Source organism: Adiantum capillus-veneris, chromosome 21 (genome assembly GCF_014529385.1).
Source record: "Adiantum capillus-veneris isolate H3 chromosome 21, ASM1452938v2, whole genome shotgun sequence".
Taxonomy (NCBI): domain Eukaryota; kingdom Viridiplantae; phylum Streptophyta; class Polypodiopsida; order Polypodiales; family Pteridaceae; genus Adiantum; species Adiantum capillus-veneris.
Window position 1 is genome coordinate 77,887,807 of NC_140951.1, and position 72,089 is coordinate 77,959,895.

Here is a 72,089-nt window from a genome sequence, read left to right on the forward strand (position 1 = left end):
TCACCAAGGGTGAGGTAGCACTGGTGTAAGGCATAGGCTTGTGTGAAATATATGCAAGTGTTAATAGGTAGAAGATGATGAGGCTTTTAGTGAGTGGTAGCGTGATCTTAAGGCGGATCCCTTCAAGGAAGTAAAGAGCTGAAAGCTTGGGTTTTGACGAGGATCTTTTTGGCCGTGACCTCTTCAAGGAAGCAAAGGCAAGTAGTGGGGTCACTTTGGGGACCTAGCACGTGGTGGAACGGTGGTTATGCAAGTAGCTTGATGGTAACAAGAAGGCCCAACTTGCAGCACTTTCTAAAGCCAAAGTTGAATCATGTGTAGCGTGAGGGTCTACAGTTTGTAGTAGGCTATAGCATTGTCAAAGCATCCAAAATTTCGACAATAGAAAAAAACTTCTGCTTAAAGTGATTCCCACTACTGCCTCAACAGACTATCAAGAAAGGGGATTTAGAAAAACTATGTTCAAGGTCACACATTGCTAGTGCTAGCACACGCGCGTGCACACACACATACACATTAAAGGGTCCCTTTTTGTCCTCTAGGCCACACACATGCATTCAGTAGGGGAACACACACACACACACACACACACACACACACATAGCAAAGTGGTGATTAAATTCAATTTGTTGTCTCAAGCGACATAATTTTGACTCAAGAAAAGCAAAAAGAGCAAGAAACAATAATCCAATACAATCAAGCAAGAATTGTCCTGCAATCTAATTTTTCAATCTAATTATCCCTAAACATTGGTTAGGGTAGTGACCATATAGACTTGCCCAAACCTAATGGTAGAGATGATTAGAATTGAATTATACTAACCTAATCCTAAAAAAGAAAAGGAGTTATGAATTGATTTAGTGCTTAGAGAGAGAGAGAGAGAGAGAGAAATGAAACGAAATGATATACATGTGTGCCAAAGTGACCTGTGAGACAAAAGAGTTTACAAATGGTGAATCTGATACAATGTTTGCGTAAAAGGTTGACAAATTGAAAATTGAAAAATTGAAACTCAACTAGCTAAAGTGAAATGGAACAAAATGGAATGGGATGAAATGAAATGAAAGGCTGAGATGCTGGAATCAAGATCGTATCTTATGATATCTAGCATCAGTCTTTTGTGGAGCTCATCAATGTCCTCCTCAGTGAGTACTCTGACTGGGCATCTCCCATGTCTGGCCAAAATAGTCTGGACCCTCTGATGCAGCTTCCATCAATGTCTCGATGACCCTCTCAATCGTGGTTGTCTGAATCTCCCAAGTTCAGTGGACCTGTCAATCAATGTACCTCTTGTATAGGTGGACTCTGGAGTCTATTGTGATGCTTGCTCATCTAAATGTCACGTATGTAGTCTAAAAAAATCGGTGATCTCCCTCTGTGAGTGTCTCCTACTGTCTCGTCTCCTCAAGGGGCTCTCCCTATGCCTGTACAACTCCAATAAAAATAGCCCAAGGCATCTCTGATCGTGATATCTCATAACTTTGGCCATTGGTCCAAAACCCTCTGTGAATAGGTAGTGGAAACGGTCTCGTATTTCATAGTAGATTGGGCGGTGACAGATGTGCTGTAACTCTGTCTCTGGCTCTATATGGCATAGCTGACAAATCCTGGCCTCTATTACTACACCTCTAAATCTACCAGTCTCAATCTCTAATTGATGTGACGATGTGCGCATCTGTCCAATAGCACATCATAATCCCTGGGATAGATGAGTGTCCATGTAGACGGGTCTGATCCCAAAACCGTCCTTTGTAAGCTCAAGGAGATGCTCTCTCTAGAAAGCCATCTTCGTGCCAAGCACCCGCATTGGCTGTATCCATGCCCACTCTTGGGAGATCCCAGATACTGTGCATGAAAAAAACGGATTTGGTGATTTCCTCGATGACTAGTGGTGGAGCAACGAGCTCTGCACGGATAATCTCATGTGGTACAGAGGGCTTGGCCCTAATCATCCGAGAAATCATAGAGACAAGAGGCCTCTCCATGAACTTACATCCATTCGTATTGCCATCCCAGCTATGGAGGTCGACTGATGGCCCCCAAATTTGCACCTCATAAAGCCGCTATCACTAGAAAAGGTGTGCAATGTATCCAATTGTCATTGCATTCCCTCTGGTGAATCTGAGATCAGCACGGTATCATCTGCATATAGTAGCAATGAGATCCAAGTCCCTGCTAACTGCACTCCTCTGTCACCTCTCCTCTCAATGTAATCAGAAACCTCATCCACATAAATACCAAATAAAGTGGGGGAGAGTGGACAACCCTATTTCACCTTAATAGTGGAGTGAAAAAGCTCAAACACCCCTAGGGGTGTGGACCTGACCCACAATTGTCCTGTGCAAGGCCATGATCCCCCAAATTAGCTTTGTGGGTACATCCATCTTTTGTAACTTGCGCATCAGTCGAGCTCTTGAGACTGTGTCAAATGCTTTGCAGAAGTCCACAAAAGTACAGTAAATCCTCCTACCATGTGATCTGCCCTTCTCAATAATAGCTATGAGTGTCAATATGTGATAAAGAGTGGAAAACACTCTCCTAAAACCTGCATGTCCTGATGCTCATATGCCTGCTCTCTCTGCCCATCTACTCAATTGCTACTCAAGAATAGAATCATATAACCTGACCATTGTGTGCCCAATCATAATGGTGTGATAGTTCCTAGGCATCATTGGATCTGTTGCCTTGAAAATAAGCACAACATGACATACTCCAAGTATCAGGAAAACCCTCACACATGGCTCGGTTTAACATCGATGCAAGAAGTTCGACAAGCATATCTCGGGCATGTTTAAAGTGCTCCGCTACCAATCCATCATGATCATATGATCTCCTAGTCCTCATCCTATCAATAGCTTTCTTCACCATCTCAGTGTTTGGTAAAGAAAAAGCAAGTCTCTAAACATGGCATTGGGGAGTCTGGTAGAGGCGGTTGTCCCTGGAGCTGTGTAAAGAGATGTTGTGTACTCACCCCAAGTCTCAGCGGATGTGATCGCCGATGGAGGAGAGTGCTCATGAAAGAATCTCCATGCCTCACCTGAGTCTTAGCTCAAAAAAGCCTTATACAACTCCTTCTCTAGTTGAGCTAGATAAGCCCTCTTCTTTTGTCGCACAAGCCATCGAAAGGAAATTTGTGATTGTCTTTGAGTAATGACTCCCAAAGACACCCCTCTCTAAAGTGTGGATCTCGTTTCTCTACACTCCTCATCATACCAGCTGTTCTGGGGCATGCTCCCATAACGGCATATGTGCTCAGGCTAGTTGTGTGGGTATGCCTTTGCTGCTGCTGCTGCATCATGTACTATCTCTATCAGTACCTGGGTAAGCTCCTCTGATGGACGTCTTGGCTCCTCAATAGCTAAGCGTCTGTATATGCCATCTATGTAGACAAAAATAGTCTCTCATGTGAAACTGTATCGGGTATGTGTGGATGTTTGTGTCAATTGAGCTGTGCTGAACTGAAAAGAGACGGTAAACATGAGAAGGGCATGATCTGTCGCTATACTGATAGGCATGGGCCCCCGACTGTAAAATCTTGAAAAGAGGGTATAAAACTGGGCCGAGCCAAAACATAATCCACTGTGCAAAAGCAATAATGAACGCTCTTTCTTTGGAGCTACCTGTCCCATCCTTCCATTCATTCTCTTTCTTCCCCACTCTCCAAGCCCCAATGTGAGTAGGCTTGGGGATGCTCATTCGTTTTAAAAGTTCCTTAACTTCTTCTTCCACATTGTTAGTGTCTTTGAGACCAGTGACACGTACATGAAGAGCTCTCATCTTCCTCTTTTGCTCCTCCTCCAGGGTCAACTTAATGATGGTAGATGGGAGTGTGGTAGTAGACATTCCACCTTTTCCTTTCTTTGCAGTCTCAATCCACTTCTTCGCTTCGTTCGCCTTCTTCTGAGTTTAGAAGAGCCTATCTGTCCACGAGAAAGCTTCCCGTGCTCTTTGTTGCTCCTCGTCCTTATTAGGTTTTACCTGCTCTTTGATATTGTTCAATTTCTCGATCACTTTGGGTTGGTCATCTTTAACTGTTTTTCATTTACTTCTATACTTTGCAAATTCTCTCTTGATCTTTTCAATCAAGGCATCCTTTTCATTCATACGCTTCTCCATCTCTGATTTCCCAACCGCAAAGTGCTGGTTGTTGCATCCAATTTCTTTCTCCCAAGGACTTGTGCTACCTCTATTTTTGTCCTCATCCTTTTCTGCATTTCTGATGTCTATTTGTTATACCACTGGACTTTTCATGCCTCCTTCGCTTTGACAAGTTCTTTTTCCACGTCTGCTCTCATGAGATTGATTTCAATCTGAATCATCATCCGAACTCAATACACAATGTAGATTAGAGAGTGAGAACTCTTTTACACAATGTAGAATAATACTTGATTGATTGATTGGAAATTGGAGAGTAGAGAGAGAGTTTTACAACTTTGGCTATTGGCCATTTATAGGCTCAATGTGGAGAAGTGCAATCAATGATTGGATGGGATATGCACCATTAGAGGTGATGGCAAGGGTCATGTGAGCTACCACAAGTGGTATGTGGCCATCAAGTGTGTGGCATGTGTTTAGGGAATGAGTAGCATTATGAGGCTTTGTAGGTTCCATAGGAAAAATGTGACTATGCACTTAAATGGTGCATGCGTGGCTTTTAGGGAGTGTTCTCACTCCTATTGTAAGCTAAGGCTTATCCCAATAATAACTACATTAATATTTAAAGTGAAAAAAATGTTCTCCCGCTCTCCTGTCTCTTCTTTGGCCACCCCATTTTCGACTCTCTCTCTACAAAATGAGGTAAAAGACCGTGGTAACCATTTTCAGAGTTTCAAAGTGTACTAATTTCACAATTTATCTCTAAATTTTGAACTAGAGGATAGAGAATTTCTAAATTTTGGAGAAATCTTGTGTAGAATCCTTTTGATGTCAATTTACCTCTAAAATTTTCTACAAGTAAGTTTTTCAAGTATGAAGAAAGGTTTCTTTCGAGCGATAGTACATACACTCATAATGAGCTTTCCTTGTTTGGGGTCTGGCAATCAATCTAAAAGATTTGATTCAACTTTTCACTCATAGCTACACCCATAGATTTTTTTAAAAACACAAGTATATGATGAAAGGAGAGATAGAGAGAGAAGTTTTAACTACATCTCAAGAATAATCGCAAGAGATTGAGCTCAAAGGTTCAACTAATAGGCCTTGAACTCAAGGCTTGTTGTTCATGGGGGTGCTATCTACCACACTTGGATGATGAAAATGATATGGTAATTTCTCTCGTCTTATTCGCATATGACATGGGTGCTCAAGAGAAAACCTGTGTTTAGTGTAATCCCACCTAATTTGAAATTTAGCTTTGAGTGACAGAGGGTTAGATATTAATGTTGATGACCACCATGGTGATGATGATGCAACAGTTTTTGAATCCAACCAATGTGATGCTTGTCTCCACAATCATGCCTTGGGGACGCCACCCCATTAATGATTGCCCACATCGACACCACAATCACGTCAACATGGACACCACATGACAGTAATCATGATGAAACAATTATGTGATGAGTCATACATATACGATGCCCCCATTATTAGGACGTCCTACGTGACGACGCCCTCCTTTGATGACGGTGCTACGAATTGATCCATTGGCTTTGTTAGCACCTACAAGATTTTGATGATGAATACTAGGGTGAACACAATTGAGAGTACTCACAAGTGATTTTCTGAAATTGGCACCCATGGCAAAAAGGCGTAGCTTGCCTTTGACCAAGAATGGATGTTTAAGAAGGTCGCGCACGGTTGCGCGACGCCTAGGATCCCTTACCAGGCAACGCCGCACAAAGTCTTTGCAAACCTTGGACATATAAGAAGGTAGATGCGGCGCTACGGCCAGCCGTTGTCGTGCGAGGGCTTCATCTCCGATGCCCCATGGCCCCACACCTTCCATCATCTCCACAACAGTGCAACCTAGACTCCACACGTCCGATGCCGGCTCCGCAGCTCGCCCCCCGGACACTTCCGGCGCCATGTGCGATAACGTCCCCCTTGGCTTTGCTTGATGCTCATTACATATTGCACCTGCACCTGCACAACCACGTCTCTGCTGCATGCAGCGGCAATCATACAATCTGCTAACTCCAAAGTCTCCAAGCTTTACCTCATATTCACCTGCGCCTGCTTCAGCCCCTTTCTTCATCACCCTGGACTTGTTTGGGTGCGAAACGTGCGGCGTCGAGCTGGGTTTACGGCGGCGGCGGCAGCAGCGGCGCAATAGCACATTAGCACATTTGATGTCACCATGGACTACACCTTGCTGATGGAGTTCCTGCATACCTTCGAGAATGGCGCTAGTAAAGAATCTGATGGTGTCCTCAGAAAGAAGAGGGCCGGTTGAGTGAAACGTCGTCTGCCGCCTCCGATCCAGAACCATGTCCAGAATGCTACCTGCATCCATGTATTCCAGAAAGAGAACCTTAATAGGATTGCCTTCTTCATCCATGTCGGTGTCGCTACCGAGGCATTTGAGAGCGTGAGGACATCCATGAACCCTCTGGAATATGGCAAACTCATTGTCAAGGTCGGATTCGGGGATTCCGCGGCCGCGCAAAGGCAAATTATCATCATCATGGGCGGGGCTGCAGACGACGATCTTGACAGCGAATTCGCGGCCCGAATTCTGGTCCAAGGCGAGGAAAACGGTGCTGCAACCGCCGCGGCCCAGTACTCTCTGCTTCTGCCAGCATCCATGGACGGGGCGGAAGCTGCACTCTGCTCGGGTCTGCATGATCTGGCGATGGCGGGTGTGGATCTCTGAGCCTAATTGAAGGCTGACAGCCCGCTGGGGCGTGCTGCCCCTCTCAGCGTCCGCTTCAAATGGCAATGAACAGTGCATGCAAATTCTGCGTCTGCAGAGCTGATGAATATAGCGATCTGCTTTTCTTGAAAAAACACGCGTGACGAATTAAAATTCGAGGATGGTTTTTAAAACGTTAAAGAACTTGTGCGAAACTCGTGGTCGCCCTACACAAGGCATAGAAGAAGGGTGATTAAATGAGCGCCGATTCTTTGGAGCCCCTATTTTATCAAAATTGGAGGTTATGCCAATCCACGTTTTCGAGTATTACCTTTAATCAATGAAGGTATCTAGAGATATATTGGCCTTGAGTCACGAGTGTCTTTGTGTGAGAGAGAGAGAGAGAGAGAGACTTTTAAGGATTACTATCCATCCTAGAAATCCTCATATGTTCATATCCTTGTCCCTTGATGTGGCTAGCCCCTTGTGTTACGTCCATGTAGTTTGTTTCAGTGTTTTCAATGGCCCCTAGTTGGCCTCATCATACCCATTTGATCCTTTTGTTTGAGATTGAACCACAAGAGTGTCCAATCTAGATTTTGTCTAAATCCTCACAAGAAGATCTAGAAATTTTCTCATGTAGGAAAACGGAGTCTTTCTCAGTGTTTTCATACAATGCATAACATCATGAGCTTTTACTCGAGAGGCACCGCATACCTAGCTAGGTATGCGGCGCCTCCCTCACAAATGCTCATGATGTTGAGGTAAGTGACAATGTGGGAAATATTGTGAGAATTTGTCCAAAACTTCTTGTGCCTTAAGTCCAAGGGTTAACGAAAGTGTCCTTGTATCCTAATCTAAGGGTTTTGGGTAGTCACAAGTCAAACGTATGTTTAAACTATGATCATGTATACTAGATACATAGTGAACTCTTCTTTTGCATCCCTATCTTTGGAGGATTATATCGTCCTTTAATTAAACTTCAAAATTTCAAAAAAAAATCAACGTGACCGTTGTAGAGCTTGTTGAGAGCTTACTTTTTGTGAAAAAAAATAATCCAATAGGAGTCAAAGTGAAAGTTATGATTGTTTTATAGAGAGCTACGTTTGTTGTTTGCGTAGATCGTTTTTAAGCCGTCTCCTACTCTGCAATTTGGTACAATTACAGTTGGGTGGAAGCATGGTAAGGTGACCCTATTGCTTAAGTCCATGGACAACCTATTTTAAAGTGATAAATAGCTTGTACAAGTTGAAACATGATGAGTGAGAAAAAACTTACTATTTTTTTGGAAAAAATTTGGAGGTCAAGAACATGTATGTGTGTTTCTTTCTTGGCATGCAAGAGTTACGTGACAAGCTCGTATCCCTAGCTTCTATGTTGTATCCCTGTGACGATCTCGTTCTTTGGCTCGCTCGCGCACAGAAACACACAGAGTCTCTCTCTCTCTCTCTCTCTCTCTCTCTCTCTCTCTCTCTCTCTCTCTCTCACACACACACACACACACACACACACACACACACACTTGGTCACTTTAATCTGGCTGGAATTGCCTCATGCAGCTACATACACGTTTATGCTTATGCTATAGATATTTCTTATATTGTCTCATGGGTGATTGCTTTGAGTATTTATCATATACTACCCTTAAGTGGAGTCTCTGGTGTTAGCTATGAGTTGCGAAATATTTTGTCTTGTAAGTGATTATCTGGTCATGGTACTTGGGGATTTTTCTCAATTGGATGGTGGTTTGTACCTTTCTCTAATCCCCATGGGTATGTTTGTCTCATGCTATGTAATGGAATTAGCCTTTTAACTTGAGTTGGAGCGGAAAGGGAATAACATATTGAGCATTCCTTTGTGTGTAGATGTAGATTGAGAAAGAAAGTGCTTGGATGGAGAGAGAAACACTAACACATTACTTCATTAACATGGCATGAGCAATACTTGTAAAAGAGAGTGAGAGTTTAGAGAAATTGACACCAATAGAGGACCGGATTAGTTGGAACCGATCCCCCCTCCAATAGGCATTTGTATTATAGATTCTTCCATGACGGAAGACTTTTTTACAATACAACTGATTGTGTTCCTTGTGACCTTCTTGATGAGGTGAAGATGGCAAGCTTCACTCACCAAGTATTAGCACAACAACAATAAACATGATTAGCATGAACTTGGAAAATGCCCAGCCTCAATCCCAAGACCTCAAACACCCTGAAAGGTGAGGAGAGCTGGCAGGGAGTGAGGAAGAAGAGAGAAATAGAAGTAGCTCTATGAGAAAGCAATAACCCCTTGCACATATTCACTCATAGCTCTTGTAGCATAGCTTAGCATAGTAGATAATGGAGATTAGAGAGATGGATAAGCAAGCATAAGCATTCTCTTGTGTGGATTTGCATCCATAGCCAAGAGCTTGTGGTAGTAGGCACTCAACTTCTCAAGCTTGGAGAAGGAGATGGAGTTCTTGCTTCACAAGAGTGTGTGAAGGGAAGAATGAGAGTGAGAGAGTTCGTGGGATGCTCAAATGAGAGAGAGAGAGAGAGAGAGAGAGAGAGAGAGAGAGAGAGAGAGAAAGAGAGAGAGAGAGAGAGCTAGGTCGACCCCCTTTCCTAGGCTTCCCTTGAAGCTCATTGGGCCATGTAGCCCTCTAGCCAATGAGAGCTTGGCTCCCTTTGGGGCAAGATGTGTAGTCTCTTGACAAGTGTTCTTCTTTCCCTCTTGTGAGGTTAAGCTAGCACCCCCCTTGCTTAAGCACAGCCCTTGCTTAAGCACAGTCCTTGCCTTCTTGAGCAATGTGCCTCTACACTTGACATGTGGCCCCTTTCCTTTCATAAGAGTATGGGTCCTTGGTGAGGTGCATACTTACTACACACATCCCTCCTTTGTAGGGCTCGCCTCCCTCTTTGTAGCAAGATATTTGATCGTGGTAAGCAGGCAGGCCCCCTGCTTAATCACAGCCCTAGCTTAAGCAAGCTGCCCCCTTGCCTGCTTGGACCTTAATTGACTAAAGAGTAAAAATTAAAGACTATGTCTTAAGGCTTTTAACACCTACCTTTGGAAGGCTTTAATGAAGACGACCCTAAGGTCTTTTGCTCCATTGGTTAACCTTGCTCTTTGATAGACCATTTCTCATTTGGGCTCCTTTACCATTGGCCCAGTGTTGAAATAGATCTATAAGCACATCTATATCCTAACCCTTGTTTCTGTTTACTCTCCCACATTAAGTGATCAGTTTAATATGAGAAAATCATTTGGATTGGTTAGATATTAGATTTTATGACATTACCTCTCTCTTGAAATCATAGTCGTCCTTAAGGCCCTTCTATGCTTGTCTACAGCATATTTTTGCCGTTATTGAGAGATGGATATAGTTTCCTTAATCTTTTGAAAAGATTCTTTGAGGTCACGGCTATACTCATCGACGGCGAAGATCTTCCCATGTACTTTCAGTAGCAAGGGACTTTTTGGTCTTCCCTCAATGATCTCAAAAGGTGCCTTTCTTATAGAAGTATGTACAGTATTATTGTAAGCATACTCTATAAGTGGTAAGTAATTTTCCCATTGTGAGCATTGATCTACTTCTGTAACATAAGTCTTTAGTAGATCAAGTATCGTGCCATCCGTTTGTGGGTGGTAGGCTGAAGAGAACTTCAATCTTGTTCCTAGATTTTCAAAGAGATCTTTCCAGAAATTACTGGTCATTCTAGGATCTCTATCTGAAACAATGGATGTGGGTAATCCATGGTGTTTGAAAATATGTGATATGAAGAGAGTTGCCATTTGGTGTGCCTTAATAGTCTTTTTTACAGGAATAAAGTGTGCTTGTTTGCTGAACATGTCGACTATTGTCCATATTCCCGTATTCCCATGAATAGACTTGGGTAACCCAAAGATGAAATCCATGGATATACTCTCCCATGGTGAATTTGGGATAGGCAATGGCCGGAGTAATCCAGGTTGCTTCCCTCTATCATATTTGGTCTTTTGGCATACTACGCATTTTGAAACATACTCTTGTATGTCCACTTTCATGGTAGGCCAATAGAAATACGTCTCTAGTGTCATAATAATCAATATCTAATTCTCCTAAATGATTTTCTCATGTTAAACTGATCATTTAATATGGGGAAGTGACAAGGTAGAAAATACTAGAATATTGCTTAAGCTAGCAGACCGGCCACAGTAGGGATCCAAAGGAGGCAAAATAGGTATCCAAAGGGGGGGGCTATCTGCAAAAGAGCTATGTGCAACAATGGGCTCAAAAGACCCTAAGGTTCAGCCCACTAAGACTTCCAAAATGCTAAGGTTCCAAAATTCAAAGGTTGTGTCCAAAGGTCAAACATTAGGGGAATTGGATGCTTTGTGTGTGTCCCAAAAAGTCCTTGTCAAGCCCTACATAGGAGGGGACTAGCCCAAGAAGTAGGGGATGAGAGAGAAACACCCACACACACTCACAAGCTTCATTTGTACACAAGGGGAAAGAGGGACACATGTCTGCTCCCTAGGCCAGAAGCCCACAAGGTGTACTCAAATCCTATTGGATGGCCTTGGAGGTGGACCAATGAGATTTAGGCTAGATTAAATCTAGTTTAATTAATTTAAAAACACTTAATAAAAGAACCAATAGGAATTAAGCTCTCTAGAAGACTATTGGACAGTATCTCAAGGGGACCGATGAGCATTCAGCAACCCAATGGCTTGCCTCATTCCTATTGGCTCGGAGGCAAAGGGGTCCAATGAGAGTTTAGTTGAATTAAATAATTACCTAAAGCTCTCACAAAAGGGGAAAGGGGGACACATGTCAGAAGGCTATCACTTATGCTGCTTAATTTTCATCGGTTGAGGCTAGGGAGGTCCAATAGGGTTGTAGCATGAGTAATTAGCAAAGGGGTCGACCAAGAGAGAGAGGGGGGGCTGATTTTTGCAAGGCATTATCTCTCTCTCTCTCTCTCTCTCTCTCTCTCTCTCTCTCTCTCTCTCTCTCTCTCTCTCTCTCTCTCTCTCTCTCTCACACACACACACACACACACACACACACACACAATCTCATGTGTGAAGCAAAGAAGACTCTCTCTCCTTCTCAAGCTTCAATGGAAAGCTTACCACCTACTCCAAGCTTGTGAGAAGGGAGGCCTACACCAACAACTCTTAGCTTTGTGATGCAAATCCAACCAAGAGCCAAGCTTCAATGCATGCTCATCTCCTCTACCATGCTAATTACTAAGCTAAGCTATGCTAATATGAGTGATTATGTGAGGAGATGTACATCTTTCTCGTAAGAATACTCCTTCTTCTTCTCAATCTACTCTCATACCCCGCTAGCTCATCTTCGAAGGTGTGTGAGGTCTTGGGTCTGAGACCTTGAGGGAATTGATGCTGTGTTTGATAAGTTTTTTTGCTTAGTGCATGAAGTTTCCGTCTTCATTGCACTAGCTAGTGTTTAAGGAACACAAAGAATTGTATTGTACAATGTCTCTCTTGATGGGAGAAACCATAATACAAAGCCTTTTGGAGGGGGGACCGGCTCCATGCAAATCTGGTCCTCAACTATTGTCAATTGCTTAATTTCTCTCTCTTTTGAAGTATTTTTCATGCTTTCTAACTAGGTGTTATGCTTTTTGTTTCTCTCTCCACCCAAGCACTCTTGTTATTCTCATTAGGAAGCTATTCTAATGAAATGCTCACTATGTTCATCCTATTTTCTGCTACACACAAGTTACTAGACCATTAAATGTTACATCTACTCTTCAAAGAGTAGGTTGAATACCTCTATGCCCCGCATACGGAGGAGCATGGGATTCATACATAACTTTCTCACGAAGGGAGTGGGTAACACATAGCCTATTGCCGTGGAGAAGATAACCATCTTGCAAGGTGAATGGTTCCTCTTTCTTCCCCATAGCAAGGACTGATATTATGTCTCTAAAATCAGGGTCAATAGCATACTCGTCTATCATAGAAGATAGGTCATTGTGAGTATCTATACACTCTGCATTAACTTTTGATCGTCGTGAAAGTGCATCAGTCACTTGATTGTGCTTACCAAAAATGGGAGCAATTTGAAAATTAAATTGCGAAAGAAAATTTTCCCACCTCATTTGTTTGTCGGAGAGCTTGGTTTGCGTCAAGAAATACTTGAGACTTTGGTGGTTGGTTCGCAGAATAATTGGAATCCCCAATAGGTAGTGTTTCCATGTGTCTAGGGCATGTAGAACAGCTAGAAGCTCTTTCTCATAAATGCCCAATATTCGTTCATCAATATTGAGTCGCCGGCTCTCATATGCTATGGCATGCCCTTCTTGAAGAAAAACTGCTCCAAGGCAATCACCACAAGCATCACATTGGACCTCAAATGGTTTTGAGAGACCCGGAAGCATGAGGACTTGTTGGGAGGTAAGCTTCTCCTTGAGCTTATCAAAAGCGTTTTGCTCTTTAGCAGTCCATACATACTTAACGTTCTTCTTGGTTATGTCATGTAGTGGTCCTGCTACTTGAGAGAATTTTGTTATAAAGCGTCTGTAGTATGCGCACATACCAATAAAGCTTCTTAGCTCATGTAGATTCTTTGGATTAGGCCATGCTTTTATTACCTCTAACTTTGATGGACCCATACGGATACCATCTTGAGAGATAATATGACCTAGGTATTGAATCTCTTGAACGAAAAATTCGCTTTTCTTTTGGTTGAGGAAAAGCTTATTCTCCATCAATGCTTGAAAAACCACTTGGAGATGCTGCTTATGTTCCTCCAAAGGCTTGGAGTAGATGATGATATGATCAAAGAACACACCAGTGAATTTGCGGTACAGTCCAAAAATTTTCTTCGTTAGACGATTGAATGTAGCCAGTGCATTAGTCAAACCAAAAGGCATGACTAGATATTCATAAAGACCAAACGTTGTGCGAAACACGGTCTTTAAGATATCTTCATCCACTATCCTTATTTGATGATAGCCACTCTTAAGGTCAATCCTACTAAAGTAGGTAGAGCCTTGTAGCTTATCAAATAGATCTTCTACTAGAGGCATGGGAAATCTATTTTTTGATGCTCAATATGTTGGGGTATAAAGCCCAATGTGGTCGCCCAGGTAAGTGGGCGGGCCGCCAGGTATGTACACATATTCTTTTGTAAAAACCTAATAAGAACTCACTATGCTCTACACATTACAGTAGAGCAAGTTCACCATATCGTCGTGCTCTTCTTCTCGCACTCTCTCTCTCGTCGCACTTCCGCTCGTACTCCTTCAACTGGTATCAGAGCTCAGATCGAGGCTCGGGGCAGCACTGTAGGAGGCTAGAGTCACCAACTCAGATTGGAGTGAAATTCGACAGGCGAAGACACGGCCCCAAATCTCGTGGGCGAGCCCGAAGGGCTCGGTGTTGTCAGAATTTCATTCTGAGGTCATCTCGGCCACCGTTCGGCTTCGATAAAGGTCTGCGCAGGCCATTTTCGACTACGTGGTCTCGACGGGTGCAGATCCGACTCTGCAAATTTGGGGTTTTCGGCCTACGACTGCAGGTGCTGAGGATATCGACACTCCCAGAGTGTTGATTTGTGGCTGTATACACATCGAAGGACGGCTCACAGTTCTTGGAGGCGTGTCACATACGACACGGGCGTATCTACACACAGACTGTAGGCGACATCCACTAGGTCATCAGGTAGCTTGTGTTTGCTGCTTGATATTCCAGATTTCATCCTGACATTGTAGGTACTTCCACATGGAATGTATTGTCAGAGATGATGTATGTTTGTTGAAGGTTTGCTGGCTGTGAGTCACGCAGCAAACAACCGCCGCAGCGGTTACAGCATATAGTGGGAAATTTGTGGATGTATGACTTTGTGGGAAGTCTATGTACTGTCAGATTTACTGCAGCCTTTGTTGAGGGTCGAGTGAGGTTTTATTGAGCTCGGGGATTCTCGAATGTTGAGATCCTTTCGGTGATACAGGTCTTGGAGCGATCCCTCGAGCACCCTTAGATAGGCAGCTAGGATGTATTGACTGTGAGTTAGACAGTTGGGATTGCATCTTTGCTTTACTGCCGTTGAGGCATTATCGCAGTCTATGCTTACAGGACAGTGACAGGATAGTGAGAGACAGTACAGGTGCAGGACAGGTTTACCCGCAGCTTACAGTGTCAGAGAGACAGTGTTTTTTGAGCTGTTTTTTGGTCTGTTTTTAGTACACCAGAGCCATTTTACAAAGGAGACTCTGCCAAAATTTCTGCAGAATCTCAAGTTTTCTTGGTTCATTTGACAGGTTGATATTGGTTCAGAGGTCAGTTTACAAGGGAAACTCTGCCGAATTTTTCCCATGAAAGTAAACTACTGTGAAGCATAGCTATGGCTGGATCACAGGACACTGCTCTTTACAATATCAAGAAGCTGGATGGAACCAATTTCCCATTGTGGAAGAAGCAGATTTGGCACGTGTTGGTACAAAAGAAGCAGATAAAACCTATAAAGCTCAAGGGGATAAAACCAGAAGATATGGACGAAGATGAATGGAGCGAAATGGATGAATTGGCACTTTCTACCATTATGCTGACTTTGGCAGAAAGCGTTTACTTCAATGTAGCAGACGAGATGTCGGCTTATCAAGCATGGTTAAAGCTGAGTGATCTTTATGAGAAGCAGAGTGCAGCTTCACATGTATACTGGCTTAAGAAGCTTGTTGACTTGAAGATGAAAGAAGGGACACCTATGTCCAATCATCTGAATGAATTCAACACAATCTACAGTCAGTTGTCAGCTCAAGGTGTCAAGTTTGATGAACCTGTTAAAGCTATGTTCCTGTTGATCACATTGCCGGAAAGTTGGGACACTTTTCGCATAGCTTTGAGTAATTCTGCACCTCAAGATGGTTTGAACATAGCAGGTGTAGAAGGAAGTCTGCTTACTGAAGAAACCAATAGAAAGACAATGGACAAAGGCAAAGGAACAACCTTAGTTGTCAGGGGAAGGACCAAAGAAAAGTACAAAGGTGGAAAGAGGAATCAGTCTCGTAGCATGTCCCGCAGTGCTAAAGGCAAGAGTGACATAGAATGCTACCATTGTGGCAAGAAGGGTCACATGAAAAGAGACTGCAGAGAATGGAAAGCAGAAAAAGGCAAAGAGAAAGCTGAAGACCATGGTGAGAAGAACAAGTCCTCAGTGAAGATTCAAGAAATAAATGTGACAAACACTGCTTCAGAGGATGACAGTCTAGTGTCAGGAGACATCTACTTCTTGAAGAATACAATGGACTCAGCTCTTCTTACAGCATCTGATGGAAATGCACAAAGTGACTGGATTATATCTCAGGGGCATCACTTCATGTGTCTCCAAACAAGGAGTGGTTTACCTCTTATGTGACCACTAAAGATCATGTTTGGCTAGGAAATGGGTAGACATGTGAGATCTTAGGTGTTGGAGATGTTCAATTGAAGTTTCAGAATGGCTCCTCTTTCACGCTGAAGAATGTGAGACATGTTCCCGCAATTACAAAGAGCTTGATCAGCACAGGTTTACTTGATGATGCTGGCTACGTCACCACTTTTGGACAGAACATGTGGAAGATATCCAAGGGTTCTATGACAGTAGCACATGGAGTAAATTCTGGAGGACTTTACATGATTTATGTATCAAATGTCTCTAAAAATGTAATCAATGTAACCGAGCAGCCGAACGTTTCTTTGTGGCATAGCCGGTTAGGACATATGTCCAAGAAGGGAATAGAAATCTTGTCTCATTCTGGTTATTTGCCTGGCTTTTCATTTAATGATTTTGAATTCTGTGAACATTGTCTGTATGGTAAGCAAACACACCAGCCACATAAGCATAGAAGCAGTAGAAGAGATACACAGTTGGCACTTGTTCATAGTGATTTGTGTGGACCTATGCCTAACCTATCTCTAGGGGGAGCTTCTTACTTTATGACATTTATAGATGATTACTCGAGGAAAGTATGGGTTTACTTTCTCAAGAACAAGGATGAAGCGTTTAGTGTTTTCAAAACGTTTGTGACACTTGTGGAGAATCAGAGTGGCAAGAAGCTTAAATGCTTACGCACTGACAATGGTGGAGAGTATGTTTCAAAGGCCTTTCAGGACTTTTGTGAGTCAAAAGGTATAAAACGTGAACTTACTGCTCCTTACAATCCTCCTCAAAATGGTGTTGTTGAGAGGATGCATAGGACCATACAGGAGAAGGTCAGAAGTATGTTGTCTAATGCACAGCTGCCAAATGGGTTTTGGGCTGAAGCTGTATCAACAGCTGTTCATCTTGTAAATAGATCTCCTAGCAAGGTTTTGCAGAAGGATTCAGTGCCAGAGATGGTATGGTCAGGCAAAATTCCCTTATACAAGCATCTCAGAGTCTTTGGCTGTGAGGCATATACTCACGTTCCAAAGGAATTTAGGAACAAACTTGAGCCAAAGAGTAGAAAGTGCATCTTTCTAGGCTATGGTAATTCTGGTGAGATGGGGTACAGACTTTGGGATCCCGAATCCAGAAAGGTTGTCCGCAGCAATGATGTTCACTTTAATGAATCCAAATATCATTCTAAACCAGAGAGGGTTGAGGAGATTAGAAGAGTTGTCTTCCAAGAAGATGGACCTCCACGTGCAAGACAAAATGTCAAGGCTCAAGAGGAGCAAGGACAGGATAGAGTGGAACCACAGGTTGTGGCTGACCCTGAGCCACCTATTGTGCGTAGATCTGGACGTGTCACGCGACCTCCTGATAGGTTTGTTCCATCTATGAACTATGTCATGTTGATTGATTGCAATGAGCCTTCATGTTACAAGGAAGCAGTGCAAATGAAGGACTCCGGGAATTGGCAATTGGCCATGCATTCAGAGATGATAGCTCTGCATAAAAACAAGACATGGAAGCTAGTTAAATTACCACAGGGAAAAAAGGCTCTACCTTGTAAATGGGTTTACAGGTATAAGATCACCGCTCATGATAGTCAGCCAAAGTACAAAGCAAGGCTTGTTGCCAAGGGCTTTAAGCAAGAACAAGGCATTGACTTTGATGAAGTCTTCTCTCCGGTGGTCAAGATGACTACATTGAGATGCTTTCTTGCATTGGTTTCCATATTAGATTTGGTGTTGCACCAAATGGATGTCAAGACAGTGTTCTTGCATGGTGATTTAGATGTGGAAATTTACATGCAGCAGCCAGAAGGGTTTGTTGAGAAAGGCAAGGAAGATTGGGTATGCCAGTTGTTAAAGAGTCTTTATGGCTTAAAACAATCACCGAGGGCATGGTACCATAAATTCCACAAGTTTATGCTTTCTCAAGGCTACAAACGTAGAGAGTTCGATCACTGTCTATATACAAAGAAGGCTAAGGATGGTAGTTGGCTGATCCTTATTTTGTATGTGGATGACATGTTGATTGCTGGCAAGCACTTGGAAGAAATTTCAGCTTTGAAGTCAAAGATGGCAAAATCGTTTGACATTAAAGACATGGGTGAGGCAAGTCATATACTTGGTATGCGCATCGAGAGAGACAGATCAAAGAAGTTGATTTGGTTATCTCAAACAGAGTATATTGACAAGGTTTTGCAACGTTTCAATATGGAGAAGGGAAAGGCACTGAGTGTTCCATTGCCGCCATATGTGAAACTTAGCAAACAAGATTGTCTTGTGTCTGAGGAAGAACAAGCTGAAATGGATAAGATTCCATATGCGTCTGCAGTTGGTAGTTTGATGTATGCAATGATTGCTACTCGCCCAGACATTGCATTTGCAGTGGGAGTAGTAAGTCGATACATGTCAAACCCAAGCAAGAAACATTGGGAGGCAGTGAAAGGAATATTGAGATACCTGAAAGCTACAAAGAGTATGAGTATATGCTATGGGAGTCAGGAGCTAAGTGTAAAGGGTTTTACAGACTCAGATTATGTAGGTGACTTAGACAACCGAAGGTCTACGTCAGGGTATGTCTTTACATTGGCTGGTGGAGCAGTATCATGGCGTTCTAGATTACAAGATTGTGTTACTCAGTCTACTACAGAGGCTGAATATGTTGCAGCATCAGAGGCATGCAAAGAATCAATTTGGCTTAATCGACTAGTAACAGATTTGGGAATCAAAGAAGAGATGCCTGTGTTATATTGTGATAGTCAAAGTGCTATACAATTGGCTCGCAATCCAGTTTATCACTCAAAGACAAAGCATGTGGATGTGAAGTATCATTTCATCAGGGAAATGCTCAAGGATAAGCAACTTCATCTTGTCAAAGTTCACACCACAGAAAATCCTGGTGATCTACTTACAAAAGGACTTCCCTCAGAGAGCTTTGCGCATTTTCGCAAGCAGTTAGGTGTAGGGTAGTACATCACTTCTCTACATCTCTTGTATATTAGCTTGTATAGTAGCTTCTCTCACACTTAAAGTACCACATTGGACTTTAAGTGGGAGGTTGTTGGGGTATAAAGCCCAATGTGGTCGCCCAGGTAAGTGGGCGGGCCGCCAGGTATGTACACATATTCTTTTGTAAAAACCTAATAAGAACTCACTATGCTCTACACATTATAGTAGAGCGAGTTCACCATATCGTTGTGCTCTTCTTCTCGCACTCTCTCTCGCGTCGCACTTCCGCTCGTACTCCTTCACAATAGTCCACACACATGCGGTATGTACCATCTTTCTTTTGCACTAAAAGGACTGGAGAACAAAAGGGAGAGGAACTAGGCCTCACCATCCCTTTGTCTACCAGTTCCTGTACTTGCCTCATGATCTCCTCTTGTTGAGCATGTGAGACTTGATAAGGAGGATTGTTAGGTGGTGAGCTTTCAGGAAGGAGCTCAATGCGATGGTCATCATCCCCTCGTTTTGGAGGTAAGTCCATAGGGATATCATCGATGAACACATCTTGGAATCCTTTTAGAAAATCAAACAAGTGATCTAACTCTTCTTGATTCCTACCATTTATATTTGATGAAACATTAGGATCTTTTGGAGACTCTTTGACAAAAATCATATACGCAAAAACTGAGCTCTTCATTGATTTATCAAAAGCGGGAGAATTTACAAGTGGAATAGTGCGACCATGCTCACTAGCATTTACATACATATTCTTTCCCCTGTAGGTGAAGTAAATTCTCCTTTCAGGGAACTTTATATTGGCAGCAATGCGATCAAACCATGGTGCCCCTCGGATAACATCCTCATGTTGGAGAGGAGAGATGAAGAAGTTTTCTTTGTCGACATAGCTTTGGACATGAAGCCTCAACTTCTCAATCAAGGGAGTAACAGAGGCTTACTGTCCCTTGAAAGCTTCATCAGCTATTACCATATCTCCCATCTTGAAAGCTTGAATGCCCAACTTGGTGGCCAGCTCCGTTGATATGAATTTGTGAGTAGAGCCAGGGTCAAACAAGATGAATGCATCGTGCTCTCTTACCTTTCCCCAAGCATAGGAGAGTGATGAGCCTTTGTAATGAGCATCCTCTTTTGGAGCTTCGATGGTGGAAGCCCTAGGAGTCTCGTTGCGAGTATTCTTCTTTGGGCAAGAACGATAGCCGTGTCCTTGCTCCCCACACTTGAAACACTTATGGTCCTTGCGAAAAGCTTCAAGCTCTTCAAGAGAGTTTGTTTTTACATTTGTAAACTCCCTTCTCCTTGGACCGATTGTTGTTGTTGTTGTTGGAAGTGCCTTGGGAAGAATTGTGAGCATTGTTCTTTCCCTTTGCATCATTTTTTCCTTTGTTGTCCATGGGTTTGACATTACGTCCAGCCCCTTGATGGAAATTGATACGTGAAGCAACCATGGTGTGATGGATTACTTTGCTAATAGTACCACGCCGTTGAGAGTTGATGTATTCGGCCATCTCTTCAGGTAATCCCGCACAGAATTGTTGTCTTTGCTCGGCAAAGTCTATTTTTTGAAAGACAGTAGCCTTGAGATGTAAATCCCAAAACTTGTCTACATACTTGTGGATAGACTCATGAGAGAGAAGCTTCAATCTGCACCATTCGGTAAGCACTTTGTCCTTTGCATCCCTTGCAAGGAATTGCTTCATGATGGAAACTCGTAGAGTTTTCCATGTCTTTGGGGCTTCGCCGCTGCCATGAAGGCTAGCCCACCATTGATGAGCTGATTTTTAAAAGTGCATAGCTACATGCCGTAGCTTGGAGGACTCTGTAAAGCCCTCGTCTCCAAAGGCCGCATCAAATTGCTGGATGAAGGCCAACACTTTGTCGGTAGCACCAAAGGTGCCATCATAAGTGAGAAAAGAGATACTCTTTCCTTCCTCCTTGAACTTCTTTAAATTTTGGGACCTTCTCCATGCAGGGAATGATTTGTGATGTCCTCCCCTCTTGTATTCTCTAGGAGAATATCCATAGCTTTCATCAAAAGAGAAGGAAGGTGAAGATGCAGGAGAAGAGGGTGACCTCTTCCTAGCCCTTTTCTTCCTTTGTTTCCTCTCTTCTCTTTTGGAATGACGAGGAGAAGGACTCTGTGTTGATCTTTTCCTCTTGGGAGGAGTAGGCAATCATCTAGACCGCTGTCTTCGTGGAGCCACATCTTCAGAGGAACTTAAATCTTCATTGCTTTCTTGCTCTTTGGATTCCTCCTCTCGTATGGGAGAGATTCTTCTTTTGGACTTCAAGAGGCCTCCTAAGCTCTCTCTCCTCTTGGAGAGGAAGGAAAATTCCATAAGCACAAAGTTGTTGAGTAACTTCGGCTTGCAAAGCAGGGTTGCCCATAGCTTGCTGCAACCTAGTGACGACATAATTCACAAACATGGGAGCATCATCATTAGCACCTTCATGTGCAAAATCAAAGCTATCAATGTTCATTCCACTCTCTTGATTATTGTCAGCCATGTTAACAAGATTTATGTATATACTTAGTGTATTCTTTTGGCAATTCAAAACCTTAGTTGCCACTCCTCTTGGCCTTTGAAAATTGTCTCTTAAGTATCTACACCCACGGCTCAAAGTGGTTAATTATAGAGAGTAGAGGAGTAGGTCTAACATAGCAGAGTTGTCGAGGGCTAGCTCCTTTCGGACTTCTTATGGCTCAGTAATGATAAAGCCGTAGGCAAGTCTAAAAAGACTCCATTATTAAGTCCAAAGCTCCCGAGGTGTGCACCATACCCCACATAGTGGGCTCAACAAGACCGATAATAGATCCCAGTTCCACTTACTCTAATATAATTAACATCAACCATTTATAGGCTACTTAAGGACCTCTCTTCTTAAGCAAGAAAAGAGAAACCAAATGCTCTTATACCAATGTAATGGAATTAGCCTTTTAACTTGAGTTGGAGTGGAAAGGGAATAACATATTGAGCATTTCCTTGAGCATTCCATTGTGTGTAGATGTAGATTGAGAAAGAAAGTGCTTGGATGGAGAGGGCAACACTAACTCACATTACTTCATTAACATGTCATGAGCAATACTTGTAAAAGAGAGTGAGAGTTTAGAGAAATTGACACCAATAGAGGACCGGATTAGCTGGAGCCGGTCCCCCGTCCAATAGGCATTTGTATTATAGATTCTTCCATGACGGAAGACTTGTTTACAATACAACTGATTGTGTTCCTTGTGACCTTCTTGATGAGGTGAAGATGGCAGGCTTCACTCACCAAGTATTAGCACAACAACAATAAACATGATTAGCATAAACTTGGAGAATGCCCAGCCTCAATCCCAAGACCTCAAACACCATGAAAGGTGAGGAGAGCTGGCAGGGAGTGAGGAAGAAGAGAAAAATAGAAGTAGCTCTATGAGAAATCAAGAACCCCTTGCACATATTCACTCATAGCTCTTGTAGCATAGCTTAGCATAGTAGATAATGGAGATTAGAGAGATTGATAAGCAAGCATAAGCATTCTCTTGTGTGGATTTGCATCCATAGCCAAGAGCTTGTGGTAGTAGGCACTCAACTTCTCAAGCTTGGAGAAGGAGATGGAGTTCTTGCTTCACAAGAGTGTGTGAAGGGAAGAATGAGAGTGAGAGAGCTCATGGGATGCTCAAATGAGAGAGAGAGAGAGAGAGAGAGAGAGAGAGAGAGAGAGAGAGAGAGAGAGAGAGAGCTAGGTCGACCCCCTTTCCTAGGCTTCCCTTGAAGCTCATTGGGCCATGTAGCCCTCTAGCCAATGAGAGCTTGGCTTCCTTTGGGGCAAGATGTGTAGTCTCTTGACAAGTGTCCTTCTTTCCCTCTTGTGAGGTTAAACTAGCACCCCCCTTGCTTAAGCACAGCCCTTGCCTGCTTGAGCAATGTGCCTCTACACTTGACATGTGGCCCCTTTCCTTTCATAAGAGTATGGGTCCTTGGTTCATACTTACTACACACGTCCCTTCTTTGTAGGGCTCGGCCCCCTCTTTGTAGCAAGATATTTGATCTTGATAAGCAGGCAGCCCCCCCTGCTTAAGCACAGCCCTAGCTTAAGCAAGCTGCCCCCTTGCCTGCTTGGACCTTAATTGACTAAAGAGTAAAAATTAAAGACTATGTCTTAAGGCTTTTAACACCTACCTTTGGAGGCTTTAATGAAGACAACCCTAAGGTCTCTTGCTCCATTGGTTAACCTTGCTCTTTGATAGAATATTTCTCATTTGGGCCCCTTTACCATTGGCTTCGTGTTGAAATAGATCTATAAGCACATCTATATCTTAACCCTTGTTCCCATTTATTCTTCCACATTAAGTGATCAGTTTAATTTGAGAAAATCATTTCAGTTGGTTAGATATTAGATTTTATGACATGCTATGCAAATTGGAACTTATGGTTACACTGTCTTGTGGTGACTTTTAGACCTCATATTACATACACACACATACTCTATCCTATGGCAATATGCCTTGCTAAGTTCATAACACCCCTAGGTCACTTATATCGGTGTTTACTAGTGGGATCTTACCCCGGCATGAAAAAATTGTGGATCTCGATGGGACTTGTTCCCTAATCATGTTTTCACCCTCTTAGGAGTGACCCTCCCCTTATTGAATGTAGATGAGTTGCAGTGCATGGCATTCACTTATGGATCCTTTCCCATTGATGATTGTAAGCGTTGTAGCATAGCCTGCTCGCCTCTACTTATTGTCTAAAACTTGCTTAGTCGTCATGATTTTGATAAATTTTTCCCCCTCTCTCTTCCTCCAGCCCATGTTGTGCATAGCTCATTGTACCCGTCTCTCGACCTCTCCCTTGCAACAGACCTGTCTGCAGCTCTGTCGGCTTGAGCTGCCTTAGATTGAATTTCTTTGCTGAAGGATGTGATATTTGACTTGAAGTGCGTATGGAGGACGACAGGCTCTACCTGTGCTTATTAAAAAGGTGAGATATTTTTCCCCTCACTTAGCCTTGAATCTGTGTACTGCTTTTTCATTTTATAAGAGAAAGTCGTCGATTTGGCTTACCTACATTATGGGAATGATTGAGAAAGAAGAGGCCTCACAGGTTGGTGATGTGTCAAATGATCTGGTCTCTTTATTTGTTTCAAGTGCATGATTTCATATGTGATTTATTTATTACAAGAGGCTTAACCTATTGATTAGCAGTAGCATCTATCTTTATTTTGTAAATGGTTTTTTAACTACAACTTTCTCTTGCATTTCTGATTATTTGCTCTCAATGTGATAAAAATATTTTGGGAAGCTTAGAGCATAGGGAGTATGGTGTAAGTTAGTTTAGACTTCATCTATTGAGCCTCGGTATGTCAGTGCGACCTGATTTTGTCCACCATGAGAGTGATTGAGCAAAATGCTCCTTCTCTACTGCCCTTTTTAGTGATTTCTCAAAGCTCTATATATATATTTTTTTAAGAGGTCATCATTCACTAGTAATCTATGTAGCATTATTGTTTGAAAGTATGTTGACATTTTATCATTAGTTTAATTAAACTCTGGTGAAATCGTTGTCTTCTGTTGTATATCTATTGCTAACATTTATAGTGGAGATATCTTAGTATAACCAATCCTAACCAAAAAAACATACCCTACAAAACGAGATCATGATGAGTTGTTTTTCAAAAACAGAGACAAGAGATTATAAAGACCTATATTTTGCCTAATGAAAACTTGACACATTCTGTTAATTGTTGATATGAAGGGCCAAGCATGCAAACATTTGGGTTCCCTCGACATAACCTACATAGCTTGGTGATTGGGCGGTAACATATGATGATGGTTTTAAATGATTGGATATTTATTAGTATAAACTACATCTTGTAGTGCTATGCAGTAACTACTTTGGGAATCTTTTGATTGCACTTTGATGATGGTTTTAGATGATTGGATATTTCTTAGTATAAACTACATCTTGTAGTGCTATGCAGTAACTACTTTGGGAATCTTTTGATTGCACTTTGAATCCTAGAGTATCTAGATTTACTCCCTCAGGTAGCCTTGATACACATACCCATTAGGGGATAGTGCTTGTCTGCTATACTTCTGGCTGAAAGCATGGGTTGGTGGTGCAAAAAGTAGTGTCCTTGACACCTCTTGTGAGGCACTCTTGGATGGTGTTTTGTTGGCAGTTTTCAAAAGCCAAAAGATAAATATTTAATATTTCTAAAGGTTTTGTGCCAACCACTTTAACGGTTCTTGATTTAGTCGAATGCAAGACTCTCTAGCTACCCCTTCAACAGTCTACGAGCTCTCTCTCTCTCTCTCTCTCTCTCTCTCTCTCTCTCTCTCTCTCTCTCTCTCTCTCTCTCTCTCTCTCTCTCCCCCCACCCCCCCTTGCAAGAAGAAGGAAAATTGCAGTCGGAACTTGTAGAGGGACCTTGTGGAGAATTGTCACAAGGTGTGGAGACTAAAGGTCAAGGAGATCGGGATGGAGATGTTGCAGCAGAAGATTGGCCAACAGGTTGTGTCCGAGCAGCAGCCTCCACTCGATTGTCACCTTTTGTGGAATTTCGATTTCAGCAGTTTGGGAGAGCACGTTCGGCACCATCAACAACCTCCACACAATTGCCATGTTGGATAGCCAGCCATTGCTTGTGGTGTCGAATATTTTGAAGAGAGGATTGTGCACGACGAGCCACCTCCAATTACACTGCAGGGCTCTGAGTACTCTCGGCAGCATGCACAATACAATCCACTTCATGATGACATGACTCACAATTACCACAGGGATGACTCAGTCACAATTCACCATGAAGGTAACCATCGGATGAGAGAATATTGGTCTATGATAAAAAGAGAGAGTCGTAGGAGACAATGAGAAAGTGATGCATTAGGTTCAAGGTCAACAGAAGATGTGAATCAAGTTTGCATGGAAGTCTCAAAATGTTGGCAGGAAGCAACAAAAGGCATGACTTGTGATGCTAAGAAAACCGCCTTTCAATGTCTTCTAGAACTGCCAGCTTTTAGACATTTGCATCATGCATCTGAGAAGTCAATACTATCCAATATTCGAGGCACAATTACTAAAGTCAAAGCATCCATGGGAGCTGAAGATTAAAAGAGTTGTCTGCATGATGTTGGTGAATAGTGAAGGAGATCCATCAAGGTCTATTAGAAACTCCAAGATGGCTAGATTTACTGGATTGCATCGATGAAACTTTGCAGCAGCCAATTCGCGGTTAAAACGGGTTGAGGTTGGTGCATTTCCTTTGAAATTATGTAGTCGTCAACTACCTCAAAGTTCCACCATCACACAAGCGACAAAAGACCTTGTTTTTTCCTTTTGGCAGACAGAGACAAGAGTGTCGCCAAACAAAAAAGATGTGTGTCGAAAAAGATTGGGCAGAAAATCTTACATAAAGCATCCAATACATTTGCTTGATGATTCACAGGTATGCTCCTAAAGTTTCATAGGTATGAACTTTGGATGTAGAGAAAAGTCATGGAGTTCCTTTCAAAGGTAGTCATGGAAGTACCATGATAGTACAAAAGGCTCTTTAGGTACTCTGGATCTTTGAAAGAGTCTAGAATACCTCGCAAAGGTAGTCTTGAAAGTACCATGCGAGTCTAAATGGATTCTCTAGGTACTTTGGAGGTAGAAAAAGTTCATCGAGTTCCTTTCAAAGGTAGTCATGGAAGTACCATGACAGTAAAGAGGCTCTTTAGGTACTCTGGACCTTTGAAAGAGTTTAGAATACCTCGCAAATGTAGTCTTGAAAGTATCATAGCGTTCTTTTCAAAGGTAATTATTTACCATGAGAGTGAAGAGGTTCTCTAGGAACTTTGGAGGCAAAGAAAAGTCACAGAGTTCCTTTCAAAGGTAGTCATGGAAGTACCATGATAGTACCACAGGTATTATAATGACATTTATATGAACTACTGTCAATTAAAAGGACATTGCAGGTATCATACCGCTGCAACTTCACCAAAAAATTCTGCAATACCTTGAAAAATGCTAGTCTTCCACCACCAAAATAGTAACTGCCCACATCACATAGCTGTTGTCCAGCCCATCCACTAATATAACTGTGAACCTGGGGAAAACATCTTCAAATTCTTGAGCCCACTCTGTTGAGCATTGCACTACTCCATATGTAGACATTTGCCCATGTCACAGCCCATGCAATAAAATCCTGTGCATCTTTCGGAACAAACATGTACCTGCCATCCGCCTCCTCATGCTTGACAAATGATGCAGCTTCAATATCGGGGACAGACGAAGGGTTATACTTATTAGGTGTACATGTAAGACAAAGTACACCATTAAGATCTAATATGAGGGCTGATCGGGTTGGATCATCATATGGCAAGGAGGAGATAGCTGGGGGACTGTACTTTGGGGGATCTCTGATGATGATGATTTCCTCTACGGGCAGCTTGAGGGTCCCCTTTTCCTTTGGACACTCTATAAAAGACAGCATTCAACATTGAAAAATAAACACAAGGCAATATTTGACATAAAAGCGACAAAAACATAGAGGCCGACAAAACATAGACACTGCGCTTATGAAACATAAAAGCGAAAAAAACATAGAGGCCGACAAAAAAGTTTCTTTTGCATCAAAATCAAGAATCATAGATTCTTGTATTACAATTGAAGAGTCGCAATTTCTTGCAAACTCGAGGCTTGGGGGGGTGGGAAACATTAGAAGGATTGCGGAGGGGAGTACTCTTTCTGGGAGTCTTCTTCACGGCAGGAGGTGATATGGGTGCTTCCCTCTCTCCCATATCTCCATCTGCATGATGAGCATGCTGCTTTGAACGTGTGGACTTCGAAGGTCTATTCTTTTTGGAAGGTCCACCTATGTCATAAAACAACACATCAGCCTTATGCAGACATTGCATAGAAGTTGACAAGTCCAATACCATTACCACTTACCATCACTGTTTTTGTTGTGCTTCTTTGACACCTTCACCATGTCACTTAGAAAGATGGGAGAATATGGATTCTCATCACCAGCTACCATGCATTGCATTGCATCCACTCCCTCTTGCGCTATTGCCTCCGCATTGTCAACCGTTGCATCTTCCTTTGGACTGCTTTCGCTTGGTTGTGGCTCAACTGCTGCTGTGCTTGCAATGGGGTCTACCTTCACAGCTGGAGTGCCCTCACTGGAGTACACACTATGGGCTTGAGGAGTAGCTTGTAGCACAACCTTTGGCACGTCTTCCTGTATCGACGCCACACAAGGAATATGGCCAGAACCTGCAAGCACATCAGTGAAGTTCAAGCTTGTGCAATCAGCAGATACTTGAAGGCAACCTGAACTCTTCTTGGATTAATATGCGATTGGGAGCAACGGCAACCAACCTGTATGCAGGAGCATTGATTTAAGTGAATCTGGAATACTACTCTTGCAAGAGACGTCCGCACATACCGTCTCTGATCCAAGCCAGGCAGCAAAACACAGAGCATGGTATGCATGACCACATGCTAGCGTGTATACACAAACCACATGGGAAGCCATAAATGCAAGACCACATGCAGCACATAGTCCTGGAACAGAGAATGTAGCCTGCAAGTAGCTCAAGTGCTGGCCAACTGTCGGAAGCGGTAACATTGTGTCACCAGCCTTCACCTGCTCTAACATGCTCTTACAAAAGTTGATCTGTTGCACACACGTACTCACTGATGCTTCCAAGTCACTCAATTCTTTCTGCATGACAAATGAAGAACAAAAGGCCCACAGGGATTAGATATGAAAAGCACCATTACAGCCCAAAGTACCATGACAAGTGCCTATAATAGAAAAAACTACCATAAAGAAGTACTTTGGATACTCCAAAAAACCACCAAGGCAATTAAAAATACCATGGCAGGTAGAAAAGTACCTTGGACACTACCACCATAACAAAAAACTGCCATTCCATTAAAAACATCAAGGCAAAAGCTATTACCATAACAGGAAAGACTGTCATGATGAAAAAGCCACCATGACCAAAAACAAAGTACAATGACAGGTTTCTTGGACACTACACACTAATTAGCAATGAACGTACAACCACCTTAATAGAATAAACTACCTTTACAAGTACCTTGGGCACAACCACCATAGCAAACAAACTTCCTTAAACAAACGATCAACCATAGCAGAAAAAACCATGAAAAAGTACCTTGGGCACTGCCACCATAATAGAGATGGCTTTCCAAAAAACCTCTAAGGTAATGACATATATCATGGATAGTAGAAAAGTACCTTGAGCACTACAACTATAGCAAAAGAAAAGTACCATAGCAGGGAATAATGCCATGAAAAAAACACCACCATGATCAAAAGAAGTACCATGACAGGCATTTTGGCCATTACATGATACCTAGAAAAATAGCCATGACCCCTGTACCTGTCATGGTAGAAAAAACTACCATTACAAGTACCACAATAATAGACAAACTTCCATGGAAGAAACAAACACTCATAGCAAAAAAAACCACCATGGAAAAGTACTTGGTCAATGTCACCGTAACAAAAAGAAATCCATGTAAAAAGAAACTATCATGCCAAGTACCTTGGGCACTATTACCATGGTAGAACCCCACAATAGAAAAAACTACAATGTCAGTAGGTTGGGCACTTAGCACCATAACAGAAATAACTGACATGACAAAAACAACCATGTAAATAGAAAAGAGTACCATGTCAAGTACCTAGGGCATTACCACATAAACAGAAATAACTGGCATGGCAAAAAAAACCACCTAAATAGAAGAGAGTACCATGTCAAGTACCTAGGGCATTACCACATAAACAAAAATCCTGCCTTGACTTGGTCGACACATACCTGGAGACAATCCACCTCATCTCTTATGTTGGAGATGCTTGCATCGGCCCCAAGAGCTATGAGTGCACTAGTTAGAACAGCCATCTTGCCTTCAATCACCAAAAAATCAGGGTCAGTATCGACAACTCCCTTCATGCTGGACCGCAATATCTGGAGCTCTTGCAATTGCCCCTGAAGCACTGTCGCGGCTGAAGATGTCCCTTGTATCTTCCACATATTTTGGTTCATGTCTTGTAGCTCTACTCTCACATTATCCAATGTTCAAAACCTTTAATGCATCCCTTTTTGCATCCAAAATCTGCTCCACCTGTGCTTTTACTTGCTGGCTTATAAAGGAGGCACTAACTAGAGAAGTGCTGCCAGATAAGAGAGCATTTTGCCCACTTTTCTGACTTGCCCCGACATTGTCAAGGTGAAGGGGCTGAAGTGATGTCCCCTCATTATTCTCCAGCCAAATCTTTACTTTATTGCCAATGCCACCCGAAAGCTTCTTGCAATGGTCCAAAACCTGTTCACCAAAAGCAGCCCATGCAACCTTTTGACCTGCAAGATCTTGCCGAGCAGCTAGGCATCACTCGTACACAAATAACGTTGCAAACTTGTGTGTGATCTCTTTGTTGGCTGGCATGCTTTGGTAGACTTTGTGCAACAGTAACCTACATTTGTCTACAAACTTAGGTCGCATCATATGCAGTAAGATTTTAGAGCCCTTCTCCCTTTTCTTCATGAAGACCGACAACCAATCCTGATCTATGACATCAGCCTCACTGAGGTGCTAGTAGAGCTTGCCCTCCAAGCTTAAGCCATACTCCTCATGCAACTCCTCTCGTGTGCAGCAGAATCGAGTTTGCTTGGGGTATTGAATCCTCCAAGAAGATCTTGCTGCAAACCACATTTGACATAGTAAACAAGCATAAACAAACATTGAAAAGAACATTTCTACAATTGAAGAGACAGAGTTGATATGTACCAATGCTTTTGTCGCCAATAGTTTCAGACTGTATGCCCAATGTTGTGGAGCTCCTAGGCTTGCTACTGGATGAAAGCATGCTAGTTGAACCACCATCAGCTGATGCCATGGTGCACTTTCGCGGTGGAGTCTTCATATCACTGTACAAACAAAAAAACACAATCCATGATTCACAATGTCCACAAACAAACACATTGCTCAACTACAACAAAAGAGAGAGAGGGAGAGAGAGAGAGAGAGAAAGGGGGGGGGGGGGGGGGGGGGGGGGGGGGGGATTACAGTACCTGATGAAGATTGAGGTCGCACAGAGAGGGTAGGCGTCCGCAGTTCTTCCTCGCTCTGTTCACGCAGGGTGCATGAAAATGGAGTAGCGTGTGGGTAGCTTCCAGCTATGTAGAATGGCATGCAACAGAAGTCATAGTCACCCTCTACCCGTAAACAATGTTCAAACAATGATGGCATTCTTGAAGTGGTGGCATTTTCCATTTCTTGCAATTTTCCACGTCCCCGATAAATTATTTGAAGGGAACAAATAAAACTTGAGAACTACTTTGAAAACCACCTAGAAAAGCCCTTAAAATTGACCACCATTTCATGCTTTCACCCTTCTAGCTTTTTGATAGGATTGGGTTACATACCTTATAACTGAAATATTTTCTGCTTATCTAGATGAGAGCATGATGAGATTTTCCTACTGTCTTGGTTTTGCATGATGAGCCTGGCATAAATTTGAATCCCGACTTGGGAATTTTTAGGAGTGCAGTAGCTCTTACAACTAGCATGTGGCTTGATACATTTTGGTGTAGTGTCGCGAGACTGTTTTCGGCTGCCTGATTTAATCTATGGATGGCTTGTATTAATTAATTTTTTGGGAGATGAAGCACATCTATGGTTAGATATGGTTTAAAATTTGGAAAATGCTGCTGGTTTCTATTACTTCTGGCTATAAGGAGTTTTTGTACAGCTATATTGGGAGCTTTTTTACTACTCTTAGGAGTTTTTGTAACTAGTTTCTCTGGATGGAACATATGCTGGGGAAGTGCTATTGATTTCTATCATACTGATGGCTACTGAGTAGTTTTTTACTACTATATTTCAAGATTGGGAACACCCACAGTAATAAAATCTGTTGATTGGTCTAAACGACAAATTGACTCTAAAAGAATTTAGTATGGCTACATTGTAGCATAGTTGGGAATGTGACTTTGAGTTAGGACCATGGTTGTGCCTCTTACTATGGCGTGCAGCCTGGTTAATACTAAACCGAGTGTAGATTTTTTGGTTGTAGTTAGAAATCACCAGTAATTGTTGATTGAATTGTTTATTACTATAGAACTGAAGCTCACTATAGACTACGATCTGATGCAACTCATTACTGTTAGGTTTACAATGGCTAACAACTGATAACTAGCTTATTTTTTGCCGAACTACTGGCTCTTGCCATTTTTACTATTCAGTTAGCATTACTTGAGACCTTTGAGGAGTATACCAATGACTCTTTTCAAGACTTTACCTGAAAAAACTAACATCCGAACATTCTAACATATGACTTTAAGTTGATAAACTGGATTATCCAAGACCATAAGGAATGATCAGTTAAAACAAACTTTAATTGACTTAATTCTATTGATAATGGATATACCTCTTGAATCATAAGGGGGTGATGGCCTTCTGATCTGCATAACAGTCAAAAATATATTTGTTTGCAGTAATAAAGTTACATAACGTACCTGATTAAGGGGGGTCTTTCTGACACTTGGATCAAAAGGGATGGTGGCCTTCTAATCACAATGAATACTCCTTAAATTGAGGGGAACTTTTGACACTTGGATTAAAGGTGTGTTGGCCTTTTGATCATGTTCAAAACATATGGATATACATGTTTTTGGATTATATAAGGGATATGTCTAACACTTGGATCAGAAGGCATGGTGGCCTTCTGATCACAATGAATAACTCTCTAAAATTAAAGGCAAATTTTGACACTTGGATCAAAAAGGGTTATCGCCTTTCGATCACTATCAAACATATGATTATACACTTAATTTTGATTACATACTTACTCTTTGATAGGTTATTAGTCTCCTAAATACTTTGTACTTTTTGATACTAAAAAAGGATAGTATGTTTAAGTTAAAAAAAAATTTAAGTAGGACATGGATAACAACTGGTAGGTTCATTGTGACACATGTAATACATATTCAAGGCTAAAAAATCTATTGTCTTGTTTATATGGATGCAGCTGAGAATTATATCTTTACTTAGGATCTTTCTGGCTTAGTGATTGTCCGACATTGAAGATCCTGGCTGGGCCTCTACTTTAGAACCATTTTTAAAATTATCTCATGTATATATGCACTAGAATGATACTTCATTCTCACTTTGACGTACAAAAATGAATCTAAAACTGTGTCATTTTTATGCTAATCTCTCTCCTTTGTCTAAAGCCAGTTGTCTTTTGAACTTATTATGTTCTTTTGTGTATAAGTATAAGTTTAATACACCAACACACATATCCTAAACACAAGGTTCTCCCAGAAAGTGTGCTATAGATCAAATTCTTGCTCACATCTACTATAGTATTTGACTCTGCTAGTTTAAGGTTGCAAGTTAATCTAAAATTACTTACCCATGTGTTGTTATTTTGATTTCAAGAACATTTTTCCTATGAAAGGACTCCTCTTGGATAGACGGTTTGTTTGAGGACTATTCTTGTAGATTGGTAAAGTCATGGAAAACTTCTATGACTAACTATAAACGACATCCATATTATTTTCTACTGGCTGACAAAGCCTTAAAACTCTGACTGGAGTACAATCTTCTATGTTGACACTATCACCTATATCTTCGATGAGACTCATGGATTTTTTGATATAATATATCACTTTGGCTACAAACATGACTATTCTACTCTCATGAACTTGATAAGGCAATAGGCCCATACTCAATGGGCGTACAACCTTAACGTTGAGTATGGTGCCTGGGTAAGGGTGGGCACACACACACACTTGGTCACTTCAATCTAGCTAAAATTGCCACATCTAGCTACACACACATTTATGCTTTTGTTGTAGTTGTTGGCTATATTGTCTCATGGGTGATTATCTTGAGTATTTATCATGTATTGCCCTTAAGTTAAGTCTCCAATGTTAGCTATGAGTTGCAGAATATTTTGTCTTGTAAGTGATTACTTGGTGATGGTACTTCGGATTCTTTTCAATGGATGGTAGTTTGTACCTTTCTCTAATCCCCATGGGTATATTTGTCTCACGCTGTGCTAATTGGATCTGATGCTTACATTGTATTCTGTTGAACTTTAGACCTCCTATTACATACACTCACATAGTCTACCCTATGACAATATGCCTTGCTGAGTTCATAACACCCCTGGGTCACTTCTATCGGTGTTTACTAGTTTAAAATTTCCCTTAAAACTGGTTGATACTCTTGGGATATTACCCCGGTGCATGAAAAATTTGTGGATCCCAGCAAGACTTGTCCCCTAATCATGTTTTCACCCTCTTAGGGGTGACCCTCCCCTTATTGAATGTAGGTGGGCTACAGTGAGTGGCATTTACTTATGGCTCATTTCCTTGATGGTTGTAGGCATTGCATCCCAGCTTGCCCGTCTCTGCTTATTGATAAACTATGCTAAGTCGCCATGCTATTAATAAAATTTCCCCCCGACACAATATTAGTGAATTTGGGAATCTCCCAATTTCCACTTCAAAAAGAGGTTAACGGTCAAATCTTAGCCAAATTTTTGAGACCATGGCTTGGAAGATCTTTCTGAATACTACCGTATGGAAGGCTTTCTTTTTAGCAAAAGAGTTTGAGATTTTTATTATATGGAAAAATCTCACTACATTGATGATTCCCAAATTGGCTCTAAAGTTCCAAACTCTCTAATATGGTGTTCCCCTTTCTCTTCCCCCAGCGCTTCGCATAGCTTACTATACCTGTCATCTTCATCGCTCCCTTGCAACACAGTAGAGACCCGCCTGCAGCTCTGTGGGCTTGAGGTACTTGAGGTACCTTAGCTTCTAAGGCCTCAAACTGCATCGTGATTCTCTGCTGAAGAATGTGATATCATACTTTGAGTGCATATGGAGGTCAACAAGCTCTACCTGTGCTTATAAAAGAGGTGAGGGTGTTTTCCCCCTCACTTAGCCTTGAATCTGTGTATTGCTTTTTCATTTTGTAAGAGATGGTAGTTGATTTGGCTTGCTGACCTACATTATGGGAATGATTGAGAAAGAAGTGGCCTCACAGATTGGTGCTATGTCAAAAGATCTTGTCTCTTTATTTGTAACCAGTGTGTAATTTCACTTGTGGTTTATTTCTTAAAAGAGGCTTAACCTATTGATTAGTAGCAACATCTGTCTTTATCCTGTAAATTGTTGTTTTACTAAACTTTCTCTGGCATTTTCTATTATTTGATATCAATGTGATAAAAATATTTTGGGAAGCTTAGAGCATAGGGAGTATGGTGTAACTTAGTTTAAACTTCATCTATTGAGCCTTGGTATGTTGTAGCCTGATTTTGTGCACCTTGAGAGTGATTGAGCAAGAGGCTCCTTCTTTGGTGCCCTTTTTAGGGATTTCTCAAAGCTTTGTATATATTTTTTTAGAGGTCTTCATTCATTGGTAATCTATGTAGCATTATTATTTGAAAGCACATTTTGTTATTAGTTTAATTAACCTCTGGTAAAATCGCTTCTTCTTTTGTATATCTATTGCTAACATATATAGTGGAGATAGCTTAGTATAACTAGTCCTGACCAAAAACAAAACCCTACAAAACAAGATCATGATGTGTTGTTTTTAAAAAAACGTAGACAAAATATTATAAAGACCTATATTTTTCCCTCTGAAAACTTGACCCATTCTTCCAATTGCTAATATGAAGGGCCAAGCATGTATACAGTTGGGTTCCCTTGGACATAACCTATATATCTTGGTAATAGTGCAGTAACATTTGATGTTGGTTTAAAATGATTGGACATTTCTTAGTATAAACTACATCTTGTAGTGCTATGCAGTAATTACTTTGGGAATCTTGTCTCCTAAATAATTTGCACTATTTGATACTAAAAAATGATAATTTGCACTCTTTGATGGAGTAATTACTTTGGAAATCTTGTCTCCCAACTGGGTTCGACCCCGACGCAATTGAGAAGGTTCACCACAACATTTGCACCAACCAAGGCATTCTTGTCTTCAAAAATAAAGAGGTGTGCATCGTGCTCCTACAACAATCACGACTCCTCAAGTGCATTAAAATCTGGATCAGTGAGGCCTTAACACCCGCTCAACTTAAAGTCAAGAAGCAAGAGCTTCAAAAGTACGAGATGCACAAGCAGCACGCAGATGGGTCGTGTACCGAGGCGGCAAGGCTATCATTGAGGATTTTTGAGTCCCAAAAACCCCCAAGCCATTTCCCTTACCCACTTCCCCTTCCCCTCCTAAGTGACATATGTCACAATTTTGTTGTATCCACATTTAGTTATATTCTCCATGTACTCTTTTTAACAAGAGCCCGGCAATGTATGTTCTCTTGGTCCAGTAGGTCATATTTGACCTCTGAGGATGATAATGAAATCTCTCTCTCTCTCTCTCTCTCTCTCTCTCTCTCTCTCTCTCTCTCTCTCTCTCTCTCTCTCTCTCTCTCTCTCTCACACACACACACACACACACACACACACACACACACACACACACACACACGGGAGAATTTTTTCCCTTACTATACAATTCCAAACATGATTTCATTATAGAGGAGACTTCTAAAGTTCCCTTTTGTTCAAGTAGTAGTGCCTAAGCAAGTGGCAGAGACAATCAACAGGTGGTATGAGGTTGAGAAGAAACGATCTTACAGAGCTAGGAAGAAGGAGAAACAAGCTCAGCTTGTTTCAAGAGAGAGGGAAATTTAGCCAATAGTGGTACGGATTGTTGGGCTTGTGTCACAAATAGCCAAGTTTTGTTGGAAGGAGCACATGAATATCATCATGGAGAGAGTTTTGGAGCATCCTAAGATTGCTAGGCTCACGGAGAACATACATGTGAACTCTTCCCTTGTTTCTACACTTAGGAGCTCCATTGTTAGCATAAAATGTGTGAGATCAGATGATCAGTTGTTAATGAAAGGAGTAGCTTAGCATTGTTGGTGAATGAAATGGACCAAGATGGCCCCAGTTTGCAAAAGGTTGCAAGGATGTTGCCATGTTGGATGTGCACAAGCAAAATTTGTATGCAACGAAGAAAACTTTGGCTAAAATTAATGGTGAAGAATGTGTTTCTTTGGCTATGTTTAGAAGAAGGTAGCAACCTAATGCACTCTCAAATGGTGTGAGGGAGATCATCTTTGAGTTTTGGACAACCCATATGGTGTCTCACCCAATAAGAAGGATGTGAAGTGCTTCAGGCTTGGTCCAAAACGGTACATCGAACATCCAATCCACTATATTCTTGATGAAACACAAGTGAGTTTAATTTCAAATTCTATTTCACATTTTTATCCATGTATGTTCGTGATCATTTTTTTGGCATAGCAATTCATGAAAATTTGGAGGTTCATGCTTAGGGCATGGTTCCAAGTTTTATTTGGTTCTCGTTGTTCTTGGAATGACGTAAATGCTTTAGTTCAGTTAGAGTCTTGATTCCTCCTTTTGCTTGGTTTCATTGCTTGGAAGCATCAATCCTCCAATTTAGTATCATCACTCAGGTCTATTGTGTAAGAGTTGAGGGAGTGGTACCTCTACTATCAACATTTGTATTGCTTATTGGAATATTTGGTTCTATTCCTTCTTTCTCCTTTGTATTTCTATATATGAGTAAATAAGATATGTATATTGATTAGTTTTAACTAGCATTATTGTAGTACTCTACACGTAGAAATGTTGCCTCTTATTCTTATTACTCTATAATTTACCCAAAACTGTGTAATTGTAGACACGTTGCTCTCATATTCTATCACTCTTTAGTATACCTATTTGCAATTTTTGGCTAATATTCCTATGATCTCCTTTATATTACTCTATTGTGATGGACATATTCACTATACGAATCTTTTTTTCTATCTTTGACCGTGGGTACTCATGATTTTGTGTTTTATATAGCATTTTATGTGGTATTTATCTTAGAGATTTCCTGCTGGATGCCTACATTCATCATTCATAGTGGTGCATCATTCATCATTCATCATTCATAGTGGTGCAATTACCCTTGGAGTAAAGTTCTTTTCAAATCTTTAGAGTAATGTATGGCACCATTTAAAAAAATTTATTTCTACAAAGGGCATGTGATATCTCTAAAATGCTGGTTAGGTGGGAAAAATGTCTATGGAGTTCTTTTTGTACTTTGCAAGGGCCATTTCTTTATATTAACTTTTAATGATGTAAAATACTAGATGTAGTTGTGAGCTACTACATAGACCTATACATAAGCTATCACTGTTTCATTTAATGTGTTTGTTGGGAACAATGCTTTATGAGATCTTATATTACTTCCAAGTGCTATATAACCTTTTTAAGTACTATTTGCTGGTGCTAGTGAGGCGGTCCGGGGCGGGCAACAAGAAGAGTGGCCTCTAAGCACCCTTCTAGGCTCCCGTGCTGCTCAATTGGGTTGGGGTTGGAAAAAACAACAAACACACACACAAACCCGCAACCTAACCCTACACAAATTTGGGGCACCACCTAGTTTTGGATGCGAACTAGGACGCGTAAAGAGAGAGAGAGAGAGAGAGAGAGAGAGAGAGAGAGAGAGAGAGAGAGAGAGAGAGAGAGAGAGAGAGAGAGAGAGAGAGAGAGAGAGAATGCTCGGGCTGCTTTGAAATGTATCGGCAGTGATCAAGCAAACACAATTATATATGTAAGAAAGAGAGAGAAGGGGGAGGGGGTGCTTGTTGCATTAATACCTTCTTACAAATCTGTCATGACCAATCAAAGTGAGATTAGTATTTGTTCAACATAGCTTGAGTAAATTACACCACAACACATCACAAGAAAAGCCACCCCAATCACTGTCTTAAGGCCAGGGGAGTCCTCTCCACCCTGTCGCCCTCTTACAGTATGTGGGATTTATGGCTAAATTGATGACAACACCCAGAGACAAGCTATGAAGAACTTAAAAAAACACCAAGACACTTACACATCATTGTTGTCCATTACTTCACGTTGGAAGAGAGACAAAGTATCCAAGCTTAGTCCAAATCCACCCTCCTTGATTCAGCAAATGTTGGGCTTACACTAGTAGGAGAAATGATAGATTTCCTACTCTCAATTGAATGATCACTCTCTCTCTTACACTGGCATAGAGTTCCCTTGCTAATCACCCCTATTACAACACATGCATATGCATAAGACAATGAGCTTCCACTCAAGAGCTCCTTCTAGAGAGGTTGAGCTTGGCTTCTCAAGCTATAGCATAGTGCTCTTGCTTATGGCTCCCCCCTTTTGTGCTAGCTACACCCTCCTTTTATAGCAATTTTGAGGGCTAGGGTTACTCCTCTGACCATGGTTGGGTTAGATTTTCAGCACTTATCTAATTTCTTTTGCATTGGAATTATCAAGAAGTTGGTGGGGATAGATGAAGAAGAGAGAGAGGAGAGAAGTGGAGGTGATAGGACTTTTCATAGTAGGTTAGTGCTAGTAAATTAGTAGAGTTAGTATTTTTATTGATTTACAAATGGAATTGGATATTTACAATGGGAGTATCCAAGTAGGATACAAATAAGGAAGAAAAAACTCTTAATAGGTAAGAAAATATGGATTTCTTACAATGTTGATGCTCCAAGTGTCTTGAGTAGGATCAATTTTGACGCTTGTTGACGGTCCACTAGCTTTGACGGTACGTTTTTCCTCCACTCTTGACCTTCCTTGGGAGCCAAGGTAAGTGAACATGAGTAATCAATCACCATGATGTTGTCTTTCAAGAGAAGAGGCTGAATTTTGTGGTTTTTTTTATAGATATGGGTAATATGGATGAGGAAAAATGAGACTAGGTGGTCAATTTTGGAATGGAAGTGTGTGTAGGAGGCATGAGTTCACCATAGTTTCTCTTATTCTTCAAGGTTGAGAAGAAGGTGAGTAGGGTGCAGAGAAGAGTGGTGAGAGAGGTGTAGATGATGAGTGGAGAAGTGTGTGTGAAAGAGAAAAATGATAAAGTGGAAGAGGGAGTGTGGCTGCATAGCATGGGCAAACTGGGGTCCACCAATAAAATCATAGCTCATAGCTCGTAGCTCAAAAAAATATGAAAAAATTTGAGGTAAAATTTCAGTCTACGAGCTACAACTTTTGTTTGTATCACCTTTTCAAATTCAGAGAGCAAGTGACCTTTAAAAATTCAGCAAAACCGAATGTCTTTTTCCACTGCACAAAGTCCTTGTGGGGTCCTTCTTTGGATGATTCTTTTGAATGCCTCCAAGAGTGAGCCCTCCATAGTGCCTGCATGCATGCCACATACCCTTGACCTTATTTGGTAGGTCTATAATTGAAGATATTGTTGAGATCATGATATAAGTGAATAGTACAACTAAGAAAATCAAATATTGAGGGGTCTAAAAAGAATATGTACATGTCAAATATAAATAACATAGGTGGAGAAAAATATGAAGGGGTCAAAATAAATCTCTCTCATTATAAGTCTACCATAAAAAGATGAATATTTGTGGTGGTCTAATTTATGAGAGTAATAGAGAATAGATGTAGAAAGGAAATATCACCATAGTGAAAAAATATACACATAAATAGAACCAGTTTTTTTGGATTTTTGTTGGGATGGAGTTACACCAAAAATAAGAGAAGCTGGCATGAAATTATTTTTATATGGAATAAAGCGTATGCAAAATGATTAAAAAAAATATGGTAAGGATGAGTCGATGTACATAGCATAAATAACACACCCTAGGTAGAAATATTTAAATAAATACCAAATAATTATGAAAAATCCTTTTATTTAGGCCCTATATACAATGAAATATTTACACGCAAATGGGCCATAATATACTTATATTTTTTTATTTTTTTTGGCTCAACTAACCCAATGACTAGCTAATTAAGGGTTTATTAAAAAGATATGGGAAAAGTCCCCTAACTCATACATACCTATATACAGTGAAAGGGTGAGGGTAAACCAAAATGTTTGAGTGATTTGATAGGGTGAGGTAGCTTACTATGGCAATTATGGAAAGCCGAAAAACGGCTATCACTAGGTATTATATAATTCTCTGAGTTTGTATATAGCTCTATGAAATGCTATATAGTTTTGCAATGATATATAGCTTTCTATTGATTATAGCAATGTACTTATATATAGCTATATAGAATTGTGCATTGCTATATATCTTTTTTGCAGAGCTATATAGCTATATAGCACTGTGTAATGCTATATAGATTTTGTTTAGAGCTATACAACACTGTTTAATTCAATCTAGTGCTTGGAGTGAACCATGCTTAGAGATATGTATATCATTGTTAGTTCCTTATATGACATCCAAATGGTATTGTCTAGTGATATATAATGAAATATTTAAAACACTCATAATCTAGAGATAGATGCAATGTGTTAGTGCTACATAGTGGTTTCTAAAATTGAGCATTAGCTGTCTTGATGATCATGTTGTGCGAATTGGCCTTTTTTTTTGCAAACTAAATTCTACTTCACATTTAAAGCATGCCAACTTGAACTCAAGTTGGAGCAATGTTCCTTTAAGAAGTACAAGCCAATTTTTGTGAAGAAAAGGAAAGACTTTAACATGTTGCCAAGCTCATGTTCAAATGTTGTACTTGAAAGAGGAAAGTAACTATGTCAGATCACAAGGATTTGGCTATCATGGCACAACTTGTAAATGTACTAGACAATGCAAGGTTTGCTATATGATAGATGGCGATGAAGAATGCTCTGTCAAAACACGTTTCCTATATAAAGGAATCACATAGTCATGAAAAAAAGTGTGTGTAAGAAGCCCGATATTAAACTTTACTATAAATTGACCTACCTAAAGGGCACATGTAAGTCTTGCAAGACGATCAAGTGGGATGTATGTTCCAAAAAAAGAGGAGTGCAACAAATTATGACATGTTAAAGTTTTTTAATATGTGCAGCATAGCAATATTAAGGGAAAGTTGGGAAAGCATCTTGATTTGTAGCAACAGTTGCTACCAATCACTCTATTTTAAACATTTAGTTGAGTGTCGATGTTTGTACAAGGTAGTGTCAAAGACACAGCTTCTTGACCACCTTCTCATGCTTTCACCTGATACACTGAAAGTGGTTTTTAATGGTATTAGGTGAGATGCTTTGGTGATCATATCCATGACTACCATTAAAGAGTCATACCCATCGTGGGAAGACCATGCTAATGAATTCCCACTCGTTCCTGGCATCATCACTCGTTCTCGGATTGTAGCTTTCCTGGCATCATCACTCGTTCAACCTTGTTTCTTTTTGACAAGAAAGGCATTGTTTGATGTATCAAAGTACATCCCCCCCTTCATTCCGATCTAGAAGTAACTTTTTCTTAAGGCATTAAGAGCTTTTGCATATCCCAAGTGTCTTGCTACTGTAGTATCGTGACCTTCATGAATAATTAACTGCTTTAGGGAGGTATCCTTAGGAATGTAAAGTCGATGTCTGTAGTAAAGAAGACCATCCTCCATAGAATGGTCCTTAACTAGGGATTTTTCTTTTGTTGTTGCGTCTACCTGGCTAAGAATTTGTACGATTTGAAGATAGACTTCACCTTCCTGTGAGCATTCCCTCACCTTATCCAATATTGGATTGTTGGCCATGGAGATGGCTCCAAGTAAATTTTCTATTGAGGGTATCATCAACCACATTTTCCTTACCTGGCCAGCACTTTATTTGAAAATTGTATTCCTGAAGAAGCTCTATCGAGTGTCTTTGTCTCATGTTAAGAGTCCGTTGGGAGACGATCCATTTTAGACTTTGGTGATCAGTGATTAGTTGAAACTGACGTCCCAAGAGATAATGTCTCCATAGCTTGAGGACATGAATAACAACTTATAATTCTAGGTCATGAGTTGGGTAGTTCAACCCATGAAGCCTTAATTTTCTGGAAGTGTAGGCAACGGGTCGGCCTTCTTGTGTTAAGACTCCTCCTACAGCGAGTCCACTTGCATCTGTTACCACCTCAAAATCTTGAGTAAAATTGGGTAGCTTGAGTCCGTGAGCGGAGGTGAGATATTGTTTCAGTTCCTGAAAACATTCTTCTTGTTCTCTCTCCCATGTAATCTTGGAGGATTTCTTGAGTAGCTGAGTCAAGGGTGCAGCAATGAGTGTATAGTTTTTTATGAATATTGTGGCCATTCTATTATGTCCTTAACCTTTGCAACATCAATTGAGATCCCCTTAGAAGATATGATAAACCCAAGATAGCTGACTTCAAGAGTACAAAAGACACATTTTCTCATCTTGGCATATAGTTGATGTTGTCAAAGGATACTCAAGACCTTGCATACATGTTCCTCATTCTCCTTAGCATCTTTAGAATAGACCTGTTACCATATACATGTGGTAGTGATGTGTGTGAACACACTAGGACCGCCGGGGCATTTTTTCCCTCTTTAGGAGGTTTTTTCCCCCGTGCATTGTATATACGCCCATCACTCTAGGGCTATCTATCTTTCCATTGCACACTAAGGAATACACTCTCTATTGTGTGCCTTGAGCTTCCTTCGTCTTCTCCAAGCTGTGTGTGTTTCTCTGCAACCCTAATTCCAACAATTGGTATCAGAGCAGGTCACGTCCTCCCGGGCTTAGTCGCCAGCTGCTCCAGCACACGCCTGCTCACTTTCTCCGATTTCAGTGAGCTTTGGCAAGCGTTCGCAGGTCGACAAATATTTTGGGAGAGCTCGAAGAGCCTGGTCTGCTCAGAATTTTGATTTGGGCTCATTTCGGCCTCCGTTTCCACTACGGGCAGTACTGCACAGGCTATTTCGTCATTTTGTGCAGATTTTCTGTCAGTGCCGTTTTCTGCATAACAGGTGCCTTATAGTCTTCTACGGTTTGTGCTATATAGCACAAGTTGTTCCCGCTCCATTTCTCCTATTTCCGGGCAGTTTTCACATCAGGTGCAGCATTTACCATGGCTGACAACAACAACACAGATGTGTTCAAGATGTTTGCTGCTGAGGACAGGTTGGATGGGGACAACTACCCTATGTGGGCTTATATGATGCAACACGTTCTTGTGTCAAAAGGTGTCTGGAACATTGTGCAGGGCATTGATGTACGTCCTGGTTCTGAAGATGTAGGCGATATTGAGGATGTTGCAGGTCTTGCTGCAAGGATTGCAGTTGTTAGAGTTGTTTTGCCTACAGCAGAACAAGCTCGTTGGGATGTTAAGGATGCGTAGGCTCATGCATTGATTGCGTTGTCTGTGAAGCGCACCATTATTCCTCACATCCGTTCAGCAAAATCTGCAAAACAGGCTTGGGATATTCTAGCAGGTCTTTATGCAAGCCGCAATGAGGCTAAAATTGCTTTGCTGCGTAAAGAGCTAGAGTCGAAGATTATGCATGAGGAGGATGATATGGACACTTTCCTTGCTAGTGTCAAGGATATCAATGAGCAACTCATTTCTGCAGGTGAAGTCATTTCTGACAGTTCCCTTGTGCAGACTGTTCTTGATGCCTTACCAGATTCCTACCAGACTTTTGCTAGTACTTGGAGACTGATGACCCAAGGAAATCCTGAAGTTGTCAAGTTTGATGCATTATGCACATTGCTGTTGCAAGAGTCACTTTCTAGAAAAAACAGGACTAGGCAGCGTGCAGTTGAACAGGCTTTTATTGCTTCTCAAAGAAAGGGTGGTAACAGTAATGCAGCCACTTCTTATGGTTCTGCTGCGAGTGGCAAAAATTCTGTTCCTAATGCTTCTACTGGCAGCACTTCGTCTGGAAATTCTGGTGATAAGGGCAAAAAGAAGATGCGTTGCCATTATTGTAAAGCCAATGATCACTTGATCAAGTCGTGTCCTAAGTTGAAGGCCAAAGAGGCTAAGAAGAAAGAGGGTGGTTCCACTGCAAATGCTGGTTCCACTACAAATGCAGCCATTGTTGAGTCTTCTGTGAAAGGAGATTTTGATGCTGATGTTGATGCAGAATGGGCTTTTAGCGCAGAGTGCACTTACAATCCTGCTGTCCATGATGCATGCTTGTCAGTTGCTGCAGATTCACATGTGTGGTATTTCGACAGTGGTGCTACAAAGCACATTACCTCACATCGTGAATTGTTTACCTCTCTCGAGTCTGTCCCTCATGGGAATTCAGTCACTTGTGCCAACAACGCCTCTTATCCAGTTCAGGGAGTTGGAAAGATTGTGCTCACTGCTGCTAATGGCAGTTCCTTCACACTTGTTGATGCACTTTATGTACCTGGGATCAAGAAGAATCTATTGTCTGTATCCGCACTTGCTAGACTTGGACTTGTAGTCAAATTTGTGGATGACAGATGTACAGTTCATGATCTCAGTTTTGGTGATGAAATTGTTGCATCTGGGCTTTTGTGCCGTGGGCTGTATAAGCTCACTTTGTATGACAAGTGTGGACAAAATTTTGCAAATGCTGTTGCAGATTCAAGGGCTATTTCAGATGCAAAACTTTGGCATGCACGTTTTGGTCATCTGAATTTTGCCAGTTTGCTGCGTTTGCAGAAATCTGATATGGTTGCTTCTTTGCCGCCTCTTGAAGCACCTATCAAACATGTTTGTGAAGGCTGTATTCTGGGTAAAATGCAGCGTTCTAAGTTTCCAAAGGATGGTTCAGTTAGGGCCACATGCAGGTTGCAGCTTGTGCATAGTGATGTTTGTGGGCCCATGCAAACTCCGTCCTTGGGCAATTACCTGTACTTCGTGACTTTCATTGATGATTACTCCAGGCATGCATGGGTATTTCCGCTTAAAGCAAAGTCCGAAGTTTTTATGTGCTTCAAAAAAATTTTGGCTATGGCTGAAAATGTCTCAAAATGTACTATGGGCACCCTCCGTTCCGATCGAGGGGGGGAGTATATGTCTCATGAATTTAATGCATTTCTGGCTAGTCGTGGGATAAAACACCAATGTACAGTGCCTTATACACCTCAGCAAAATGGTGTTGCTGAGAGGAAAAACAGGTCACTAACGGAAATGGCACGATGTATGGTCAAAAGTCAAGCTTTACCGCATTCTTTTTGGCTTGAGGCCATCATGTGTGCCACTTATGTACTTAACAGGTGTCCTACGAAAGCTTTGCAGTCTATTACTCCATATGAAGCATGGCATGATAGAAAACCTTCTATTGAGCACATGCGTGTTTTTGGCTGTTTGGCATATGCTTTGGTGCCACAAGTGCAGCGCAGAAAATTGGATGATAAGGCTGTCAAATGTATTTTTGTTGGTTATAGTGCTGAAAGCAAAGGTTACAGGTTGTATCACCCGCAAACAAAACGTATTTTGGTTTCACGGGATGTAGTGTTTGTGGAAGATTCTGTTCAACCCTTGCTGTCATGTACTAGAGACAGTAATGTAAGCTCACAGGACATTTATGACACTTTGTTGCCTCTTTTCAGTGGTGGAAATACGAATGTAAGTTCCAATGAGGCAAATGTACAGCCTATGGGGGTTTCTGAAAATGTTTTAGAACAGCCTATTACTGATGCAGATGTACATGATGTACTTGATGAGGAAAGGGCTGAAAATGAGCAGGCTAGAGGTATGCCAAAATGGCTGGTGCACACTTTGCGTGACAGTAAATTGGATGCACCTTTATCTAGTCGTACTCGTTCAGGCTCTCGCCATGCATCTTATGCATCAGATTGTTATGCTTTGGCTGTGTCTAGTTTACATGATGTTGAGGAGCCTCTGTCTTTTGATGAAGCACAGAATTCAGAAAATTGGATTGCTGCCATGAAATCAGAATATGATGCACTTATAGAGAATGACACATGGACTTTATGTGAATTGCCTCCTGGCAAAAAGGCCATTGGTACGAAGTGGGTTTACAAGTTGAAACGCAAGCCGGATGGTGAGATCGATCGCCATAAGGCTCGACTTGTTGCAAAGGGTTATGCACAACAAAAAGGCATAGATTATGAAGAGACTTTTGCTCCCACTTGTCGTATGACTACTGTGCGTTTTCTATGTGCATTGGCAGCTCATTTTGGTTGGGATGTACATCAATCAGACATTGTTACTGCTTTCTTGAATGGTGACATATTTGAGGAAGTTTATGTAACGCAGCCTCGCGGTTTTGTCATAAAAGGACAAGAGGACAAAGTGTGCAAATGTAAGAAGGCTTTGTATGGGTTGAAGCAATCTCCTCGTGCTTGGTATGAGAAAGCTGACACTCATTTGGTTAAACGAGGCTTTCGTAACAGTCCAACAGAAAGCACATTGTATGTAAAGTGTGAGGATGATGTATTTCTCATTGTGGTTCTTTATGTTGATGATTTGCTGATCACTGGACCAAATGAGAGACATATTGCTGAATTTAAGGCTGATTTGAATGCTACTTTCAAGATGAAAGATTTGGGGCTGTTGCATCATTACTTGGGTATACAGTTTAAGCAGTGTGATGGTGGTATTGCCTTGTGTCAGAAAAGTTACATAGAGACATTGCTATGTAAGTTTGGACTTGAGGATTGCAAACCTATTGCCACTCCCATGGAAACAGGTTTGAAGTTGAGTCTACATGATGCTGGCGATCCTGCTGATGTCACTCTTTACCAAACTGCTGTTGGCTGCCTCATTTATGTATGCAACACGAGGCCAGATATTCAGTTTGCAGTCTCGCAGGTCAGCAGATTTATGCATAGCCCAGGGTCTAAGCATTGGCAGGCTGTCAAGAGGATTTTCCGCTACCTTAGTGGCACTTTACATCTTGGCTTGTTTTATCCCAAGGGGGGATCATTGCCGCCAGACTTACATGCTTTTTCGGACTCAGATTGGGCTGGTTGTTTTGACACGCGAGTGTCCACAAGTGGTTTTTGTTTCATGCTTGGCAGTTCATGTATATCATGGTTGAGCAAGAAGCAACCTACTGTGGCCACTTCGAGTTGTGAGGCTGAGTACAGGGCAGTCTTCACAGCTACGGTTGAGTGTGTATGGCTCAGACGCCTTATGGCTGACTTGGGTGTTGGACAGGACACTGCCAACACTATCTACACTGACAGTCAGAGCGCATTGGCAGTTGCGAGGAACCCAGTTTTTCATGCTCGCACAAAGCACATTGAGGTGCATTACCACTATGTCAGGGAGAGGCTCTCAGCAGGAGAGATCAGCTTGGCTTATGTGCCAACACATGACAACCTTGCAGATCTTTTCACAAAGGCATTGTCTCGTGAGAAGCTTGAAGCTTTCCGCAAAGCTTTGGGCTTACTCCCCTTTGTGGACTGATCCTGTCCTCAGGGCATGGCACTTCCCTTTACTCATGTGCCAGCTCTCGTTCACCGCATCACTCCAGGGGGGATTTGTTACCATATACATGTGGTAGTGATGTGTGTGAACACACTAGGACCGCCGGGGCATTTTTTCCCTCTTTAGGAGGTTTTTTCCCCCGTGCATTGTATATACGCCCATCACTCTAGGGCTATCTATCTTTCCATTGCACACTAAGGAATACACTCTCTATTGTGTGCCTTGAGCTTCCTTCGTCTTCTCCAAGCTGTGTGTGTTTCTCTGCAACCCTAATTCCAACAAGACCAATATATCATCAAAGAATACGAGAACAAAATCATCCAAGTATTCTAAAAATATATCCTGCATGAGCACGATTAAAAGTTATCAAAGCTTTTGTAAGGCCAAAGGCATGACTATGTACTGATAGTGCCCATATTGAGTGTTGAATGCGGTCTTGTATATGTCTACTTCTTTGATTCGGATTTGATGATATCCTGATTTGAGATCAATTTTTGTGAACATTTCTGCCCCATGCAATCTATTCAGAAGCTTGCCTATGCGAGGGATAGGGTACTTGTTCTTTATGGATACATGATTAAGGCCTCGGTAATCTATGCATATGCCTAAGGATCCATCCTTCTTTGTTTGAAACAAAACAGGTGCTCCCCATGGAGAAATACTTGGTCGGATGAACCCCTGCTCAATTAGTTGTCAAAGCTGTCCTTTGAGTCTTATGGCTTCTGGTAAAGACATCTTGTAAGGTCTTTTGGAAATAGGTTCACTACCTGGAAATGTTTCTATCTCATGATCTATGTCCCTTGGGGGAGGTAAATTAGAGAGGTCCTCTGGACACAGGTCTGATTTTTTGTTAATCCATTCTAGAAGTTGGTTGGCCTCTGAATCTTTGGCCTTGTTTAGTTTGACCATAAAGATTTGTTGTCCCTTACGTAAACCTTTAATAAGTCTACTAGCCTTAACTAGATGGGCTTTGGACTTTCCATTACGTCCCTGAACTAAAATTTCCTCTCCTAACTCATTCCTAAAATATAAACTACCCTCTGCACAATGGATGTGAGCTTGATTTTTGATTAGCCAATCAATTCCCAAGATACCATCGTAAATTCCTACACGTAGGGTGTGAAAGTAGGATGAGGTGGAAATTTCTCCTAGTTCAAATTCTACTTTCTCGATTGAATATTGAGAAAGGAATTCTTTTTCGTTTGCTAATTTGACTACCATTTTTTTGACTAGATACTGATTCAACTTAAGTTTCCTTGAGAAAGAAAAGAATGGGTGCTACCACAATCTTTAAGTAATTCAAACTTTTCACCTTGCCGGTTTGCAGTTGTTTGAATGACCACAAATTGTTGGTGCACTCCAGGAATGTCAATTGCGAAAAATAGGGTTGCTCTTTCATCTTCCTCGTTCATTAGGGTAGGCTCTCGTACTGCTGCATATGTTTGGGCTCCTCTTCCTCTTCCTAAGTCACCTCCTCCATTTCTTCCTCCACTTTGTAAGTTACTTGGTTGAATTGAGTTTGGCAGTTAGGACTAGTCATAGCTCTAGGATCTAACTTCTGGGGACAATTACGCTTATAGTGTCCCATCTGACCACATCCATAACATCTTACATTAGGGAAGGTTTCGTTCAGGGTCGCTGCAGCGTTTAATGTATGCGGTTGACTTCCTTGGTTAAAATTCTCTCTAGCTCTTGTTTATTTGAATCCTGAATATGAGCCTTTATGCAAGCGAAGTAAAACAAACACAATAGTAACACCCATCGAGAAAGAAAGACTCAGAGTAGAGGGAGAAAAACACATAGATTTATGAACAAATGGCTCACTCTATCCTTTGAATCCTATTACCAATGTCTCCCTAAATTGTTTGCCTTATCTCGAGAGACACCATGTTGTGTGTGTCTGAAATATGAATTCCTGGCCATATAATGAGACTTTTCCTGGGTTTCCATACTTTTGAATGAAGTATGGCAAGTGATTGAAACTGATGTGCTGCAAATAAAACAAGTTGTCAGGCATTTTAAACATCCTTTTAGTCCTTTTTATTTAAAAGGGTGCTTTAACAGTACCATGTAATAAGTAATGTGAGTTTCAGTCCATGCTGTCTTAAATGCTTTGTTTAGTAGCTGAAGGTTCTCCTTAAACTTGTTGAGATCATTTTGTGACCACTCATCTTTGTCACACATCTAAAATAGCACATTGATGGAACGCCACACTTCACCCTTGGCATTGTGAGTTGTGGGTTCCTGGTCCTTCACTGCCATATGCAGATTTTTCCATTGCTAAAACTCAATTTTGTTCACATAGGTGGACTAATATATACTTCCACGCTTGGTTAGCTTCTTGTCTTTCATGCCCTGTTGGTTTAGATAAAAACGGCGTGCTTTGACCCCACCAATATATGGTTTGCAAGGTACATCTTTATCATTGACCTTTTCTAGTCGTGTTGGATCTTCACATTGCCCCCATGGAGACCCATCTCTAACAAAACCAATTCAAGTGCCTCAACCGCGACCTTCTACTTGGCTGAGTTCTTGATTTTTCAAGCAAACCTAATGTACAGATACACTAACTTCTCCACAATTCTGCAAAGAGAATGCATTGTACAAATGTGGACATTGACAAGTGGAATATCCAGAATTGGGTTTAAATTAGGATCCTCATTGTGACGAGTAGGAGCCTTTCTCCACCATTTTGGGTGCAATACAAGCATGGAGACTTTACCATGGTACCCATTCCACAATTATACATACACTTCAATGTTTTAAGGTCACCTACAAGATGCCATTGGACTTGAAAGTCTCCCCTCCCATCTACAACCAAAACCTTTCCTTGATTCATTTGTTTATCAATGATATCAGGGATAGGGGTTTGATGGAACACCCAATATAAAATGTCATGGTCTTCTTTCTTTACCTTCAAGATTAAATCCTTATGAGACGTGAAACTAAATCTAAAATTAAATCAAAAGAGGGCTCACCAGAGCTGAGAGAAGATGGAAATGGAATACCTAAAAAGCACCAAGCCACCATATGTTTGTTTTTGATTGAACACTGAAGTATGAAGGATCATCAGTGGGAATTTTGAAAGATCCCTATTCATCAATGTTATTGTGACTTGTTTTAACTTCTTGTCTTTAATAATCTCACACTCATCTATCTTCAAAAGAAAATACAAAACGCCACCTGTTTCTTCAAATGTTACATTATAGAACACAACCATTCTAGTTTGCAACAAAGTGAGGTCTATGAAGATATTGTTGTACTCATCGTAGGTTACAGTTGTTCCTTGAGATCTATAAATACCATCAATATGAAATGGACATCTAATGAAGTTTGTTTGTGCATGGTTGAGGTGAATTCTCTCTTTCCAGACACTTGCTGCTGTTGGTATAAGTTTAGATTTTATTCCATTCTTCACAAAAATGGAGGAGATAGACTGCTGAATAGATGAGTACCCTCTCTTACTCACACCAAGGGAGTAAAGTGTGCCATGTATTTCACTGTCAAACAGTGTACTCTTTGTAATAAAACGGTCAACAACATCCTGTTGCAAAACCTTATAATTTTGTCATGGATTATATCCTTTGCAAGACCACTTGTTATCAAATGCTTTAATTGATTTCCTACATTGGCCTTTGGATCTATGTTTTCTTTGTCTGGATATATAGCATGTCTACAAAGAAAACATAACAGACATAAGAAAAAACTATGTATAGGTGAAATAAATTATAAGGTCCACAATCCTGACTATTGGAATTAGGGTTGCAGAGAAATGCACACAGCTTGGAGAAGACAAAGGAAGTTCAAGGCACACAATAGAGAGTGTGTTACTTAGTGTGCAATGGAAAGATAGATAGCCCTAGAGTGATGGGCGCGTATATACAATGCACGGGGGAAAAAACTTCCTAAAGAGGGAAAAAATGCCCCGACAGTCCTAGTGTGTTCACACACATCACTACCACATGTATATGGTAACAAATCCCCCCCTGGAGTGATGCGGTGAATGAGAGATGGCACATGAGTAAAGGGAAGTGCCATGCCCTGAGGACATGATCAGACCACAAAGGGGAGTAAGCCCAAAGCTTTGCAGAAAGCTTGAGCTTCTCACAAGACAATGTCTTTGTGAAAAGATCTGCAAGGTTGTCATGTGTTGGCACATAAGCCAAGCTGATCTCTCCTGCTGAGAGCCTCTCCCTGACATAGTGGTAATGCACCTCAATGTGCTTTGTGCGAGCATGAAAAACTGGGTTCCTCGCAACTGCCAATGCGCTCTGACTGTCAGTGTAGATAGTGTTGGCAGTGCCCTATCCAACACCCAAATCAGCCATAAGGCGTCTGACCCATACACACTCAACCGTAGGAAGGCTTTCCTATACTCAGCCTCACAACTAGAAGTGGCCACAGTAGGTTGCTTCTTGCTCAACCATGATATACATGAACTGCAAAGCATGAAACAAAAACCTTTTGTGGACACTCGCTTGTCAAAACAACCAGCCCAATATGAGTCCGGAAAAGCATGCAAGTCTGGCGGCAATGATCCCCCCTTGGGATAAAACAAGCCAAGATGTAAAGTGCCACTAAGGTAGCAGAAAATCCTCTTGATAGCCTACCAATCCTTAGACCCTGGGCTATGCATAAATCTGCTAACCTGTGAGACTACAAACTGAATATCCGGCCTCATTTTGCATACATAAATGAGGCAGCCAAAAGCAATTTGGTAAAGAGTGACATCAGCAGGATCACCAACATCATGTAGACTCAACTTCAAACCTATTTACATGGGAGTGGCAATAGGATGCAACCGTGGCAATAGGTTTGCAATCCTCAAGTCCAAACTTACATAGAAATATATGTATGTAACTTTTTTGACACAAGGCAATACCACCATCACACCACTTAAACTATATACCCAAGTAATGATGCAACAACCACCATCACACCACTTAAACTATATACCCAAGTAATGATGCAACAACCCCAAGTCTTTCATCTTGAAAGTAGCATTCAAATCAGCCTTAAATTTAGAAATATGTATCTCATTTGGTCCAATGATCAGCAAATCATCTACATAAAGAACCACAATGAGAAGTACATCACCCTCATGCTTTACATACAATGTGCTTTCTGTTGGACTGTTACGAAAGCCTCGTTTGACCAAATGAGTGTCAGCTTTCTCATACCAAGCATGAGGAGATTGCTTCAGCCCATACAAAGCCTTCTTACATCTGCACACTTTGTCCTCTTGTCCTTTCGTGACAAAACCGTGAGGCTTGAAGGGGATCGGGGAGCACCACAGACGGAGAGTGAGAGAGAGAGAGAAGGAGACACACACACAATGTGAGTGGGGAGACTGTGAAGTGGCAGCTCCCCCTATACATTATACTCACTATAAGTATAGGGTAACAGTGGGCGGGCGCCCATGACCTGGGCGACCGGTCAAGGCACATATGCCTTAACCCCAACAACCTCCCACTTAAAGGCCAATGTGCCTTTAAGCAAGATCTACTAGTGTACAACTAAAAGAAGGTGAGATATTCTCTCAACCTATGCCCACTGACTCTCGATGAGCTAGTGCATCTGGCTCTACTGATAGACAAACATCCCGCTGCGGAAGCCACACAGAGCTAGCTCCAAGCTCTGCAAAGAGTCTACAAGAGCTTATGCACTCCTGCAAGTATCGGTCCAATACCTGCAAACCTCCCCTATGCTCTATGCCGAGATCAGTCATCGAACAACTAATCAACCCTGCTGCAAATGCTCCCACTGCAACTGCTATGTCGGCACTCGAGATCAGCATCTCGTACATGAGGACACCGAACGTTGATGCAACCCTGGCAACCTCTGCCACCTCCAACTCAACTCAACTCATGGCAATCCTATCCCCTATCATAGAGACCATGGCACTCTGACTCCGAGCTCTGGAGTGCTCTGGAGTGACTCCTCGTGCCCACCACATATCACATGTGTACCAAGAGTATCCATCTGTCCTGAATCTCCATCAAGCTCTGGCATAAGCATATCAAGAAATGACTCCACAATAGCGGACATCTCAGCATCCATGTGAGTCATCTCTGTCATCACCTCTGATGACTCATCCTGTTGTGACTCACTAGAGCTGTCCCGCTCTACTTGTGCATCCGTAGACGCAACCTGCACAACAAGGTCACTGCTCTGCACTCCATGCAAAGAGTCCTGCAACTCACAAGCAAAAGACACTCGCCTGCTCTCTCGCTCTCTACCTGGCTGCATGATCATAGAGACAACACCGTCTCTCTCGTGATCCACATGCAATGGGTAACCTGTACCACTCCTGGCACCTCTCGCAATCACTAGCGAACCCAAATGCATCACAAAATCTCGCTCTCGTAGCGAAATCTGACATCCGCAATCTCTAAGTTGACCAATCGAGATCAAACTCACTGTCAAATCTGGTACATAGCGCACATGTCGTAACAAGTAAGATGCACCACTCGCTAATGACAGTCTCACATCTCCTGCACCTGCTATCGCATGCACCAATCCATCGCTCAAACGTACACTGCCAAGCATCCCGCTAGAATAGCTACAAAACCATGCACGATGCGGCGTGACATGAAACATAGCATCTACGTCTAGCAACCACTGCGAAGGGAGTGCACTATCCACATGTATAGCATCTCGTGCATAGCTCGAGGTAAAAGTGACATCCCCGTCACTAGTATACTCCGACACTACATGTGCCTCAAGTGTCAAAGCAACTAAGTCCATCGCATCACTACATACATCTCTGAGAATGCCATGTCTCCTACGATGTCGCATACGACGAAAACAGCGTCGTCTAACGTGTCCAGAATGACCACAATACCAACATGTCACCTGTCGGCGTGCTCGTGAATGTACATGTCTCACACGAGTCCTTGATGACTCAGATCTATCATACATATCATGTAATCTACGCCAAAGTGCTCTCGAAGTAGTCTCATACATAACAAGAGCATATACAGATTCCGCAAGGTGCAAAGAGAGCGTAGATAGTGCCATCTCCTCTAGCTCCTGCCACTGATCATTAGACATGTTTGAAGGTCTACCTGCATCACCACTCAATGGTCGATGCAACCCTCGCTGTGTCAATGCATCAAACATACACTCTCTCCATGCCGCAAAGTCTGGCCCATCAAACACGCGCATCTGTGAGAGGTCACAATCTGATCGATCACCTGTCTCTGCCATGAGCACAATGTAGCAAACTAGAAAGCAAAACCACCTCACCAACAACACCTGGAAACTGTCTACAAATATGGCCAGAAACACAATGTAAAACCTGTGAGACACACTCCAAAATAGAGCTCCCGCAATGTCAATACAAGCCTCGCATGCTCTAGTATCACACTGCAATCTGTGAGCTAATCACCAAGCCCACATCGTGCGGTATCGATGCATACACATGCCCAAATCTCCCACCTGCAGAGAATACCGCACGCAAACTCTGAGTGTAACCAACACTCTCAAAGCCAAAAAACTGAGTGCCAAAATCAAGCCAAGCTAAGCAAGAAACATACACATTATGTCACAAAATACTGGGAAAATTTTGCCAAAATTTCGACGTAAAATGTCTATCTAACCCAAAGTAACCATAAGTCGATCAACCGCTCAACAAGAGCCAATGCGCAATCAATCAGCACTCAACATGCATGATCAAATCCCTGCAAATATGTGCATTAAGTTGCCTGCACAAAACCTGTGCTACAAACCTCTGTCATAAAACCAGCCAGCAATGCAATCAGAGTGACCACCTGTGAGCGCATAAGCGGAAAACCTATCCGCAAGCAATAAGTCAATGCATGACTAATACCTTACGAACACTGTCACAACATGCATAAAACTCCTGGCACAAATCGGACAGAGTCTTATTTGTATGGGGACTAAGTCACACCCAAAACAACAAAGGAAATAAGATGCCAAATCCTATGGCAAACAATCTGGGAGTAGCTCAGCCAGATCACTGAGCATACAAAGAGCTCCCGCGGTGTACATACATGAGCACAAACCGGCTAACAAGACACTTCCATGCATGAAATCGAGTCACTGTAGTACATCTGCCATCTGAAGAGAAGTCACATGTACACCTGTGGCAAAGCAAGATACCAAAGCCAATTAACAGGACACTGCAACACCTCTGGAACTGAAATCCAGGAGACTAGAGCGTAACAGCTCTCCACAATGTCATACATAGCCTGGCAAAGCACAAAACACTCTCTATGCCAACCCGGCTTCTAGAGCAATCTGTAGTGCAAACCCTGTACCTGTACTTCATCTCTCTGCTGTGAATGCGAGTAGGGCTGAACTGAGAGCTCACCTGAAGCTTATCAGTAAGCCATCGTATGGCTGTCCGCTAGCTTCATTGCTCTCTCCGCAAGCAAACACGCCTGCAACCCTCTCTTGCAAGCTCCGAAACTGTTTATGGCTTCAAGTTTCCAAACACTGCTGAGCAGCGCGACACACACACTAGATTGTGTGTGTGTGTGTGTGTGTGTGTGTGTGTGTGTGTGTGTGTGTGTGTGTGTGTGTGTGTGTGTGTGTGTGTGTGACACTACACACACAAACCCCTTTGCAGAGAGTGCACAACGTTGCTTGATTTGGTCTTCCAAAAACCTCCAACGCTGCAGTTTTATTTTGAAGCAATTCCCCCTACGCTGCTTTTAATTTGAAGCTCTTGCTTTGATTTGATGCAGGTCGTTGTAGACCCCCCTTGAATCTTGCTCCGAGCCTTGTGCAAGCTCTCGACTTTTGCTAGTCGATGTCCAAGCTTTCCAACTATTTCTGTGCTTAAGCTTGCAATCGATTGGCCATCGATTCCGTGCTCGTGGCAACTTCAATCGGTTCTCAAGCTACCCAAAGCTCTGCAGAGTCGACAGATCTCCTCATGCACCAAAGCTCTGCTCACTCTCAAGCTTTCAATTTGCTATATGCAGAATATCTTATGCCCGACTCACCAAGCCCCAAAGCAAGCTCACCTCTCTACGAGGTCGAGGCTGCCATAGCCGAGATCCGCATGCTCGCACACTGCAAGCACACTCGTATTGCTCCCGTTAAGACCGTGCGCGCAACCACGCACACACCGTCGTCCCTAGCTCTGATACCAATTGAAGGGGATCGGGGAGCACCACAGACGGAGAGTGAGAGAGAGAGAAGGAGACACACACACAATGTGGGTGGGGAGACTGTGAAGTGGCAGCTCCCCCTATACAGTATACTCACTATAAGTATAGGGTAACAGTGGGCGGGCGCCCATGACCTGGGCGACCGGTCACAGGCACATAGGCCTTAACCCCAACAAGGCTGTGTTACATAAACTTCCTCAAATATGTCACCATTCAAGAAAGCAATAACAATGTCTAATTGATGTACATCCCAACCAAAATGAGCTGCCAATGCACATAGAAAATGAGCTGCCAATGCACATAGAAAATGCACAGTAGTCATACAACAAGTGGGAGCAAAAGTCTCTTCATACTCTATGACTTTTTGATGTGCATAACCCTTTGCAGCAAGTTGAGCCTTATGGTGATCGATCTCACCATTTGGCTTGCGTTTCAACTTGTAAACCCACTTTGTACCAATGACCTTTTTGCCAGGAGGCAAATCACATAAAGTCCATGTGTCATTTTCTATAAGTGCATCATATTCTGATTGCATGGTAGCCATCCAAAATTTTTAATTTTGTGCTTCATTAAAAGACAGAGGTTCCTCAATATCATGTAAGCTAGACACAACCAAAGCATAACAATTTGATACATAAGATACATGGCAAGAGCCTGAACGAGTACGACTAGACAAAGGTGCATCCAATTTACTGTCACGCAAAGTATGCACCAACTGTTTTGGCATACCTCTAGCCTACTCATTTTCAGCCCTTTCCTCATCAACTACATCATGTACATCTGCATCCATAATAGGCTGATCTGTAACATTTTCAAAAACCCCCATAGGCTGTACATTTGCCTCATTGGAATTTACATGCAAACTTCCACCACTAAAAAGAGGCAACAAAGTGTCATAAATGTCCTGTGAGCTTACATACCTGTCTCTAGTACATTATAGCAAGGGCTGAACAGAAACTTCCATAAACACTACATCCCATGAAACCAGAATACGCTTTGTTTGCGGATGATACAACCTATAACCTTTGCTTTCAGCACTATAACCAACAAAAATACATTTGACAGCCTTATCATCCAATTTTCTGCGTTGTGTTTGTGGCACCAAAGCATATGCTAAACAGCCAAAAACATGCATGTGCTCAATAGAAGGCTTTCTATCATGCCATGCTTCATATGGAGTAATAGAATGCAAAGCTTTTGTAGGACACCTGTTTAGTACATAAGTGGCACATATGATGGCCTCAAGCCAAAAAGAATGCGGCAAAGCTTGACTTTTGACCATACATCGTGCCATTTTCGTAAGTGACTTGTTTTTCCTCTCAGCGACACCATTCTGTTGAGGCGTATAAGGCACTGTACATTGGTGTTTTATCCCACGACTAGCCAAACATGCATTAAATTCATGAGACATATACTCCCCCCCTCGATCGGAACGGAGGGTGCCCATAGTACATTTTGAGACATTTTCACCCATAGCCAGAAATTGTTTGAAGCACATAAAAACTTCGAACTTCGCTTTAAGAGGAAATTTCCATGCATGCTTGGAGTAATCATCAATGAAGGTCACAAAGTACAGGTAATTGCCCAAGGACGGAGTTTGCATGGGCCCACAAACATCACTATGCACAAGTTGCAACCTGCATGTGGCCCTAACTGAACCATCCTTTAAAAACTTCGAACGTTGCATTTTACCCAAAATACAACCTTCACAAACATGTTTGACAGGTGCTTCAAGAGGCGGCAAAGAAGCAACCATATCAGATTTCTGCAAACGCAGCAAGCTGGCAAAATTTAGATGCCCAAACGTGCATGCCACAATTTTGCATCCGAAACATCCCTCGAATCTGCAACTGCATTTGCAAAATTTTGTCCACACTTGTCATACAAAGTGAGCTTATACAGTCCACGACACAAAAGGCTAGATGCAACACTTTCATCACCAAAACTGAGATCATGAACTGTAAATTTGTCATCCACAAATTTGACTACAAGTCCAAGTCTAGCAAGTGTAGATACAGACAAAAGATTCTTCTTGATCCCAGGTACGTAAAGTGCATCAATAAGTGTGAAGGAACTGCCATTTGCAGCAATAAGCACAATCTTTTCAACTCCCTGAACCGGATAAGAGGCATTGCTGGCACAAGTGAATGAATTCCAATGAGGGACAGACTCAAGAGAGGTGAACAATTCACGATGTGAGGTAATGTGCTTTGTAGCACCACTGTCAAAATACCACACATGTGAATTTGTAGCAACTAACATGCATGCATCATGGACAACATGATTGTAAGTGCACTCTGCACTAAAAGCCCATTCTACATCAACATCAACATCACAGTCTCCTTTCACAAAAAACGCAACAATGGTTGCATTTGTAGTGGAACCAGCATTTGCAGTGGAACCACCCTCTTTCTTCTTAGCCTCTTTGGCCTTCAACTTAGGACACTGCTTGATCAAGTGATCATTCGCTTTACAATAATAATGCATCTTCTTTTTGCCCTTATCACCAAAATTTCTAGACGAATTGCTGCCAGCAAAATCATTAGGAACAGAAGTTTTGGCACTCACAGTAGACCATAAGAAGTGGCTGCATTGTTGTTACCACCCTTTATTTTAGAAGCAATAAAAGCCTGTTCACTGCACGCTGCCTAGTCCTGTTTATCAGGAAAGTGACTCTTGCAACAGCAATGTGCATAATGCATCAAACTTGACAACTTACTTGGGTCATAAGTCTCCAAGTACTAGCAAAAGTCTGGTAAGAATCTAGTAAGGCACCAAGGACAGTCTGCACAAGGGAACTATCAGAAATGACTTCACCTGTAGAAATAATTTGCTCATTGATATCCTTGACACTAGCAAGGAAAGTGTCCATATCATCTTCCTCATGCATAATCTTCGATTCCAGCTATTTACTCAACAAAGCAATTTTAGCCTCATGCGGCTTGCATAAAGACCTGCTAGAATATACCAAGCCTGTTTGGCAGATTTCACTGAACGAATGTGAGGAGTAATGGTGCGCTTCACAAAAAATGCAATCAATGCATGAGTTTGCGCATCCTTTACTGTAGGCAAAATAACTCTAATAGCAGCAATTCTTGCAGCAAGACCTGCAACATCCTCAACATCGCCTACATCCTTAGAACTAGGATGTACATCAATGCCCTGCACAATATTCCAGACACCCTTTGACACAAGAACATGTTGCATCATGTAAGCCCACATCGGGTAATTGTCCCCATCCAACATGTCCTCAACAGCAAACACCTTGAACACATTTGTGTTGTTGTCAACCATGGAAAATGTTTGCACCTGATGTGAAAACTGACCGAAATAAGGAGAAACTGAGTGTGACTACCACGTGCTATATAGCACAACCCGCAGTAACTTGTATAGGACCTTTCATGCAAAAAACGGCACTGACAGAAATTTTGCACAAAATGACAAAATTGCATGTGCAGACCTGCCTGTAGTGGAAACGGAAGCCAAAATGAGCGGGCATGTGCTACAGCTGCTAGCGACTAAGCCCGGGAGGACACAACCTACTCTGATACCAATTGTTGGAATTAGGGTTGTAGAGAAACGCACACGGCTTCAAGAAGACGAAGGAAGCTCAAGGCACACAATAGAGAGTGTGTTACTTAGTGTGCAATGGAAAGATAGATAGCCCTAGAGTGATGGGCATATATACAATGCACACGGGGAAAAACTTCCTAAAGAGGGAAAAAATGCCTCTGCGGTCCTAGTGTGTTCACACTCATCACTACCACATGTATATGGTAACACTGACCTCACTGCTTGGATTCTTTCCTTGAGACCACCAGAACCAACCTTCAAGGTTTCAAGATTCTATAGTCTCTTCTTTTGCACATGAGCACCTAAGCTTGTATCTTTCCTTTGTAAGTTCCACACTTTCTTGTAAGACTTGTATTTCTTGTGTGAACTGCAAAAGGGTTTTTTGCTCCTCACAATGCAAATTAGAAAGTCGTAGAATCTCATTTGCTTGATGGTGAACCATGCTTTTCTAAATTTTCGATTTCCTAATTAGAGCTTTGCAGTAGCCAAGTAAACCATTCTGTCCATCACCTGCAAAGCAGTGGTTTTATTGCAGAAGCCTTCATCGACTGCAATAAAAACATGTATTGGATTGCTCGGCAATAGCACAAGCAATTAGGCACTTGCAACAAAATAAAAGGAAATGCGTAGAGGCATTCAACAACTCCAGTGCTCGTGAAGGCCAAAGAAAGTGGAGAGAGACGATGCAATATGTTAACCATAGGTGTATCAAGAGAATTTGATTTTAGGTCACAACATGTACAAGAGATGCCTAATGATTTAATTGATCATGTACAAGTCACAAGTCTCTCAGCTTGATGATAGATAGTGGATATCTTTTGGCACATTACCCTTGTATTGGATCATTAAACGTTTGCCATAATCCAAGAGTTCATTTGGGTTTTGTTTCCCTAAAGTGAGTGCTTCGTTGATGATGATAACTTTGTCTGCATTTTGTGGTAGCATTGGTCCACCTAGGAAGCATGAGAGCATCTTGAGGGCGAACACTGCAGTACTTCCCTCTTGGGACATTCCATTTTTGTGAAAGACTAGTATGGGTGCCTCACAGAGTCTGGCAAGGTATTGTCCTAGTAATGCATACCTTCTCCGATACTCTCTTGTCCGACGACGAAGAAAGTCTTCCTTTTCAGTAATCCATGACTGTACACAGAAGGATGAGTTAAAGAAAGACAGTGACAGTGAGAGTTGGGGGGGGGGGGGGGGGGGGGGGGGGGGCGCTTACCACAAAGCTCTCATCTTGCATATATAAGTCATCTTTCCATAGGTCCACTGACCTTGTCAAATCCTCTATCAACCTTAAAGCCATAGAAGCTATGGATGTTTTGGATAAGCAACAAGAGGTAATTCTAAGCATCTTGTACGTTGAGAATTCTACCTTTCTTCTTTGCATTTAGTTAATTCCATTTTTGCAGGATGTTTTGGACATCGACCTGTGGGCTAGCCGGAAGGGGGGGAAGCGCATGGTGTTTGGGCCTCATGCAACCCTTGCACACTACATCGGCATACTACCAATTCAAGATGTGTGCATCATACACAAGGATTTCTCCCCCAATGGCCATTTTGTTTTGTGGGTGCTTAAGGCCACTAGCAAACTCCTATACTTAGCCACCATCCCTGAAACATCCCATGTAATTATTCTGGCTAACAAATCCCTTACACTTTCCACTTTCTACATTGGTTTTTGCAGTAGGGTCATGGCACACATATCACTCAGTCAAGCCTTGGGGGTTGACAGTGCCCAAGCCATAGCTGCCTCTATACTTACATCCATCCTACCCAATGATGAAGAGAGAAATCTCTTGATGAGAGGAATGTACACATGTAATCTTTGATAGTTTTTAATATTTGTCAAGAATATTTTACCATGTGCCCATTTTTCTTGAAAGTACTTGGAAGGTAGAAAATAATGACCACCATTTTGATCAGATATAAGTCGGATCTTTGTTAAAGAAATCTTTAGACTACATGGGCTTCCAAAGAGAAATATGTATGACAAGGATGCAAAGTTCACTTCCAAGTTTTGGAAGGCTCTATTTGAAGCTTTAGGGACACAACTATGCATTAGCTCGGCATATCATCCTCCGACGGATGGATAGTTTGATTTTTTGCACTATTTGTAAATTTTGTAGATTTAAATTTTCAAAAAAATTGGTTTTGCGAATTCAAAAAATCCTATAATTTTTTATTTTTTTAAAGAAAGAGAAAATCAATTTTCAATAAAAGAAAAAAAATATTAAAAAAGCCCACACAAATTATGCAAGGGAATTTGAACCAGGTAATTTACTGTTAGAAAAAATAATTGAAAAGAGAAAAGCCCCCATTAGGCTCGATCCCCATTTTCGTCCTTGTCCCCCAGCACAGTCTTGGTCTTGGTCTTGGTCATATAATAATAGATAAACATGACTCTATATATAAACCCTACTCCTTTAAGGGTGGAATGGGGCATCTGGGATAAAGGCTCCTCCTTTCTTTCGACAAGCCTCCATACAACTTTCAATTCCACCCACTCACCTAGGTAGAAAACGCTTGTTTTGAGGACCATGGGCACCTTGGTTGGCCAAAAGCTCTACTGTAAAGTGCACGCAGACCTCCCAAGAAAGACACTCATTTTGAGCAATGTTCATTGGTTATTCCCTTGAATAGAAAGGGTACAAGTGTTACAATCATGTCACGTGTAAAGTGAGGGTGAGCAAAGATGTTGGCAAGCTTGTATGTTGATGTGAAAGATGGCTTAGGGGCCGATGTAAGAGAGAATGTAGGTACACAGTCGCAGGTTTTGGGTGGGGCCGCAAGGGTCACCTAGTGCAAGTCATGGTGAGAATCTATGGAGTGGTGGGTTGCATGAAAGTGTGAGTCCTACTAACTCTTCAAATGTATCAATGAAAGGGAAAGAAAAATTTGATGATGCCCCTAAGCTGCCAAATTTGAGTGTTGGTCATGATGATGGTGATAGCGGTGGTTCTGAGTAGAGTTTAGATGAAGAGTTTTACATATCCTTTGTGAACACTCCGGGTGCAAGAAGCATACAAGCAAGGAAAAAGGCACCTAGAAGTGATCCTAGACCATGCAGGTTTGAAAGAGTAAAAAATCATGTGTAGAGATTAACTTATAGACAATTATGGGTCATTGTGCATATATGGCAAAGATTACAGAGGAGGTAGAACCCACATGTTTTGAGGATGTTGTTAAAGATGAAAAATGACAGCAGGCTTATAGATGAAGAGATAGCTACCCCTGATGCAAATGGGACATGGGAGCACTTTTGTATGTTGAGTCTACTTTTGGAAGGTGTGTACTCTCTCTCTCTCTCTCTCTCTCTCTCTCTCTCTCTCTCTCTCTCTCTCTCTCTCTCTCTCTCTCTCTCTCTCTCTCTCTCTCTCTCTCTCTCTCTCTCTCTCTCGACCTGTGTAACCATGGTTGCCTTCTCCTTCAAGTCCTCTTGAGCTCAATGCACCCACCATTGATCCCAACAATTGGTATTAGAGCTTTGGTCATTAGGGTGCAATTGAGTTTAATAACTCCTCTCTACTTAGCCCTCCTCCTAATAATCAATGACCGTTTGATTATCAATCAAATTAGTCGTGAGCAAGCTCATGGGTTTGAGTTCCATGGACCATTACTCTCACTAATTAAGCTTGATGATTAAGAGAGTGGTCCTTAAGCTTAATTAGAGTTTAATTTCTTGTAATTGATCCATTTGATTAGAAACACTTACCTTTGCTTTTGTTTGAGCCTTATCTAATAAGTTCACTAGTTGAGCGTTTAATTTTTCAATCTTCATTAGTGTGTGTAGGTATTGTACATATTCTACCTATTTTACAAAAAAAATATCATGGATAATCACAAGGCAATCATGACCGGTGGTTGTCTTAATGAGCAAGTGTGTGCATGCTTTTTATGAGATTTCTTGTTGTAGTAGAGCTCTTGCTACATTTTGTGGTTGGAAAGTTGAAAAGAAAGTGTCAATGCAATAAAAATTGATCAAAGAGTCAGGGCCATCTCCAACAAAGGTCAATGAGCAAAATCAAGAAGAGATTCGAGGAGAAGCCAATAGCATTACTGTTGTCATTTTCTGGAAGCAAGCCTACAATCGCGTCATCTCATCAACACGATGCTCATTTTTATTTCAAACCATATAATGACATTTTAAATGTTCAAAAATGTATCCTCTTTGGTGGTTTCAACTATAGACACACATGCCAATGTTGTTGAGATTATGCATGACGGTATGAGTGTAGCTTCTCGAGGATACATGCTTGATGATAGAGACAATTGTGTAGATGATAAAATTATGTGAAGAGAGGACCTTGATAGAGGGTGGTAATGTTGAATTATCTCATGTACATGAAGAAAATGGGGGTTCTCATCTTGAGAAGCATGTCTATGAAGATTGTGTGGTTCATAAGCCGTTGCAAGGGATAGAATGTGATTTGGAAGAGGATTCCCTGTCTCATGATGATGGTGTATATGCATGCTTTGAAGAGGTTGAAAGAGAAAATAATTCCAAGGACGATATGACTGATATTGTGGTAATTGGCATGGTTGTATGTAGTGTAACTAGTGGCATGGGCTCTTACATGAGAAGGTGCTTAGCATTTTCTCTTTCTGCACAGAGTTTTGGACTGATGTTTAACCTTCTTTTACTGATTATAGGCCTCAAAATCATCCTTTGATGGTCAATAGCATGTTCTTAGACTTGGACAATATCAATCAAAGTCTAGATATGGTTCTTGATGCAAATGCCATGTACAATTTCATATGAAGGAGGAATGGTTGAGGTCAAGCAAGAAATAAGATTGGTAGATTGGTTTCAAAAAAATTGTGATGGGTTTTCTTGCTATGTTGAGGCATGTAATGGCCTTGAATCATGCTTAAAGTTTTCATGTAGTATTGTTTTCTATGCATGATATATCCATGTTGTTATGTGTATTGATAGCTTCTTGTTATGATGTAAATTATGAGAAGATACTTGTACGTCCAATGCATTTTTCACATGGTCATAAGCAATGGGATCTTGGTGGATAGTGGCCATCACTTATGGCTACTACTAAACATGAATGCTCTAACAGACTGGGGGTTTGGCAAACTATATTGCGTGCATTTTGGACATCCTTTTTTTAAAAAATTTGTACATATGGACATGATGCCTAGTGTCAAAATGGTGTGTAGGATTTCTTTTTGTGGACTTTTCAGCTTGCTTTAACTAGCACATGTACATGCAATGCAAGTCGCTAGTGTAGCACCATCTGTCGGGTTGATGTCAGTGCTCGGTAGTGATTTTTTTGAAGTGTCACTTGTATATAGCTTAAACTCATGTAAAAACATGAAAACGTTCTGCCAAATATCAAAAAATTCCAGATTGTTTCTCATTGTGCCCACTTCATGCTTTTTTAAGCAGTTTTTTGCCCTTGACTAGCCTTTCCTATGTGTAGTCGCAGCTGGCTCTTTACACAAATTTTGCACATAGAGGTGCATAGATTGATCTTTTGTTGCAAACAATATAGAGATTTTTTTAGGCTTGAAAGTGTCCCTTTTGAGTTGTGGTTTGAGAGATCCAATGTGTTTCCCACACGGTATAGGATATGGCAGCCCATAGGCAATTTGGTGTAGGATAATTTGTCAAAGCTCGCATGTGTTGTGGTGTGTATACACTTTGAATTTGTTGTTTTAAAGAGGATTTTGGTGAAGAGTGAATCTCTTTTTCTCAAGTGCATTGGTTAGCATGTGTTATAAATGCTAGGGTAGGTGCTTCCTAGTTTCCATGGTGACCTTTTGGGTGGACATGTGCTTGTAAATTCCCAAGGGATCACTTACCTTTGATTTGTGGTGTTGTGGGAGTTCTTTTCATACAGCGTGTGGTGCTGAATTTGTCTTGAATGCTATTGGGGGACATTGCTATAGAGGTGCCCCTTGTTTTCCCAATAATGTCTATAGCATAGCTATCTGGCACTAACATACTTATGTCAATACTCAAGGACGTAACTCAGATGGGTCACGAAGACTCTTTGAGTGTGTCAACCTCAAGAAGTGAATTTAACAAGCAAACACATCAACTCAACAAGAAAATCACTAACTCCCATATCTGAAAATTTGTCTATGTCCAATCTCATTGCTCTAGGTCATCACACCATGTCAATGACTAAATGGACTCAGATAGCCTCAAAACTTTAAGGGAAGCTATGTTTAGGTCTAATTGAATAAGTCTACAAAGTGTAGCAACAATCTGACAAGGTACCAAAATCACAATCCATCATTTATCACGTCATAAAAATGTCAACATATATATTCAAACAGGTTGCCCTAAGATCTAATAACACTCTCCTATGGTCAAAATGTCATTAAACAATGATTTGAGCACTCTATGTGAGAGGAGACCAACGTATCATCAAAGAAGATTCCTTTGAACTATCGATGAGGATGAAAAATTTGGTCCATCGTTTGATTGAAAGTTGTTGGAGTGTTAGTAAGACCGAAAGGCATTACTAAAAACTTGTATAGTCTGAAAGTTATACAAAATGCAGCCTTATGTGTATTTTATGTGGCAATGTGAATCTGCGGGCTTGAGATCTATGCTGCAAAAAATTTGTGCCCTTGTAGCTTGTCTAAGATACCATCGATTTGGGAAATAAAAAATATATTCTTAATTGTAATCTTATTTAGAGAACGATAATCGATGCACATTTGAAATGTGTCGTCTTTCTTATGAACAAGCAAGATTGATGAGCAGTAAGGAGAAGTACTAGGTTGAACAAGACCCTTCTCAAGAAGTTCATCTACTTGTTTAAGGATTTCTTCTTGTTGTAAGAGACTAACTCGGTAAGGTGGCTAGATTTGGGGTTGAACTTCCGGGAAATAGATCCTTATGATGATCTTCATGGGGTAATTCATCTAGAAGAGTGTAAATAAAACAATCCTTATATTGATTAAGAGAAGTTAGCCAACCTTTATCTGAATTTGACAAGACTGTTGGGGTGTAGGCCAAGTGGCTATGGGAATCACCTGTTACATTCCTTTCTCTATAATGAATATAGGGAGAGAAAGTGAGAGTGGACTCAAACTCACTTTCCTACTCGACTAACCCCAAGCTCTGTCTGATTCATCCCCTTCTCCCTTCTTTCCTTCCCTCTCTTACACTCATTACACGAGATCCACAATTCCTACAATTGGTATCAAAGCCCAGGCGAATCCCAGCTACACGCCGTGCGTGTAGCCCTCCCTATTGAGGATGGAACCCTTGAGAGATTGAGAGAGCTCTGCAGATAGTCTGGGAAGCTTGGAAGCAAGGCTAATCAAAGCTTGAAGGAAATCTTACGAGCAGGAGTTGGAATTGATGCAATAAGCTTGCAAGTGTAGCCTTACAAAGTCAAAGAGGAATTTTTTGAGAGAGCTTGGAAGCTCTCTGCACGAAATTGAGCAACAGTCAAAGGTTTGAAGCAATAGGTATAAGCAATTGAGGCAGCACTAAGTAAGGTAAAACAAGCTTTTGCAAAAGCACTGGAAATCAAAAGCTTGGAGGATAGAGTGTACAAGCTCAAAGGCCTTGAAGGCTTGAAGCAGTGAAGTCGAACAACTCTGGACAAAGCGAGCAGCAGACAGGCTTTGCAGCTAGAGCAAGAATCGGAAGCAAGGAAAGTAAGGCAAATCAAGGCCAAGCTTGAAGGAGTGTGCAAGCCTTGAGGTCTTGTTACAAGACTCGGCACCCTCTTGTTGCTTGTGGTTAACTGCAATTGGGATAGCTGGCTGAATGGTTAATTATGTGTTGTCTATTTGAATTTTACTTTTAGTGAATGCATAATGGTTTGTAGATTAAAACTTTGGGTGTTAACGAGGAGATGCCGGCAAATAATAATTCTCTCATTCATTTTATTTTAGCATGGTATTTTAGATCTTTTATCAATAAGCCACTATGGCTGCTTTGTAAATAGGAGAGTGAGAACTCACCCTAAAAGGGTCATGCAATAAGTAGTTTGTACCACTCATAACTAAAGTGGGACTAAAGTGTAAAAGAGGGGCCTCCAATTTTTGGCACCAATAATAATCAAATATCAAATACCAAACTCCACAAGAGGTGCCATGGAGTTTGGGGCTGCAATCTTTAGGCTTTTCTTGTGTAGATTCTCTTAATTTTCCCTTTCCTCGCTCTTATGCTATGTTGTGTTTCTCTGTGTACTCTATGATTATGTCTACATCTCTTACACCCCTCTTACACTCTCTTACATTCTTCCCTTGTCAATTTGTTCTCTTTTGTGTGTGTGTGTGTGTGTGTGTGTGTGTGTGTGTGTGTGTGTGTGTGTGTGTGTGTGTGTGTGTGTGTGTGTGTGTGTGTGTGTGTGTGTGTGTGTGTGCGCGCGCGCGCGTGCGTGTGTGCTATCATAGTCTAGGTATGTGTGAGTACTTGGTAATTGGAAGGGGTGGTGAAAGGTTGACAAGCAGAGGTGCAAGAAAAATTTGGAATTGGAAGCAAGAAACCATTCTCGCCATCTCACCTTCCAACAGTGGTATCAGAGCTAGGTGTGAGTAAATCAAAAATTGCTTTCTAATTTTTACAAAGGATTTTTGAATTGGCAGCATCAGAATTTACACATCAATGCATAATTGAGGATTAATCGGCACTACTAACCAATAACTTCGTCTTTCGACAATTGCAACTCGCGTAAATGTGCAACATTTAATTCATTAATTGTTAAATTTGTGGATCTATGAACATATGTGGGAAAGGAATAGAGAAGAAGGCAATTCTGAAGAATTTTGAGAGATTTGGTGATTCCGTCTCGGCATCAAATTCCATTGATAGAGATTAAAAGAGACAAAAGTGGTGGATGAGAGAGGCAACCAATCAAGGACAAGAGATGGAAGAATTGAAGAGAGGCGGGAGAAGAAGTGGATTAGAAGTTCCAATTTCCAATACTTGGCAAATATAAGCCCTTGAAATTCTATCGGCCAACACCGTGGGAAACCCCTCTTCCATGCAAAAAACGTGGCTATCCATCGCGGCCAAATGGTGCCAGATCCGCATCAAAGGAAGCGCCCCAACCTGCTGACCGTTTTTTCCTTCTTCATTGTGGCTTGACAAGGCTTCTGCACGATGCCAAGCTCCTTCCCCTGCAAGGCGCTGTCGGCATCCTCAACAAAACACTGCTAGGCTTTTTTTTATTGGAGTAGAGGTGCTCCGCCTTTTGCTTGCCCATACGTCCATTGTCCGACTGCCCGCCCACGTGTGTACATACCCTTATTCTTCATTACCTATGAGAATAAGGAGCTCCTCATCTTTAGTATTGTGAGGTTGCTCCACCAACATTGGCTTGTGCTTCTCCCCTTCCCCGCACACACCGCACCGCGTATGCACGCACGTATCTACACACACGTGCACTCATCAATTGGTATCAGAGCTACGGCTAGACGGCGGCGGCGATCTCTCGGTGGCGACGGAGTTCGATGCTTGGCAGCATCGGATTGGAGGCGGTTTGACACGGATCCAGATCTCAGAGAGCAAGGTAACAGAAGCTTACACTCCACCAGGCAAAAGGGGAGAGAGAGAGATCAAGTTTTCTGTGAGCTAGGAACACTGAGAATCAGGTCGCTCAGGTTTGGCAGCTTGACAGCTGTTCAGTATTTTGGCCATAACTTGAGCTAGGAAGCTCCGATTTCAAAACTTTTTCATCAAAACATAGATCTCTTCAAGATCTACAACTTTGTAGAAGAAATTGTTTTCTAATTCGGAGTGTAGGTGGGTCAAAAATCCAAAACACAGAGACTGTGTTTTTCAAGACATTTTGGTGTACAACTGCTTGGAGAGTGAAAGGAGATTGAGAGAAAGCGAACTGTGTTAGAACACACTGGCTACGTGCGGCCGAGTAAGCATTCTTTCTCCGTGCAGTGGAAGCCGACTTCGAGCACAAGCAGCCTTAGCATTGGCACTTCCGCCCGGTGGCGGCAGAAGATGGCTCCGACAGCCATCCCCAGCGGCAGACTTCGACGCTCATCTCCAATTTCGGCTTCGGCGGCACATATCGACAGATACGACTCTGACGGACCATTCCAGAGCGGATTTCTCCCTTGAGCGCACACAGCTCTTGACAATTTTTTCCGATCGATGTGTTTATCGAACGATGAGGTGGTAGTTGCCAGTTCTTCATCGGTTTTGCTTATAGGTTGCGCGCAGCTTGTGTGGAGCACTAGAGAGCATTTTTTTGCACAGTTTGGTGCAGTTTCATGCTATGTATGCATATCTAGATACAGGTTGAGCTGAGCTAGCTTGCAGGAAGCAGATTGATAGGTTTACATGTGTTTTTGGACAGGTACACGTCCATAGAGCCACTCAGCCAGGAGTGAGCCAGTTTGCCAGGCTTTTTGTGGATCTGTTTACTGAGACACTGTGTGTCTAGTTTTCATGCAATTTGGTGAGGTTTTTTGGGTTTTTGCTCAGTTTCCAGGGGAAACTCTGTCGGATTTTTCCCATATTCTCGCCATGGTTTACACGTATTCACAGTTTGCTCTCTGATGGTTTAGTGGTCGAGTTGACTCCCATTATGGCAGTTATCTGCAGTTTTTTGGCTTGCGGTTTGCGTTGAGTTTTGACTCATTTTGCAAAGGAAATTCTGTTTGTTTTTCCCCGTCTTCTTGCCATAAAAGTTTGCAGTGTTATACCATCTTCTACAGTGGTCGATATATTCCCACTTTGACAATGATCGAGTTCTTACTCTCACTTTGACAGATTTTGACAGGTTTTGTCAGTTTGGACACAGTTTGGTGTTCTTGTACCCACTCTTGCAAGAGTGAGGATAGTGATTGTGTATGCTTGTGTGGCTACGGTCAGGCACAGGTTTTCACAGGTTTTTTGCAGATATTTGCAGGAAGTTTCTCTCGTGGGATGCGTTTTGAGCTAGTTTTTTCTCTACTTGCGTATATGGTTATGCGCTTTACGCGCAATTGAGTATTTTGTCCCGTTTTATGCTTGCAAAATTTTCAGATTGCGGAGTTGCTTTTAGGCATATGTGAGCGTCAGTTTTGATGCGATTGATCATGCTTTTGAGCATTGTGTAGTGGTCGAGTTACCTCCCTTTTTGTTGCCA

The 72,089-nt window shown here is 41.7% G+C and overlaps 2 protein-coding genes across 2 annotated transcripts; both read right to left on the reverse strand.

The window, feature by feature from the left end:
* Positions 1-5,262: 5,262 nt before the first annotated feature.
* On the reverse strand, positions 5,263-6,909 carry LOC147431195 (mitogen-activated protein kinase kinase kinase 20-like). Its single transcript, XM_086494549.1, has one exon. The coding sequence runs from the start codon at positions 6,887-6,889 to the stop codon at positions 5,561-5,563; it is 1,329 nt and encodes a 442-aa protein (XP_086350675.1). The 5' UTR covers positions 6,890-6,909; the 3' UTR covers positions 5,263-5,560.
* Positions 6,910-25,552: 18,643 nt separating this feature from the next.
* LOC147431196 (uncharacterized) lies at positions 25,553-30,997 on the reverse strand. The gene is made up of 9 exons (XM_086493638.1): positions 30,889-30,997; positions 30,708-30,800; positions 30,187-30,461; positions 29,919-30,125; positions 28,450-28,795; positions 28,229-28,344; positions 28,018-28,126; positions 27,902-27,940; positions 25,553-25,635 (listed from the first exon to the last, which is right to left on the reverse strand). Exons 1-9 carry the CDS (start codon positions 30,995-30,997, stop codon positions 25,553-25,555), a joined length of 1,377 nt encoding a protein of 458 aa, XP_086349764.1.
* Between the last annotated feature and the right edge of the window lie 41,092 nt (positions 30,998-72,089).

Excerpts from the sequence above, each read along its gene's own strand:
- LOC147431196 (XM_086493638.1), bottom strand. The coding sequence starts at position 30,997 with ATGGCATCAGCTGATGGTGGTTCAACTAGCATGCTTTCATCCAGTAGC. Across the intron at positions 27,941-28,017 it reads GCACAACAAAAACAGTGATG|GTGGACCTTCCAAAAAGAAT; the intron begins GTAAGTGGTAAT and ends TTTATGACATAG. Across the intron at positions 25,636-27,901 it reads TAGACCTTCGAAGTCCACAC|GTGACAATCGAGTGGAGGCT; the intron begins GTTCAAAGCAGC and ends ATTCCACAAAAG.
- LOC147431195 (XM_086494549.1), bottom strand. The coding sequence starts at position 6,889 with ATGCACTGTTCATTGCCATTTGAAGCGGACGCTGAGAGGGGCAGCACG.